This window comes from Equus caballus, chromosome 26 (assembly GCF_041296265.1).
Source record: "Equus caballus isolate H_3958 breed thoroughbred chromosome 26, TB-T2T, whole genome shotgun sequence".
Taxonomy (NCBI): domain Eukaryota; kingdom Metazoa; phylum Chordata; class Mammalia; order Perissodactyla; family Equidae; genus Equus; species Equus caballus.
In genome coordinates, this window is record NC_091709.1 from 818,167 (window position 1) to 890,255 (window position 72,089).

Below are 72,089 nucleotides of genomic sequence, written 5' to 3' on the forward strand. Positions count from 1 at the left end.
GAAACACCTGCCGGACACGCCAAAATCACCTGCCGGGTACGCCAGAACCACCTGGCGGACACTCCGAAACCACCTGTCGCGCATGCCGGAACCACCTCTCAGACGTGCCGGAAGCACGTGCCGGACACGCCGGAATCACCTACCGGACAGACCGGAACCACCTGCCAAGAAGGCCGGAGCCACCTGTTCGACTCGCTGGAACCACCTGCCGGACAGGCCAATATCAACTGCTGGCTATGCCAGAACCACCTGGGGGACGGTCCGGAATCGCCTGCCAGCCATGGCGGAACCACCTCTCAGACGTACCAGAACCACCTGCCGGAGAAGCTGGAAACACGTCCTGGACAGACTGGAACCACGTGACGGCCATGCCTGAACCACCTGCCCAGCACGGCGGAACCACCTGCCGGAAACGCCAAAATCACCTGCGGGCTACACCAGAACCACTTGGACGACTCTCCGAAATGACCTGCCGGGCATGTTGGAACCACCTCTCAGACGTGCCAGAAGCACGTGGCGGACAGTCCGGAATCACCTGTTGGGCATACGCAACCACCTCTGACACGTACCAGAACCACGTGCCGTGCACGCCGGAACCACCTACCGGACAGACCGGAATCAACTTTTGGGCATGCCGGAACAACCAGTCAGATGTGCCTGCAACACGTGCCGGAGACGCCGGAAGCACCTGCCGAGCACGTCGCAACCACCTGCTCAACTCGCCTGAACCACCTGCCGGACACGCCAAAATCACCTGCCCGCTACACCAGCACCACTTCGGGCACAAGCCGGAATCACGTGAGGGGCATGCCGGCACAGCCTCTCAGACTGAACCTCGTGCCGGACACCACAGAACCACCTGCCGGACAGACCGGAACCACCTGCCGGACACGCCGGAACCACCGGCTCGACCCGCCGGAACGACCGCTGGACATGCAAAATCACCTGCCGGCCACACAGGAAACACTTGGCGAACACTCCAGAATCACCTGCCGGGAATGCCGGTACCACCTCTCAGATATGTCAGAACCACGTGCCAATGACCCCGGAAGCACCTGCCGAGCACGCCGGAACCACCTGCTCGACTCGCCAGAACCATCTGCAGGACACGCAAAACTCACCTGCCGGCTACGCCACAACCAGTTGGGGAACACTTCGGAATCACCTGCCGGGCTTGCTGGAACCACCTGCCGGTCATGCCAAAATCACCTGCCAACTACGCCAGTACCACTTGGCGGACACTGTGGAAACACCTGTCGGGCCAGCCGGAACCACATCTCAGACGTGCCAGAACCATGTGCATGAGATGCTGGAACCACACCCCGAACAGACGGAAAACACCTGCCAGACCCGTCTGAACAACCTGCCGAGCACGCCGGAGCCACCTGCTCGACTCGCTGGAACCACCTACCTGACATGCCCAAATCACCAGCCGGGTATGCCAGAACCACTTGGCGGACACTCCGGAATCATCTGCCGGACATGCCGGAACCAGCTCTCAGACACACCAGAACCACGTGCCGGAGACGCCGGAAGCACCTGCCGAGCATGCCGGAGCCACCTGCTCGACTCGCCAGAAACACCTGCCGGACACGCCAAAATCACCTGCCGGGTACGCCAGAACCACCTGGCGGACACTCCGAAACCACCTGTCGCGCATGCCGGAACCACCTCTCAGACGTGCCGGAAGCACGTGCCGGACACGCCGGAATCACCTACCGGACAGACCGGAACCACCTGCCGAGCACGCCGGAGACACCTGTTCGACTCGCTGGAACCACCTGCCGGACAGGCCAATATCAACTGCTGGCTATGCCAGAACCACCTGGGGGACGGTCCGGAATCGCCTGCCAGCCATGGCGGAACCACCTCTCAGACTTACCAGAACCACCTCCCGGAGAAGCTGGAAACACGTCCTGGACACTCTGGAACCACCTGCCGGCCAAGCCTGAACCACCTGCCAAGCACAACGGAACAATCTGCCAGACACGCCAAAATCACCTGCGTGTTATGCCAGAACTACTTGGAGGACTCTCTGGGATGACCTGCCGGGCATGCCAGAACCACCTCTCAGAAGTGCCAGAACCATGTGGCGGACAGTCCGGAATCACCTGTTGGGCATACGCAACCACCTCTGACACGTACCAGAACCACGTGCCGTGCACGCCGGAACCACCTACCGGACAGACCGGAATCAACTTTTGGGCATGCCAGAACCACCTGTCAGATGTGCCAGAAACACGTGCCGGAGACGCCGGAAGCACCTGCCGAGCACGTCGCAAGCACCTGCTCAACTCGCCTGAACCACCTGCCGGACACGCCAAAATCACCTGCCCGCTACACCAGCACCACTTCGGGGACAAGCCGGAATCACGTGAGGGGCATGCCGGCACAGCCTCTCAGACTGAACCTCGTGCCGGACACCACAGAACCACCTGCCGGACAGACCGGAAACACCTGCCGGACACGCCGGAACCACCGGCTCGACCCGCCGGAACGACCGCTGGACATGCAAAATCACCTGCCGGCTACGCCGGAAACACTTGGCGAACACTCCGGAACCACCTGCCCGGCATGCCGGAACCACCTCTCAGATATGCCAGAACCACGTGCCAATGACCCCGGAAGCACCTGCCGAGCACGCTGGAACCACCTGCTCGACTCGCCAGAACCACCTGCCGGACACGCAAAAATCACCTGCCAACTACGCCAGTACCACTTGGCGGACACTGTGGAAACACCTGTCGGGCCGGCCGGAACCACATCTCAGACGTGCCAGAACCATGTGCATGAGATGCTGGAACCACACCCCGAACAGACGGAAAACACCTGCCAGACCCGTCTGAACAACCTGCCGAGCACGCCGGAGCCACCTGCTCGACTCGCCGGAACCACCTACCTGACATGACCAAATCACCAGCCGGGTATGCCAGAACCACATGGCGGACACTCCGGAATCATCTGCCGGACATGCCGGAACCAGCTCTCAGACACACCAGAACCACGTGCCGGAGACGCCGGAAGCACCTGCCGAGCATGCCGGAGCCACCTGCTCGACTCGCCAGAAACAACTGCCGGACACGCCAAAATCACCTGCCGGGTACGCCAGAACCAGCTGGCGGACACTCTGAAATCACCTGTCGCGCATCCCGGCACCACCTCTCAGACGTGCCGGACACGCCAGAATCACCTACCGGACAGACCGGAACCACCTGCCGAGCACGCCGGAGCCACCTGTTCGACTCGCTGGAACCACCTGCCGGACAGGCCAATATCAACTGCTGGCTATGCCAGAACCACCTGGGGGACGGTCCGGAATCGCCTGCCAGCCATGGCGGAACCACCTCTCAGACGTACCAGAACCACCTGCCGGAGAAGCTGGAAACACGTCCTGGACACTCTGGAACCACCTGCCGGCCAAGCCTGAACCACCTTCCAAGCACAATGGAACAACCTGCCAGACAGGCCAAAATCACCTGCGTGTTATGCCAGAACCACTTGGAGGACTCTCTGGGATGACCTGCCTGGCATGCCGGAACCACCTCTCAGACGTGCCAGAACCATGTGGCGGACAGTCCGGAATCACCTGTTGGGCATGCGCAACCACCTCTGAGACGTACCAGAACCACATGCCGTGCAGGCTGGAACCACCTACCGGACAGACCGGAATCACCTTTCGGGCATGCCGGAACCACCTGTCAGATGTGCCAGAAACACGTGCCGGAGACGCCGGAAGCACCTGCCAAGCACGTTGGAACCACCTGCTCAACTCGCCTGAACCACCTGCCGGACATGCCAAAATCACCTGCCGACTATGCCAGAACCACTTGCCGAACACTCCGGAATCACTTGCCGGGCACGCAGGAACCACCTCTCAGACATGCCAGAACCCCGTGCCAATGACCCCGGAAGCACCAGCCGAGCACGCCGGAACCACCTGCTCGACTCGCCAGAACCACCTGCCGATCACGCAAAAATCACCTGCCGGCTACGCCACAACCAGTTGGTGAACACTTTGGAATCACCTGCCAGGCTTGCTGGAACCACCTGCCAGTCATGCCAAAATCACCTGCCAACTACGCCAGAACCGCTTGGCGGACACTGCGGAAACACCTGTCGGGCCGGCTGGAACCACATCTCAGACGTGCCAGAAACGTGTTCATGAGATGCTGGAACCACACCCCGAACAGACGGATACCACCTGCCAGAACCGCCTGAACCACCTGCTGAGCACGCCGAAACCACCTGCTCGACTCACCGGTACCACCTCCCTGACACGCCAAAATCACCTGCTGGGTATGCCAGAACCACTTGGCGGACACTCCGGAATCATCTGCCGGACATGCCGGAACCAGCTCTCAGACACACCAGAACCAAGTGCCGGAGACGCCGGAAGCACCTGCCGAGCATGCCGGAGCCACCTGCTCGACTCGCCAGAAACACCTGCCGGACACGCCAAAATCACCTGCCGGGTACGCCAGAACCACCTGGCGGACACTCCGAAATCACCTGCCGCGCATGCCGGAACCACCTCTCAGACGTGCCGGAAGCACGTGCCAGACACGCCGGAAACACCTACCGGACAGACCGGAACCACCTGCCAAGAACGCCGGAGCCACCTGTTCGACTCGCTGGAACCACCTGCCGGACAGGCCAATATCAACTGCTGGCTATGCCAGAACCACCTGGGGGACAGTCCGGGATCACCTGCCAGCCATGGCGGAACCACCTCTCAGACGTACCAGAACCACCTGCCGGAGAAGCTGGAAACACGTCCTGGACAGACTGGAACCGCGTGACGGCCATGCCTGAACCACCTGCCCAGCACGGCGGAACCACCTGCCGGAAACGCCAAAATCACCTGCGGGCTACACCAGAACCACGTGGACGACTCTCCGAAATGACCTCCCGGGCATGTTGGAACCACCTCTCAGACGTGCCAGAAGCATGTGGCGGACAGTCCGGAATCACCTGTTGGGCATACGCAACCACCTCTGACACGTACCAGAACCACGTGCCGTGCACGCCGGAACCACCTACTGGACAGACCGGAATCAACTTTTGGGCATGCCGTAACCACCAGTCAGATGTGCCAGCAACACGTGCCGGAGACGCCGGAAGCACCTGCCGAGCACGTCGCAACCACCTGCTCAACTCGCCTGAACCACCTGCCGGACACGCCAAAATCACCTGCCCGCTACACCAGCACCACTTCGGGGACAAGCCGGAATCACGTGAGGGGCATGCCGGCACAGCCTCTCAGACTGAACCTCGTGCCGGACACCACAGAACCACCTGCCGGACAGACCGGAACCACCTGCCGGACACGCCGGAACCACCGGCTCGACCCGCCGGAACGACTGCTGGACATGCAAAATCTCCTGCCAGCCACACAGGAAACACTTGGCGAACACTCCAGAATCACCTGCCGGGCATGCCGGAACCACCTCTCAGATATGCCAGAACCACGTGCCAATGACCCCGGAAGCACCTGCCGAGCACGCCGGAACCACCTGCTCGACTCGCCACAACCACCTGCCGGACACGCAAAAATCACCTGCCGGCTACGCCACAACCAGTTGGGGAACACTTCGGAATCACCTGCCGGGCTTGCTGGAACCACCTGCCGGTCATGCCAAAATCACCTGCCAACTACGCCAGTACCACTTGGCGGACACTGTGGAAACACCTGTCGGGCCGGCCGGAACCACATCTCAGACGTGCCAGAACCATGTGCATGAGATGCTGGAACCACACCCTGAACAGACAGAAAACACCTGCCAGACCCGTCTGAACAACCTGCCGAGCACGCCGGAGCCACCTGCTCGACTCGCGGAACCGCCTACCTGACATGCCCAAATCACCAGCCGGGTATGCCAGAACCACTTGGCGGACACTCCGGAATCATCTGCCGGACATGCCGGAACCAGCTCTCAGACACACCAGAACCAAGTGCCGGAGACGCCAGAAGCACATGCCGAGCATGCCGGAGCCACCTGCTCGACTCGCCAGAAACACCTGCCGGACACGCCAAAATCACCTGCCGGGTACGCCAGAACCACCTGGCGGACACTCCAAAACCACCTGTCGCGGATGCCGGAACCACCTCTCAGACGTGCCGGAAGCACGTTCCGGACACGCCGGAATCACCTACCGGACAGACCGGAACCACCTGCCAAGAACGCCGCAGCCACCTGTTCGACTCGCTGGAACCACCTGCCGGACAGGCCAATATCAACTGCTGGCTATGCCAGAACCACCTGGGGGACAGTCCGGGATCACCTGCCAGCCATGGCGGAACCACCTCTCAGACGTACCAGAACCACCTGCCGGAGAAGCTGGAAACACGTCCGGGACAGTCTGGAACCACCTGCCGGACAAGCCTGAACCACCTGCCAAGCACAACGGAACAACCTGCCAGACACGCCAAAATCACCTGCGTGTTATGCCAGAACCACTTGGAGGACTCTCTGGGATGACCTGCCGGGCATGCCGGAACCACCTCTCAGACGTGCCAGAACCATGTGGCGGACAGTCCGGAATCACCTGTTGGGCATGCGCAAGCACCTCTGAGACGTACCAGAACCACATGCCGTGCAGGCTGGAACCACCTACCGGACAGACCGGAATCACCTTTCGGGCATGCCGGAACCACCTGTCAGATGTGCCAGAAACACGTGCCGGAGACGCCGGAAGCACCTGCCGAGCACGTCGCAACCACCTGCTCAACTCGCCTGAACCACCTGCCGGACACGCCAAAATCACCTGCCCGCTACACCAGCACCACTTCGGGGACAGGCCGGAATCACGTGAGGGGCATGCCGGCACAGCATCTCAGACTGAACCTCGTGCCGGACACCACAGAACCACCTGCCGGACAGACCGGAACCACCTGCCGGACACGCCGGAACCACCGGCTCGACCCGCCGGAACGACCGCTGGACATGCAAAATCACCTGCCGGCTACGCCGGAAACACTTGGCGAACACTCCGCAATCACCTGCCGGGCATGCCGGAACCACCTCTCAGATATGCCAGAACCACGTGCCAATGACCCCGGAAGCACCTGCCGAGCACGCCGGAACCACCTGCTCGACTCGCCAGAACCACCTGCCGGACACGCAAAAATCACCTGCCAGCTACGCCACAACCAGTTGGGGAACACTTCGGAATCACCTGCCGGGCTTGCTGGAACCACCTGCCGGTCATGCCAAAATCACCTGCCAACTACGCCAGTACCACTTGGCGGACACTGTGGAAACACCTGTCGGGCCGGCCGGAACCACATCTCAGACGTGCCAGAACCATGTGCATGAGATGCTGGAACCACACCCCGAACAGACGAAAAACACCTGCCAGACCCGTCTGAACAACCTGCCGAGCACGCCGGAGCCACCTGCTCGACTCGCCGGAACCACCTACCTGACATGCCCAAATCACCAGCCGGGTATGCCAGAACCACTTGGCGGACACTCCGGAATCATCTGCCGGACATGCCGGAACCAGCTCTCAGACACACCAGAACCACGTGCCGGAGACGCCGGAAGCACCTGCCGAGCATGCCGGAGCCACCTGCTCGACTCGCCAGAAACACCTGCCGGACACGCCAAAATCACCTGCCGGGTACGCCAGAACCAGCTGACGGACACTCTGAAATCACCTCTCGCGCATCCCGGCACCACCTCTCAGACGTGCCGGACACGCCAGAATCACCTACCGGACAGACCGGAACCACTTGCCGAGCACGCCGGAGCCACCTGTTCGACTCGCTGGAACCACCTGCCGGACCGCCCAATATCAAATGCTGGCTATGCCAGAACCACCTGGGGGACGGTCCGCAATCACCTGCCAGCCATGGCGGAACCACCTCTCAGACGTACCAGAACCACCTGCCGGAGAAGCAGGAAACACGTCCTGGACAGTCTGGAACCACCTGCCGGCCAAGCCTGAACCACCTGCCAAGCACAACGGAACAACCTGCCGGACAGGCCAAGATCACCTGCGGGCTACACCAGAACCACTTGGACGACTCTCCGAAATGACCTGCAGGGCATGTTGGAACCACCTCTCAGACGTGCCAGAAGCACGTGGCGGACAGTCCAGAATCACCTGTTGGGCATACGCAACCACCTCTGACACGTACCGGAACCACGTGCCGTGCACGCCAGAACCAGCTACCGGAGAGACAGGAATCAACTTTTGGGCATGCTGGAACCACCAGTCAGATGTGCCAGAAACACGTGCCGGAGACGCCGGAAGCACCTGCCGAGCACGTCGCAACCACCTGCTCAACTCGCCTGAACCACCTGCCGGACACGCCAAAATCACCTGCCCGCTACACCAGCACCACTTCGGGGACAAGCCGGAATCACGTGAGGGGCATGCCGGCACAGCCTCTCAGACTGAACCTCGTGCCGGACACCACAGAACCACCTGCCGGACAGACCGGAACCACCTGCCGGACACGCCGGAACCACCGGCTCGACCCGCCGGAACGACCGCTGGACATGCAAAATCACCTGCCGGCTACGCCGGAAACACTTGGCGAACACTCCGGAATCACCTGCCGGGCATGCCGGAACCACCTCTCAGATATGCCAGAACCACGTGCCAATGACCCCGGAAGCACCTGCCGAGCACGCCGGCACCACCTGCTCGACTCACCAGAACCACCTGCCGGACACACAAAAATCACCTGCCGGCTACGCCACAACCAGTTGGGGAACACTTCGGAATCACCGGCCGGGCTTGCTGGAACCACCTGCCGGTCATGCCAAAATCACCTGCCAACTATGCCAGTATCACTTGGCGGACACTGTGGAAACACCTGTCGGGCCTGCCGGAACCAAATCTCAGACGTGCCAGAACCATGTGCATGAGATGCTGGAACCACACCCCGAACAGACGGAAAACACCTGCCAGACCCGTCTGAACAACCTGCCGAGCACGCCGGAGCCACCTGCTCGACTCGCCGGAACCACCTACCTGACATGCCCAAATCACCAGCCGGGTATGCCAGAACCACTTGGCGGACACTCCGGAATCATCTGCCGGACATGCCGGAACAAGCTCTCAGACACACCAGAACCACGTGCCGGAGACGCCGGAAGCACCTGCCGAGCATGCCGGAGCCACCTGCTCGACTCGCCAGAAACACCTGCCGGACACGCCAAAATCACCTGCCGGGTACGCCAGAACCACCTGGCGGACACTCCGAAATCACCTGTCGCGCATGACGGAACCACCTCTCAGACGTGCCGGAAGCACGTGCCGGACACGCCGGAATCACCTACCGTACAGACCGGAACCACCTTCTGAGCACGCCGGAGCCACCTGTTCGACTCGCTGGAACCACCTGCCGGACAGGCCAATATCAACTGCTGGCTATGCCAGAACCACCTGGGGGACGGTCCGGAATCGCCTGACAGCCATGGCAGAACCACCTCTCAGACGTACCAGAACCACCTGCCGGAGAAGCTGGAAACACGTCCTGGACAGTCTGGAACCACCTGCCGGCCAAGCCTGAACCACCTGCCAAGCACAACGGAACAACCTGCCAGACACGCCAAAATCACCTGCGTGTTATGCCAGAACCACTTGGAGGACTCTCTGGGATGACCTGCCGGGCATGCCGGAACCACCTCTCAGACGTGCCAGAACCATGTGGCGGACAGTCCGGAATCACCTGTTGGGCATGCGCAACCACCTCTGAGACGTACCAGAACCACATGCCGTGCAGGCTGGAACCACCTACCGGACAGACCGGAATCACCTTTCGGGCATGCCGGGACCACCTGTCAGATGTGCCAGAAACACGTGCCGGAGACGCCGGAAGCACCTGCCAAGCACGTTGGAACCACCTGCTCAACTCGCCTGAACCACCTGCCGGACATGCCAAAATCACCTGCCGACTATGCCAGAACCACTTTGCGAACACTCCGGAATCACTTGCCGGGCACGCAGGAACCACCTCTCAGACATGCCAGAACCCCGTGCCAATGACCCCGGAAGCACCAGCCGAGCACGCCGGAACCACCTGCTCGACTCGCCAGAACCACCTGCCGATCACGCAAAAATCACCTGCCGGCTACGCCACAACCAGTTGGTGAACACTTTGGAATCACCTGCCAGGCTTGCTGGAACCACCTGCCAGTCATGCCAAAATCACCTGCCAACTACGCCAGAACCGCTTGGCGGACACTGCGGAAACACCTGTCGGGCCGGCTGGAACCACATCTCAGACGTGCCAGAAACGTGTTCATGAGATGCTGGAACCACACCCCGAACAGACGGATAGCACCTGCCAGAACCGCCTGAACCACCTGCTCAGCACGCCGGAACCACCTGCTCGACTCACAGGTACCACCTCCCTGACACGCCAAAATCACCTGCTGGGTATGCCAGAACCACTTGGCGGACACTCCGGCATCATCTGCCGGACATGCCGGAACCAGGTCTCAGACACACCAGAACCAAGTGCCGGAGACGCCGGAAGCACCTGCCGAGCATGCCGGAGCCACCTGCTCGACTCGCCAGAAACACCTGCCGGACACGCCAAAATCACCTGCCGGGTATGCCAGAACCACCTGGCGGACACTACGGAATCACCTGCCGCGCATGCCGGAACCACCTCTCAGACGTGCCGGAAGCACGTGCCAGACACGCCGGAAACACCTACCGGACAGACCGGAACCACCTGCCAAGAACGCCGGAGCCACCTGTTCGACTCGCTGGAACCACCTGCCGGACAGGCCAATATCAACTGCTGGCTATGCCAGAACCACCTGGGGGACGGTTGGGTTCACCTGCCAGCCATGGTGGAACCACCTCTCAGACGTACCAGAACCACCTGCCGGAGAAGCTGGAAACACGTCCTGGACAGACTGGAACCACGTGACGGCCATGCCTGAACCACCAGCCGAGCACGGAGGAACCACCTGCCGGAAACGCCAAAATCACCTGCGGGCTACACCAGAACCACTTGGACGACTCTCCGAAATGACCTGCAGGGCATGTTGGAACCACCTCTCAGACGTGCCAGAAGCACGTGGCGGACAGTCCGGAATCACCTGTTGGGCATACGCAACCACCTCTGAGACGTACCAGAACCACGTGCCGTGCACGCCGGAACCACCTACCGGACAGACCGGAATCAACTTTTGGGCATGCCGGAACCACCAGTCAGATGTGCCAGGAACACGTGCCGGAGACGCCGGAAGCACCTGCCGAGCACGTCGCAACCACCTGCTCACCTCGCCTGAACCACCTGCCGGACACGCCAAAATCACCTGCCCGCTACACCAGCACCACTTCGGGGACAAGCCGGAATCACGTGAGGGGCATGCCGGCACAGCCTCTCAGACTGAACCTCGTGCCGGACACCACAGAACAACCTGCCGGACAGACCGGAACCACCTGTCTGACACGCCGGAACCACCGGCTCGACCCGCCGGAACGACCGCTGGACATGCAAAATCACCTGCCGGCTACGCCGGAAACACTTGGCGAACACTCCGGAATCACCTGCCGGGCATGCCGGAACCACCTCTCAGATATGCCAGAACCACGTGCCAATGAACCCGGAAGCACCTGCCGAGCACGCCGGAACCTCCTGCTCGACTCGCCAGAACCACCTGCCGGTAATGCCAAAATCACCTGCGAACTACGCCAGTACCACATAGTGGACACTGTGGAAACACCTGTCGGGCCGGCCGGAACCACATCTCAGACGTGCCAGAACCATGTGCATGAGATGCTGGAACCACACCCCGAACAGACGGAAAACACCTGCCAGACCCGTCTGAAAAACCTGCCGAGCACGCCGGAGCCACCTGCTCGACTCGCCGGAACCACCTACCTGACATGCCCAAATCACCAGCCGGGTATGCCAGAACCACTTGGCGGACACTCCGGAATCATCTGCCGGACAGGCCGGAACCAGCTCTCAGACACACCAGAACCAAGTGCCGGAGACGCCGGAAGCACCTGCCGAGCATGCCGGAGCCACCTGCTCGACTCGCCAGAAACACCTGCCGGACACGCCAAAATCACCTGCCGGGTATGCCAGAACCACCTGGCGGACACTCCGAAACCACCTGTCGCGCATGCCGGAACCACCTCTCAGACGTGCCGGAAGCACGTGCCGGACACGCCGGAATCACCTACCGGACTGACCGGAACCACCTGCCGAGCACGCCGGAGCCACCTGTTCGACTCGCTGGAACCACCTGCCGGACAGGCCAATATCAACTGCTGGCTATGCCAGAACCACCTGGGGGACGGTCCGGAATCGCCTGCCAGCCATGGCGGAACCACCTCTCAGACGTACCAGAACCACCTGCCGGAGAAGCTGGAAACACGTCCTGGACAGTCTGGAACCACCTGCCGGCCAAGCCTGTACCACCTGCGAAGCACAACGGAACAACCTGCCAGAGACGCCAAAATCACCTGCGTGTTATGCCAGAACCACTTGGAGGACTCTCTGGGATGACCTGCCGGGCATGCCGGAACCACCTCTCAGACGTGCCAGAACCATGTGGCGGACAGTCCGGAATCACCTGTTGGGCATGCGCAACCACCTCTGAGACGTACCAGAACCACATGCCGTGCAGGCTGGAACCACCTACCGGACAGACCGGAATCACCTTTCGGGCATGCCGGAACCACCTGTCAGATGTGCCAGAAACACGTGCCGGAGACGCCGGAAGCACCTGCCAAGCACGTTGGAACCACCTGCTCAACTCGCCTGAACCACCTGCCGGACATGCCAAAATCACCTGCCGACTATGCCAGAACCACTTGGCGAACACTCCGGAATCACTTGCCGGGCATGCAGGAACCACCTCTCAGACATGCCAGAACCTCGTGCCAATGACCCCGGAAGCACCAGCCGAGCACGCCGGAACCACCTGCTCGACTCGCCAGAACCACCTGCCGATCACGCAAAAATCACCTGCCGGCTACGCCACAACCAGTTAGTGAACACTTTGGAATCACCTGCCAGGCTTGCTGGAACCACCTGCCAGTCATGCCAAAATCACCTGCCAACTACGCCAGAACCGCTTGGCGGACACTGCGGAAACACCTGTCGGGCCGGCTGGAACCACATCTCAGACGTGCCAGAAACGTGTTCATGAGATGCTGGAACCACACCCCGAACAGACGGATAGCACCTGCCAGAACCGCCTGAACCACCTGCTCAGCACGCCGGAACCACCTGCTCGACTCACCGGTACCACCTCCCTGACACGCCAAAATCACCTGCTGGGTATGCCAGAACCACTTGGCGGACACTCCGGAATCATCTGCCGGACATGCCGGAAACAGCTCTCAGACACACCAGAACCAAGTGCCGGCGACGCCGGAAGCACCTGCCGAGCATGCCGGAGCCACCTGCTCGACTCGCCAGAAACACCTGCCGGACACGCCAAAATCACCTGCAGGGTACGCCAGAACCACCTGGCGGACACTACGGAATCACCTGCCGCGCATGCCGGAACCACCTCTCAGACGTGCCGGAAGCACGTGCCCGACTCGCCGGAAACACCTACCGGAAAGACCGGAACCACCTGCCAAGAATGCCGGAGCCACCTGTTCGACTCGCTGGAACCACCTGCCGGACAGGCCAATATCAACTGCTGGCTATGCCAGAACCACCTGGGGGACGGTCCGGGATCACCTGCCAGCCATGGCGGAACCACCTCTCAGACGTACCAGAACCACCTGCCGGAGAAGCTGGAAACACGTCCTGGACAGACTGGAACCACGTGACGGCCATGCCTGAACCACCTGCCGAGCACGGCGGAACCACCTGCCGGACACGCCAAAATCACCTACGGGCTACGCCTGAACCACTTGGACGACTCTCCGAAATGACCTGCCGGGCATGTTGGAACCACCTCTCAGACGTGCCAGAAGCATGTGGCGGACAGTCCGGAATCACCTGTTGGGCATACGCAACCACCTCTGACACGTACCGGAACCACGTGCCGTGCAAGCCGGAACCACATACCGGACAGACCGGAATCAACTTTTGGGCATGCCGGAACCACCAGTCAGATGTGCCAGAAACACGTGCCGGAGACGCCGGAAGCACCTGCCGAGCACGTCGCAACCTCCTGCTCAACTCGCCTGAACCACCTGCCGGACACGCCAAAATCACCTGCCCGCTACACCAGCACCACTTCGGGGACAAGCCGGAATCACGTGAGGGGCATGCCGGCACAGCCTCTCAGACTGAACCTCGTGCTGGACACCACAGAACCACAAGCCGGACAGACCGGAACCACCTGTCTGACACGCCGGAACAACCGGCTCGACCCGCCGGAACGACCGCTGGACATGCAAAATCACCTGCCGGCTACGCCGGAAACACTTGGCGAACACTCCGGAATCACCTGCCGGGCATGCCGGAACCACCTCTCAGATATGCCAGAACCACGTGCCAATGACCCCGGAAGCACCTGCCGAGCACGCCGGAACCACCTGCTCGACTCGCCAGAACCACCTGCCGGACACGCAAAAATCACCTGCCGGCTACGCCACAACTAGTTGCGGAACACTTCGGAATCACCTGCCGGGCTTGCTGGAACCACCTGCCGGTCATGCCAAAATCACCTGCCAACTATGCCAGTACCTCTTAGTGGACACTGTGGAAACACCTGTCGGGCCGGCCGGAACCACATCTCAGACGTGCCAGAACCATGTGCATGAGATGCTGGAACCACACCCCGAACAGACGGAAAACACCTGCCAGACCCGTCTGAACAACCTGCCGAGCACGCCGGAGCCACCTGCTCGACTCGCCGGAACCACCTACCTGACATGCCCAAATCACCAGCCGGGTATGCCAGAACCACTTGGCGGACACTCCGGAATCATCTGCCGGACAGGCCGGAACCAGCTCTCAGACACACCAGAACCACGTGCCGGAGACGCCGGAAGCACCTGCCGAGCATGCCGGAGCCAACTGCTCGACTCGCCAGAAACACCTGCCGGACACGCCAAAATCACCTGCCGGGTACGCCAGAACCTCCTGGCGGACACTCCGAAACCACCTGTCGCGCATGCCGGAACCACCTCTCAGACGTGCCGGAAGCACGTGCCGGACACGCCGGAATCACCTACCGGACAGACCGGAACCACCTGCCGAGCACGCCGGAGACACCTGTTCGACTCGCTGGAACCACCTGCCGGACAGGCCAATATCAACTGCTGGCTATGCCAGAACCACCTGGGGGACGGTCCGGAATCGCCTGCCAGCCATGGCGGAACCACCTCTCAGACGTACCAGAACCACCTGCCGGAGAAGCTGGAAACACGTCCTGGACAGACTGGAACCACGTGACGGCCATGCCTGAACCACCAGCCGAGCACGGAGGAACCACCTGCCGGACACGCCAAAATCACCTGCGGGCTACACCAGAACCACTTGGACGACTCTCCGAAATGACCTGCAGGGCATGTTGGAACCACCTCTCAGACGTGCCAGAAGCACGTGGCGGACAGACCGGAATCACCTGTTGGGCATACGCAACCACCTCTGAGACGTACCAGAACCACGTGCCGTGCACGCCGGAACCACCTACCGGACAGACCGGAATCCACTTTTGGGCATGCCGGAACCACCAGTCAGATGTGCCAGGAACACGTGCCGGAGACGCCGGAAGCACCTGCCGAGCACGTCGCAACCACCTGCTCAACTCGCCTGAACCACCTGCCGCACACGCCAAAATCACCTGCCCGCTACACCAGCACCACTTCGGGGACAAGCCGGAATCACGTGAGGGGCATGCCGGCACAGCCTCTCAGACTGAACCTCGTGCCGAACACCACAGAACCACCTGCCGGACAGACCGGAACCACCTGCCGGACACGCCGGAACCACCGGCTCGACCCGCCGGAACGACCGCTGGACATGCAAAATCACCTGCCGGCTACGCCGGAAACACTTGGCGAACACTCCGGAATCACCTGCCGGGCATGCCGGAAACACCTCTCAGACATGCCAGAACCCCGTGCCAATGACCCCGGAAGCACCAGCCGAGCACGCCGGAACCACCTGCTCGACTCGCCAGAACCACCTGCCGATCACGCAAAAATCACCTGCCGGCTACGCCACAACCAGTTGGTGAACACTTTGGAATCACCTGCCAGGCTTGCTGGAACCACCTGCCAGTCACGCCAAAATCACCTGCCAACTACGCCAGAACCGCTTGGCGGACACTGCGGAAACACCTGTCGGGCCGGCTGGAACCACATCTCAGACGTGCCAGAAACGTGTTCATGAGATGCTGGAACCACACCCCGAACAGACGGATACCACCTGCCAGAACCGCCTGAACCACCTGCTGAGCACGCCGGAACCACCTGCTCGACTCACCGGTACCACCTCCCTGACACGCCAAAATCACCTGCTGGGTATGCCAGAACCACTTTTCGGACACTCCGGAATCATCTGCCGGACATGCCGGAACCAGCTCTCAGACACACCAGAACCAAGTGCCGGAGACGCCGGAAGCACCTGCCGAGCATGCCGGAGCCACCTGCTCGACTCGCCAGAAACACCTGCCGGACACGCCAAAATCACCTGCCGGGTATGCCAGAACCACCTGGCGGGCACTACGGAATCACCTGCCGCGCATGCCGGAACCACCTCTCAGACGTGCCGGAAGCACGTGCCAGACACGCCGGAAACACCTACCGGACAGACCAGAACCACCTGCCAAGAACGCCGGAGCCACCTGTTCGACTCGCTGGAACCACCTGCCGGACAGGCCAATATCAACTGCTGGCTATGCCAGAACCACCTGGGGGACGGACCGGGATCACCTGCCAGCCATGGCGGAACCACCTCTCAGACGTACCAGAACCACCTGCCGGAGAAGCTGGAAACACGTCCTGGACAGACTGGAACCACGTGACGGCCTTGCCTGAACCACCTGCCGAGCACGGCGGAACCACCTGCCGGACACGCCAAAATCACCTGCGTGCTACGCCAGAACCACTTGGACGACTCTCCGAAATGACCTGCCGGGCATGTTGGAACCACCTCTCACACGTGCCAGAAGCACGTGGCGGACAGTCCGGAATCACCTGTTGGGCATACACAACCACCTCTGACACGTACCAGAACCACGTGCCGTGCACGCTGGAACCACCTACCGGACAGACCGGAATCCACTTTTGTGCATGCCGGAACCACCAGTCAGATGTGCCAGAAACACGTGCCGGAGACGCCGGAAGCACCTGCCGAGCACGTCGCAACCACCTGCTCAACTCGCCTGAACCACCTGCCGGACACGCCAAAATCACCTGCCCGCTACACCAGCACCACTTCGGGGACAAGCCGGAATCACGTGAGGGGCATGCCGGCACAGCCTCTCAGACTGAACCTCGTGCTGGACACCACAGAACCACCTGCCGGACAGACCGGAACCACCTGCCGGACACGCCGGAACCACCGGCTCGACCCGCCGGAACGACCGCTGGACATGCAAAATCACCTGCCGGCTACGCCGGAAACACTTGGCGAACACTCCAGAATCACCTGCCGGGCATGCCGGAACCACCTCTCAGATATGCCAGAACCACGTGCCAATGACCCCGGAAGCACCTGCCGAGCACGCCGGAACCACCTGCTCGACTCGCCAGAACCACCTGAAGTACACGCAAAAATCACCTGCCGGCTACGCCACAACCAGTTGGGGAACACTTCGGAATCACCTGCCGGGCTTGCTGGAACCACCTGCCGGTCATGCCAAAATCACCTGCCAACTACGCCAGTACCACTTGGCGGACACTGTGGAAACACCTGTCGGGCCGGCCGGAACCACATCTCAGACGTGCCAGAACCATGTGCATGAGATGCTTGAACCACACCCCGAACAGACGGATACCACCTGCCAGACCCGTCTGAACAACCTGCCGAGCACGCCGGAGCCACCTGCTCGACTCGCCGGAACCACCTGCCGATCACGCAAAAATCACCTGCCGGCTACGCCAAAACCAGTTGGTGAACACTTTGGAATCACCTTCCAGGCTTGCTGGAACCACCTGCCAGTCATGCCAAAATGACCTGCCTACTACGCCAGAACCGCTTGGCGGACACTGCGGAAACACCTGTCGGGCCGGCTGGAACCACATCTCAGACGTGCCAGAACCATGTGCATGAGATGCTGGAACCCCACCCCGAACAGTTGGAAAAGACCTGCCAGACCCGTCTGAACAACCTGCCGAGCACGCCTGAGCCACCTACCTGACATGCCCAAATCACCAGCCGGGTATGCCAGAACCACTTGGCGGACACTCCGGAATCATCTGCCGGACATGCCGGAACCAGCTCTTAGACACACCAGAACCACGTGCCGGAGACGCCGGAAGCACCTGCCGAGCATGCCGGAGCCACCTGCTCGACTCGCCAGAAACACCTGCCGGACACGCCAAAATCACCTGCCGGGTACGCCAGAACCACCTGGCGGACACTCCGAAATCACCTGTCGCGCATGCCGGAACCACCTCTCAGACGTGCCGGAAGCACGTGCCGGACACGCCGGAATCACCTACCGGACAGACCGGAACCACCTGCCGAGCACGCCGGAGCCACCTGTTCGACTCGCTGGAACCACCTGCCGGACAGGCCAATATCAACTGCTGGCTATGCCAGAACCACATGGGGGACGGTCCGGAATCGCCTGCCAGCCATGGCGGAACCACCTCTCAGACGTACCAGAACCACCTGCCGGAGAAGCTGGAAACACGTCCTGGACAGTCTGGAACCACCTGCCGGCCAAGCCTGAACCACCTGCCAAGCACAACGGAACAACATGCCAGACACGCCAAAATCACCTGCGTGTTATGCCAGAACCACTTGGAGGACTCTCTGGGATGACCTGCCGGGCATGCCGGAACCACCTCCCACACGTGCCAGAACCGTGTGGTGGACAGTCCGGAATCACCTGTTGGGCATGCGCAAGCACCTCTGAGACGTACCAGAACCACGTGCCGTGCAGGCTGGAACCACCTACCGGACAGACCGGAATCACCTTTCGGGCATGCCGGAACCACCTGTCAGATGTGCCAGAAACACGTGCCGGAGACGCCGGAAGCACCTGCCAAGCACGTTGGAACCACCTGCTCAACTCGCCTGAACCACCTGCCGGACATGCCAAAATCACCTGCCGACTATGCCAGAACCACTTGGCGAACACTCCTGAATCACTTGCAGGGCATGCAGGAACCACCTCTCAGACATGCCAGAACCCCGTGCCAATGACCCCGGAAGCACCAGCCGAGCACGCCGGAACCACCTGCTCGACTCGCCAGAACCACCTGCCGATCACGCAAAAGTCACCTGCCGGCTACGCCACAACCAGTTGGTGAACACTTTGGAATCACCTGCCAGGCTTGCTGGAACCACCTGCCAGTCATGCCAAAATCACCTGCCAACTACGCCAGAACCGCTTGGCGGACACTGCGGAAACACCTGTCGGGCCGGCTGGAACCATATCCAAGACCTGCCAGAAACGTGTTCATGAGATGCCGGAACCACACCCCGAACAGACGGATACCACCTGCCAGAACCGCCTGAAGCACCTGCTGAGCACGCCGGAACCACCTGCTCGACTCACTGGTACCACCTCCCTGACACGCCAAAATCACCTGCTGGGTATGCCAGAACCACTTGGCGGACACTCCGGAATCATCTGCCGGACATGCCGGAACCAGCTCTCAGACACACCAGAACCACGTGCCGGAGACGCCGGAAGCACCTGCCGAGCATGCCGGAGCCACCTGCTCGACTCGCCAGAAACTCCTGCCGGAAACGCCAAAATCACCTGCCGGGTATGCCAGAACCACCTGGCGGACACTACGGAATCACCTGCCGCGCATGCCGGAACCACCTCTCAGACGTGCCGGAAGCACGTGCCAGACACGCCGGAATCACCTACTGGACAGACCGGAACCACCTGCCAAGAACGCCGGAGCCACCTGTTCGACTCGCTGGAACCACCTGCCGGACAGGCCAATATCAACTGCTGGCTATGCCAGAACCACCTGGGGGACAGTCCAGGATCACCTGCCAGCCATGGCCGAACCACCTCTCAGACGTACCAGAACGACCTGCCGGAGAAGCTGGAAACACGTCCTGGACAGACTGGAACCACGTGACGGCCATGCCTGAACCACCTCCCGAGCACAGCGGAACCACCTGCCGGACACGCCAAAATCACCTGCGGGCTACGCCAGAACCACTTGGACGACTCTCCGAAATGACCTGCCGGGCATGTTGGAACCACCTCTCAGACGTGCCAGAAGCATGTGGCGGACAGTCCGGTATCACCTGTTGGGCATACGCAACCACCTCTGACACGTACCAGAACCACGTGCCGTGCACGCCGGAACCACTTACCGGAGAGACCGGTATCAACTTCTGGGCATGCCGGATCCACCAGTCAGATGTGCCAGAAACACGTGCCGGAGACGCCGGAAGCACCTGCCGAGCACGTCGCAACCACCTGCTCAACTCGCCTGAACCACCTGCCGGACACGCCAAAATCACCTGCCCGCTACACCAGCACCACTTCGGGGACAAGCCGGAATCACGTGAGGGGCATGCCGGCACAGCCTCTCAGACTGAACCTCGTGCCGGACACCACAGAACCACCTGCCGGACAGACCGGAACCACCTGCCGGACACGCCGGAAACACCGGCTCGACCCGCCGGAACGACCGCTGGACATGCAAAATCACCTGCCGGCTACGCCGGAAACACTTGGCGAACACTCCGGAATCACCTGCCGGGCATGCCGGAACCACCTCTCAGATATGCCAGAACCACGTGCCAATGACCCCGGAAGCACTTGCCGAGCACGCCGGAACCACCTGCTCGACTCGCCAGAACCACCTGCCGGACACGCAAAAATCACCTGCCGGCTACGCCACAACCAGTTGGGGAACACTTCGGAATCACCTGCCGGGCTTGCTGGAACCACCTGCCGGTCATGCCAAAATCACCTGCCAACTACGCCAGTACCACTTGGCGGACACTGTGGAAACACCTGTCGGGCCGGCCGGAACCACATCTCAGACGTGCCAGAACCATGTGCATGAGATGCTGGAACCACACCCCGAACAGACGGAAAACACCTGCCAGACCCGTCTGAACAACCTGCCGAGCACTCCGGAGCCACCTGCTCGACTCGCCGGAACCACCTCCCTGACACGCCAAAATCACCTGCTGGGTATGCCAGAACCACTTGGCGGACACTCCGGAATCATCTGCCGGACATGCCGGAACCAGCTCTCAGACACACCAGAACCACGTGCCGGAGACGCCGGAAGCACCTGCTGAGCATGCCGGAGCCACCTGCTCGACTCGCCAGAGACACCTGCCGGACACGCCAAAATCACCTGCCGGGTACGCCAGAACCACCTGGCGGACACTCCAAAACCTCCTGTCGCGCATGCCGGAACCACCTCTCAGACGTGCCGGAAGCACGTGCCGGACACGACGGAATCACCTACCGGACAGACCGGAACCACCTGCCGAGCACACCGGAGCCACCTGTTCGACTCGCTGGAACCACCTGCCGGACAGGCCAATATCAACTGCTGGCTATGCCAGAACCACCTGGGGGACGGTCCGGAATCACCTGCAAGCCATGGCGGAACCACCTCTCAGACGTACCAGAACCACCTGCCGGAGAAGCTGGAAACACGTCCTGGACAATCTGGAACCACCTGCCGGCCAAGCCTGAACCACCTGCCAAGCACAGTGGAACAACCTGCCAGACACGCCAAAATCACCTGCGTGTTATGCCAGAACCACTTGGAGGACTCTCTGGGATGACCTGCCGGGCATGCCGGAACCACCTCTCAGACGTGCCAGAACCATGTGGCGGACAGTCCGGAATCACCTGTTGGGCATGCGCAACCACCTCTGAGACGTACCAGAACCACATGCCGTGCACGCCGGAACCACCTACCGGACAGACCGGAATCAACTTTTGGGCATGCCGGAACCACCTGTCAGATGTGCCAGAAACACGTGCCGGAGACGCCGGAAGCACCTGCCGAGCACGTCGCAACCACCTGCTCAACTCGCCTGAACCACCTGCCGGACACGCCAAAATCACCTGCCCGCTACACCAGCACCACTTCGGGGACAAGCCGGAATCACGTGAGGGGCATGCCGGCACAGCCTCTCAGACTGAACCTCGTGCCGGACACCACAGAACCACCTGCCGGACAGACCGGAACCACCTGCCGGACACGCCGGAACCACCGGCTCGACCCGCCGGAACGACCGCTGGACATGCAAAATCACCTGCCGGCTACGCCGGAAACACTTGGCGAACACTCCGGAACCACCTGCCCGGCATGCCGGAACCACCTCTCAGATATGCCAGAACCACGTGCCAATGACCCCGGAAGCACCTGCCGAGCACGCCGGAACCACCTGCTCGACTCGCCAGAACCACCTGCCGGACAAGCAAAAATCACCTGCCGGCTACGCCACAACCAGTTGGGGAACACTTCGGAATCACCTGCCGGGCTTGCTGGAACCACCTGCCGGTCATGCCAAAATCACCTGCCAACTACGCCAGTACCACTTGGCGGACACTGTGGAAACACCTGTCGGGCCGGCCGGAACCACATCTCAGACGTGCCAGAACCATGTGCATGAGATGCTGGAACCACACCCCGAATAGACGGAAAACACCTGCCAGACCCGTCTGAACAACCTGCCGAGCACGCCGGAGCCACCTGCTCGACTCGCCGGAACCACCTACCTGACATGACCAAATCACCAGCCGGGTATGCCAGAACCACATGGCGGACACTCCGGAATCATCTGCCGGACATGCCGGAACCAGCTCTCAGACACACCAGAACCACGTGCCGGAGACGCCGGAAGCACCTGCCAAGCATGCCGGAGCCACCTGCTCGACTCGCCAGAAACAACTGCCGGACACGCCAAAATCACCTGCCGGGTACGCCAGAACCAGCTGGCGGACACTCTGAAATCACCTGTCGCGCATCCCGGCACCACCTCTCAGACGTGCCGGACACGCCAGAATCACCTACCGGACAGACCGGAACCACCTGCCGAGCACGCCGGAGCCACCTGTTCGACTCGCTGGAACCACCTGCTGGACAGGCCAATATCAACTGCTGGCTATGCCAGAACCACCTGGGGGACGGTCCGGAATCGCCTGCCAGCCATGGCGGAACCACCTCTCAGACGTACCAGAACCACCTGCCGGAGAAGCTGGAAACACGTACTGGACACTCTGGAACCACCTGCCGGCCAAGCCTGAACCACCTGCCAAGCACAATGGAACAACCTGCCAGACAGGCCAAAATCACCTGCGTGTTATGGCAGAACCACTTGGAGGACTCTCTGGGATGACCTGCCTGGCAGGCCGGAACCACCTCTCAGACGTGCCAGAACCATGTGGCGGACAGTCCGGAATCACCTGTTGGGCATGCGCAACCACCTCTGAGACGTACCAGAACCACATGCCGTGCAGGCTGGAACCACCTACCGGACAGACCGGAATCACCTTTCGGGCATGCCGGAACCACCTGTCAGATGTGCCAGAAACACGTGCCGGAGACGCCGGAAGCACCTGCCAAGCACGTTGGAACCACCTGCTCAACTCGCCTGAACCACCTGCCGGACATGCCAAAATCACCTGCCGACTATGCCAGAACCACTTGGCGAACACTCCGGAATCACTTGCCGGGCACGCAGGAACCACCTCTCAGACATGCCAGAACCCCGTGCCAATGACCCCGGAAGCACCAGCCGAGCACGCCGGAACCACCTGCTCGACTCGCCAGAACCACCTGCCGATCACGCAAAAATCACCTGCCGGCTACGCCACAACCAGTTGGTGAACACTTTGGAATCACCTGCCAGGCTTGCTGGAACCACCTGCCAGTCATGCCAAAATCACCTGCCAACTACGCCAGAACCGCTTGGCGGACACTGCGGAAACACCTGTCGGGCCGGCTGGAACCACATCTCAGACGTGCCAGAAACGTGTTCATGAGATGCTGGAACCACACCCCGAACAGACGGATACCACCTGCCAGAACCGCCTGAACCACCTGCTGAGCACGCCGGAACCACCTGCTCGACTCACCGGTACCACCTCCCTGACACGCCAAAATCACCTGCTGGGTATGCCAGAACCACTTGGCGGACACTCCGGAATCATCTGCCGGACATGCCGGAACCAGCTCTCAGACACACCAGAACCAAGTGCCGGAGACGCCGGAAGCACCTGCCGAGCATGCCGGAGCCACCTGCTCGACTCGCCAGAAACACCTGCCGGACATGCCAAAATCACCTGCCGGGTACGCCAGAACCACCTGGCGGACACTCCGAAATCACCTGCCGCGCATGCCGGAACCACCTCTCAGACGTGCCGGAAGCACGTGCCAGACACGCCGGAAACACCTACCGGACAGACCGGAACCACCTGCCAAGAACGCCGGAGCCACCTGTTCGACTCGCTGGAACCACCTGCCGGACAGGCCAATATCAACTGCTGGCTATGCCAGAACCACCTGGGGGACAGTCCGGGATCACCTGCCAGCCATGGCGGAACCACCTCTCAGACGTACCAGAACCACCTGCCGGAGAAGCTGGAAACACGTCCTGGACAGACTGGAACCGCGTGACGGCCATGCCTGAACCACATGCCCCGCACGGCGGAACCACCTGCCGGAAACGCCAAAGTCACCTGCGGGCTACACCAGAACCACGTGGACGACTCTCCGAAATGACCTCCCGGGCATGTTGGAACCACCTCTCAGACGTGCCAGAAGCATGTGGCGGACAGTCCGGAATCACCTGTTGGGCATACGCAACCACCTCTGACACGTACCAGAACCACGTGCCGTGCACGCCGGAACCACCTACCGGACAGACCGGAATCAACTTTTGGGCATGCCGGAACCACCAGTCAGATGTGCCAGCAACACGTGCCGGAGACGCCGGAAGCACCTGCCGAGCACGTCGCAACCACCTGCTCAACTCGCCTGAACCACCTGCCGCACACGCCAAAATCACCTGCCCGCTACACCAGCACCACTTCGGGGACAAGCCGGAATCACGTGAGGGCCATGCCGGCACAGCCTCTCAGACTGAACCTCGTGCCGGACACCACAGAACCACCTGCCGGACAGACCGGAACCACCTGCCGGACACGCCGGAAACACCGGCTCGACCCGCCGGAACGACCGCTGGACATGCAAAATCACCTGCCGGCCACACAGGAAACACTTGGCGAACACTCCAGAATCACCTGCCGGGCATGCCGGAACCACCTCTCAGATATGCCAGAACCACGTGCCAATGACCCCGGAAGCACCTGCCGAGCACGCCGGAACCACCTGCTCGACTCGCCAGAACCACCTGCCGGACACGCAAAAATCACCTGCCGGCTACGCCACAACCAGTTGGGGAACACTTCGGAATCACCTGCCGGGCTTGCTGGAACCACCTGCCGGTCATGCCAAAATCACCTGCCAACTACGCCAGTACCACTTGGCGGACACTGTGGAAACACCTGTCGGGCCGGCCGGAACCAAATCTCAGACGTGCCAGAACCATGTGCATGAGATGCTGGAACCACACCCCGAACAGACAGAAAACACCTGCCAGACCCGTCTGAACAACCTGCCGAGCACGCCGGAGCCACCTGCTCGACTCGCCGGAACCACCTACCTGACATGCCCAAATCACCAGCCGGGTATGCCAGAACCACTTGGCGGACACTCCGGAATCATCTGCCGGACATGCCGGACCAAGCTCTCAGACACACCAGAACCACGTGCCGGAGACGCCGGAAGCACCTGCCGAGCATGCCGGAGCCACCTGCTCGACTCGCCAGAAACACTTGCCGGACACGCCAAAATCACCTGCCGGGTACGCCAGAACCACCTGGCGGACACTCCGAAATCACCTGTCGCGCATGCCGGAACCACCTCTCAGACGTGCCGGAAGCACGTGCCGGACACGCCGGAATCACCTACCGGACAGACCGGAACCACCTGCTGAGCACGCCGGAGCCACCTGTTCGACTCGCTGGAACCACCTGCCGGACAGGCCAATATCAACTGCTGGCTATGCCAGAACCACCTGGGGGACGGTCCGGAATCGCCTGCCAGCCATGGCGGAACCACCTCTCAGACTTACCAGAACCACCTGCCGGAGAAGCTGGAAACACGTCCTGGACACTCTGGAACCACCTGCCGGCCAAGCCTGAACCACCTGCCAAGCACAACGGAACAACCTGCCAGACACGCCAAAATCACCTGCGTGTTATGCCAGAACCACTTGGAGGACTCTCTGGGATGACCTGTCGGGCATGCCGGAACCACCTCTCAGACGTGCCAGAACCATGTGGCGGACAGTCCGGAATCACCTGTTGGGCATGCGCAACCACCTCTGAGACGTACCAGAACCACATGCCGTGCAGGCTGGAACCACCTACCGGACAGACCGGAATCACTTTTCGGGCATGCCGGAACCACCTGTCAGATGTGCCAGAAACACGTGCCGGATTCGCCGGAAGCACCTGCCAAGCACGTTGGAACCACCTGCTCAACTCGCCTGAACCACCTGCCGGACATGCCAAAATCACCTGCCGACTATGCCAGAACCACTTGGCGAACACTCCGGAATCACTTGCTGGGCATGCAGGAACCACCTCTCAGACATGCCAGAACCCCGTGCCAATGACCCCGGAAGCACCAGCCGAGCACGCCGGAACCACCTGCTCGACTCGCCAGAACCACCTGCCGATCACGCAAAAATCACCTGCCGGCTACGCCACAACCAGTTGGTGAACACTTTGGAATCACCTGCCAGGCTTGCTGGAACCACCTGCCAGTCATGCCAAAATCACCTGCCAACTACGCCAGAACCGCTTGGCGGACACTGCGGAAACACCTGTCGGGCCGGCTGGAACCACATCTCAGACGTGCCAGAAACGTGTTCATGAGATGCTGGAACCACACCCCGAACAGACGGATACCACCTGCCAGAACCACCTGAACCACCTGCTGAGCACGCCGGAACCACCTGCTCGACTCACCGGTACCACCTCCCTGACACGCCAAAATCACCTGCTGGGTATGCCAGAACCACTTGGCGGACACTCCGGAATCATCTGCCGGACATGCCGGAACCAGCTCTCAGACACACCAGAACCACGTGCCGGAGACGCCGGAAGCACCTGCCGAGCATGCCGGAGCCACCTGCTCGACTCGCCAGAAACACCTGCCGGAAACGCCAAAATCACCTGCCGGGTATGCCAGAACCACCTGGCGGACACTACGGAATCACCTGCCGCGCATGCCGGAACCACCTCTCAGACGTGCCGGAAGCACGTGCCAGACACGCCGGAATCACCTACCGGACAGACCGGAACCACCTGCCAAGAACGCCGGAGCCACCTGTTCGACTCGCTGGAACCACCTGCCGGACAGGCCAATATCAACTGCTGGCTATGCCAGAACCACCTGGGGGACAGTCCGGGATCACCTGCCAGCCATGGCCGAACCACCTCTCAGACGTACCAGAACCACCTGCCGGAGAAGCTGGAAACACGTCCTGGACAGACTGGAACCACGTGACGGCCATGCCTGAACCACCTCCCGAGCACGGCGGAACCACCTGCCGAAAACGCCAAAATCACCTGCGGGCTACGCCAGAACCACTTGGACGACTCTCCGAAATGACCTGCCGGGCATGTTGGAACCACCTCTCAGACGTGCCAGAAGCACGTGGCGGACAGTCCGGAATCACCTGTTGGGCATACGCAACCACCTCTGACACGTACCAGAACCACGTGCCGTGCACGCCGGAACCACCTACCGGACAGACCGGATTCAACTTCTGGGCATTCCGGATCCACCAGTCAGATGTGCCAGAAACACGTGCCGGAGACGCCGGAAGCACCTGCCGAGCACGTCGCAACCACCTGCTCAACTCGCCTGAACCACCTGCCGGACACGCCAAAATCACCTGCCCGCTACACCAGCACCACTTCGGGGACAAGCCGGAATCACGTGAGGGGCATGCCGGCACAGCCTCTCAGACTGAACCTCGTGCCGGACACCACAGAACCACCTGCCGGACAGACCGGAACCACCTGCCGGACACGCCGGAAACACCGGCTCGACCAGCCGGAACGACCGCTGTACATGCAAAATCACCTGCCGGCTACGCTGGAAACACTTGGCGAACACTCCGGAATCACCTGCCTGGCATGCCGGAACCACCTCTCAGATATGCCAGAACCACGTGCCAATGACCCCGGAAGCACCTGCCGAGCACGCCGGCACCACCTGCTCGACTCACCAGAACCAACTGCCGGACACACAAAAATCACCTGCCGGCTACGCCACAACCAGTTGGTGAACACTTTGGAATCACCTGCCAGGCTTGCTGGAACCACCTGCCAGTCATGCCAAAATCACCTGCCAACTACGCCAGAACCGCTTGGCGGACACTGCGGAAACACCTGTCGGGCCGGCTGGAACCACATCTCAGACGTGCCAGAAACGTGTTCATGAGATGCTGGAACCACACCCCGAACAGACGGATACCACCTGCCAGAACCGCCTGAACCACCTGCTGAGCACGCCGGAACCACCTGCTCGACTCACCGGTACCACCTCCCTGACACGCCAAAATCACCTGCTGGGTATGCCAGAACCACTTGGCGGACACTCCGGAATCATCTGCCGGACATGCCGGAACCAGCTCTCAGACACACCAGAACCAAGTGCCGGAGACGCCGGAAGCACCTGCCGAGCATGCCGGAGCCACCTGCTCGACTCGCCAGAAACACCTGCCGGACATGCCAAAATCACCTGCCGGGTACGCCAGAACCACCTGGCGGACACTCCGAAATCACCTGCCGCGCATGCCGGAACCACCTCTCAGACGTGCCGGAAGCACGTGCCAGACACGCCGGAAACACCTACCGGACAGACCGGAACCACCTGCCAAGAACGCCGGAGCCACCTGTTCGACTCGCTGGAACCACCTGCCGGACAGGCCAATATCAACTGCTGGCTATGCCAGAACCACCTGGGGGACAGTCCGGGATCACCTGCCAGCCATGGCGGAACCACCTCTCAGACGTACCAGAACCACCTGCCGGAGAAGCTGGAAACACGTCCTGGACAGACTGGAACCGCGTGACGGCCATGCCTGAACCACATGCCCCGCACGGCGGAACCACCTGCCGGAAACGCCAAAATCACCTGCGGGCTACACCAGAACCACGTGGACGACTCTCCGAAATGACCTCCCGGGCATGTTGGAACCACCTCTCAGACGTGCCAGAAGCATGTGGCGGACAGTCCGGAATCACCTGTTGGGCATACGCAACCACCTCTGACACGTACCAGAACCACGTGCCGTGCACGCCGGAACCACCTACCGGACAGACCGGAATCAACTTTTGGGCATGCCGGAACCACCAGTCAGATGTGCCAGCAAAACGTGCCGGAGACGCCGGAAGCACCTGCCGAGCACGTCGCAACCACCTGCTCAACTCGCCTGAACCACCTGCCGGACACGCCAAAATCACCTGCCCGCTACACCAGCACCACTTCGGGGACAAGCCGGAATCACGTGAGGGCCATGCCGGCACAGCCTCTCAGACTGAACCTCGTGCCGGACACCACAGAACCACCTGCCGGACAGACCGGAACCACCTGCCAGACACGCCGGAACCACCGGCTCGACCCGCCGGAACGACCGCTGGGCATGCAAAATCACCTGCCGGCCACACAGGAAACACTTGGCGAACACTCCAGAATCACCTGCCGGGCATGCCGGAACCACCTCTCAGATATGCCAGAACCACGTGCCAATGACCCCGGAAGCACCTGCCGAGCACGCCGGAACCACCTGCTCGACTCGCCAGAACCACCTGCCGGACACGCAAAAATCACCTGCCGGCTACGCCACAACCAGTTGGGGAACACTTCGGAATCACCTGCCGGGCTTGCTGGAACCACCTGCCGGTCATGCCAAAATCACCTGCCAACTATGCCAGTACCACTTGGCGGACACTGTGGAAACACCTGTCGGGCCAGCCGGAACCACATCTCAGACGTGCCAGAACCATGTGCATGAGATGCTGGAACCACACCCCGAACAGACGGAAAACACCTGCCAGACCCGTCTGAACAACCTGCCGAGCACGCCGGAGCCGCCTGCTCGACTCGCCGGAACCACCTACCTGACATGCCCAAATCACCAGCCGGGTATGCCAGAACCACTTGGCGGACACTCCGGAATCATCTGCCGGACATGCCGGAACCAGCTCTCAGACACACCAGAACCACGTGCCGGAGACGCCGGAAGCACCTGCCGAGCATGCCGGAGCCACCTGCTCGACTCGCCAGAAACACTTGCCGGACACGCCAAAATCACCTGCCGGGTACGCCAGAACCACCTGGCGGACACTCCGAAATCACCTGTCGCGCATGCCGGAACCACCTCTCAGACGTGCCGGAAGCACGTGCCGGACACGCCGGAATCACCTACCGGACAGACCGGAACCACCTGCTGAGCACGCCGGAGCCACCTGTTCGACTCGCTGGAACCACCTGCCGGACAGGCCAATATCAACTGCTGGCTATGCCAGAACCACCTGGGGGACGGTCCGGAATCGCCTGCCAGCCATGGCGGAACCACCTCTCAGACTTACCAGAACCACCTGCCGGAGAAGCTGGAAACACGTCCTGGACACTCTGGAACCACCTGCCGGCCAAGCCTGAACCACCTGCCAAGCACAACGGAACAACCTGCCAGACACGCCAAAATCACCTGCGTGTTATGCCAGAACCACTTGGAGGACTCTCTGGGATGACCTGTCGGGCATGCCGGAACCACCTCTCAGACGTGCCAGAACCATGTGGCGGACAGTCCGGAATCACCTGTTGGGCATGCGCAACCACCTCTGAGACGTACCAGAACCACATGCCGTGCAGGCTGGAACCACCTACCGGACAGACCGGAATCACTTTTCGGGCATGCCGGAACCACCTGTCAGATGTGCCAGAAACACGTGCCGGATTCGCCGGAAGCACCTGCCAAGCACGTTGGAACCACCTGCTCAACTCGCCTGAACCACCTGCCGGACATGCCAAAATCACCTGCCGACTATGCCAGAACCACTTGGCGAACACTCCGGAATCACTTGCTGGGCATGCAGGAACCACCTCTCAGACATGCCAGAACCCCGTGCCAATGACCCCGGAAGCACCAGCCGAGCACGCCGGAACCACCTGCTCGACTCGCCAGAACCACCTGCCGATCACGCAAAAATCACCTGCCGGCTACGCCACAACCAGTTGGTGAACACTTTGGAATCACCTGCCAGGCTTGCTGGAACCACCTGCCAGTCATGCCAAAATCACCTGCCAACTACGCCAGAACCGCTTGGCGGACACTGCGGAAACACCTGTCGGGCCGGCTGGAACCACATCTCAGACGTGCCAGAAACGTGTTCATGAGATGCTGGAACCACACCCCGAACAGACGGATACCACCTGCCAGAACCACCTGAACCACCTGCTGAGCACGCCGGAACCACCTGCTCGACTCACCGGTACCACCTCCCTGACACGCCAAAATCACCTGCTGGGTATGCCAGAACCACTTGGCGGACACTCCGGAATCATCTGCCGGACATGCCGGAACCAGCTCTCAGACACACCAGAACCACGTGCCGGAGACGCCGGAAGCACCTGCCGAGCATGCCGGAGCCACCTGCTCGACTCGCCAGAAACACCTGCCGGAAACGCCAAAATCACCTGCCGGGTATGCCAGAACCACCTGGCGGACACTACGGAATCACCTGCCGCGCGTGCCGGAACCACCTCTCAGACGTGCCGGAAGCACGTGCCAGACACGCCGGAATCACCTACCGGACAGACCGGAACCACCTGCCAAGAACGCCGGAGCCACCTGTTCGACTCGCTGGAACCACCTGCCGGACAGGCCAATATCAACTGCTGGCTATGCCAGAACCACCTGGGGGACAGTCCGGGATCACCTGCCAGCCATGGCCGAACCACCTCTCAGACGTACCAGAACCACCTGCCGGAGAAGCTGGAAACACGTCCTGGACAGACTGGAACCACGTGACGGCCATGCCTGAACCACCTCCCGAGCACGGCGGAACCACCTGCCGAAAACGCCAAAATCACCTGCGGGCTACGCCAGAACCACTTGGACGACTCTCCGAAATGACCTGCCGGGCATGTTGGAACCACCTCTCAGACGTGCCAGAAGCACGTGGCGGACAGTCCGGAATCACCTGTTGGGCATACGCAACCACCTCTGACACGTACCAGAACCACGTGCCGTGCACGCCGGAACCACTTACCGGACAGACCGGATTCAACTTCTGGGCATTCCGGATCCACCAGTCAGATGTGCCAGAAACACGTGCCGGAGACGCCGGAAGCACCTGCCGAGCACGTCGCAACCACCTGCTCAACTCGCCTGAACCACCTGCCGGACACGCCAAAATCACCTGCCCGCTACACCAGCACCACTTCGGGGACAAGCCGGAATCACGTGAGGGGCATGCCGGCACAGCCTCTCAGACTGAACCTCGTGCCGGACACCACAGAACCACCTGCCGGACAGACCGGAACCACCTGCCGGACACGCCGGAAACACCGGCTCGACCAGCCGGAACGACCGCTGTACATGCAAAATCACCTGCCGGCTACGCCGGAAACACTTGGCGAACACTCCGGAATCACCTGCCTGGCATGCCGGAACCACCTCTCAGATATGCCAGAACCACGTGCCAATGACCCCGGAAGCACCTGCCGAGCACGCCGGCACCACCTGCTCGACTCACCAGAACCACCTGCCGGACACACAAAAATCACCTGCCGGCTACGCCACAACCAGTTGGGGAACACTTCGGAATCACCTGCCGGGCTTGCTGGAACCACCTGCCGGTCATGCCAAAATCACCTGCCAACTATGCCAGTACCACTTGGCGGACACTGTGGAAACACCTGTCGGGCCAGCCGGAACCACATCTCAGACGTGCCAGAACCATGTGCATGAGATGCTGGAACCACACCCCGAACAGACGGAAAACACCTGCCAGACCCGTCTGAACAACCTGCCGAGCACGCCGGAGCCGCCTGCTCGACTCGCCGGAACCACCTACCTGACATGCCCAAATCACCAGCCGGGTATGCCAGAACCACTTGGCGGACACTCCGGAATCATCTGCCGGACATGCCGGACCAAGCTCTCAGACACACCAGAACCACGTGCCGGAGACGCCGGAAGCACCTGCCGAGCATGCCGGAGCCACCTGCTCGACTCGCCAGAAACACTTGCCGGACACGCCAAAATCACCTGCCGGGTACGCCAGAACCACCTGGCGGACACTCCGAAATCACCTGTCGCGCATGCCGGAACCACCTCTCAGACGTGCCGGAAGCACGTGCCGGACACGCCGGAATCACCTACCGGACAGACCGGAACCACCTGCTGAGAACGCCGGAGCCACCTGTTCGACTCGCTGGAACCACCTGCCGGACAGGCCAATATCAACTGCTGGCTATGCCAGAACCACCTGGGGGACGGTCCGGAATCGCCTGCCAGCCATGGCGGAACCACCTCTCAGACTTACCAGAACCACCTGCCGGAGAAGCTGGAAACACGTCCTGGACACTCTGGAACCACCTGCCGGCCAAGCCTGAACCACCTGCCAAGCACAACGGAACAACCTGCCAGACACGCCAAAATCACCTGCGTGTTATGCCAGAACCACTTGGAGGACTCTCTGGGATGACCTGTCGGGCATGCCGGAACCACCTCTCAGACGTGCCAGAACCATGTGGCGGACAGTCCGGAATCACCTGTTGGGCATGCGCAACCACCTCTGAGACGTACCAGAACCACATGCCGTGCAGGCTGGAACCACCTACCGGACAGACCGGAATCACTTTTCGGGCATGCCGGAACCACCTGTCAGATGTGCCAGAAACACGTGCCGGATTCGCCGGAAGCACCTGCCAAGCACGTTGGAACCACCTGCTCAACTCGCCTGAACCACCTGCCGGACATGCCAAAATCACCTGCCGACTATGCCAGAACCACTTGGCGAACACTCCGGAATCACTTGCTGGGCATGCAGGAACCACCTCTCAGACATGCCAGAACCCCGTGCCAATGACCCCGGAAGCACCAGCCGAGCACGCCGGAACCACCTGCTCGACTCGCCAGAACCACCTGCCGATCATGCAAAAATCACCTGCCGGCTACGCCACAACCAGTTGGTGAACACTTTGGAATCACCTGCCAGGCTTGCTGGAACCACCTGCCAGTCATGCCAAAATCACCTGCCAACTACGCCAGAACCGCTTGGCGGACACTGCGGAAACACCTGTCGGGCCGGCTGGAACCACATCTCAGACGTGCCAGAAACGTGTTCATGAGATGCTGGAACCACACCCCGAACAGACGGATACCACCTGCCAGAACCACCTGAACCACCTGCTGAGCACGCCGGAACCACCTGCTCGACTCACCGGTACCACCTCCCTGACACGCCAAAATCACCTGCTGGGTATGCCAGAACCACTTGGCGGACACTCCGGAATCATCTGCCGGACATGCCGGAACCAGCTCTCAGACACACCAGAACCACGTGCCGGAGACGCCGGAAGCACCTGCCGAGCATGCCGGAGCCACCTGCTCGACTCGCCAGAAACACCTGCCGGAAACGCAAAAATCACCTGCCGGGTATGCCAGAACCACCTGGCGGACACTACGGAATCACCTGCCGCGCATGCCGGAACCACCTCTCAGACGTGCCGGAAGCACGTGCCAGACACGCCGGAATCACCTACCGGACAGACCGGAACCACCTGCCAAGAACGCCGGAGCCACCTGTTCGACTCGCTGGAACCACCTGCCGGACAGGCCAATATCAACTGCTGGCTATGCCAGAACCACCTGGGGGACAGTCCGGGATCACCTGCCAGCCATGGCCGAACCACCTCTCAGACGTACCAGAACCACCTGCCGGAGAAGCTGGAAACACGTCCTGGACAGACTGGAACCACGTGACGGCCATGCCTGAACCACCTCCCGAGCACGGCGGAACCACCTGCCGAAAACGCCAAAATCACCTGCGGGCTACGCCAGAACCACTTGGACGACTCTCCGAAATGACCTGCCGGGCATGTTGGAACCACCTCTCAGACGTGCCAGAAGCACGTGGCGGACAGTCCGGAATCACCTGTTGGGCATACGCAACCACCTCTGACACGTACCAGAACCACGTGCCGTGCACGCCGGAACCACTTACCGGACAGACCGGATTCAACTTCTGGGCATTCCGGATCCACCAGTCAGATGTGCCAGAAACACGTGCCGGAGACGCCGGAAGCACCTGCCGAGCACGTCGCAACCACCTGCTCAACTCGCCTGAACCACCTGCCGGACACGCCAAAATCACCTGCCGGGTATGCCAGAACCACCTGGCGGACACTACGGAATCACCTGCCGCGCATGCCGGAACCACCTCTCAGACGTGCCGGAAGCACGTGCCAGACACGCCGGAAACACCTACCGGACAGACCGGAACCACCTGCCAAGAACTTCGGAGCCACCTGTTCGACTCGCTGGAACCACCTGCCGGACAGGCCAATATCAACTGCTGGCTATGCCAGAACCACCTGGGGGACAGTCCGGGATCACCTGCCAGCCATGGCCGAACCACCTCTCAGACGTACCAGAACCACCTGCCGGAGAAGCTGGAAACACGTCCTGGACAGACTGGAACCACGTGACGGCCATGCCTGAACCACCTGCCGAGCACGGCGGAACCACCTGCCGGACACGCCAAAATCACCTGCGGGCTCCGCCAGAACCACTTGGACGACTCTCCGAAATGACCTGCCGGGCATGTTGGAACCACCTCTCAGACGTGCCAGAAGCACGTGGCGGACAGTCCGGAATCACCTGTTGGGCATACGCAACCACCTCTGACACGTACCAGAACCACGTGCCGTGCACGCCGGAACCACCTACCGGACAGACCGGAATCAACTTTTGGGCATGCCGGAACCACCAGTCAGATGTGCCAGAAACACGTGCCGGAGACGCCGGAAGCACCTGCCGAGCACGTCGCAACCACCTGCTCAACTCGCCTGAACCACCTGCCGGACACGCCAAAATCACATGCCCGCTACACCAGCACCAATTCGGGGACAAGCCGGAATCACGTGAGGGGCATGCCGGCACAGCCTCTCAGACTGAACCTCGTGCCGGACACCACAGAACCACCTGCCGGACAGACCGGAACCACCTGCCGGACACGCCGGAACCACCGGCTCGACCCGCCGGAACGACCGCTGGACATGCAAAATCACCTGCCGGCTACGCCGGAAACACTTGGCGAACACTCCGGAATCACCTGCCGGGCATGCCGGAACCACCTCTCAGATATGCCAGAACCACGTGCCAATGACCCCGGAAGCACCTGCCGAGCACGCCGGAACCACCTGCTCGACTCGCCAGAACCACCTGCCGGACACGCAAAAATCACCTGCCGGCTACGCCACAACCAGTTGGGGAACACTTCGGAATCACCTGCCGGGCTTGCTGGAACCACCTGCCGGTCATGCCAAAATCACCTGCCAACTACGCCAGTACCACTTGGCGGACACTGTGGAAACACCTGTCGGGCCGGCCGGAACCACATCTCAGACGTGCCAGAACCATGTGCATGAGATGCTGGAACCACACCCCGAACAGACGAAAAACACCTGCCAGACCCGTCTGAACAACCTGCCGAGCACGCCGGAGCCACCTGCTCGACTCGCCGGAACCACCTACCTGACATGCCCAAATCACCAGCCGGGTATGCCAGAACCACATGGCGGACACTCCGGAATCATCTGCCGGACATGCCGGAACCAGCTATCAGACACACCAGAACCACGTGCCGGAGACGCCGGAAGCACCTGCCGAGCATGCCGGAGCCACCTGCTCGACTCGCCAGAAACACCTGCCGGACACGCCAAAATCACCTGCCGGGTACGCCAGAACCAGCTGACGGACACTCTGAAATCACCTGTCGCGCATCCCGGCACCACCTCTCAGACGTGCCGGACACGCCAGAATCACCTACCGGACAGACCGGAACCACTTGCCGAGCACGCCGGAGCCACCTGTTCGACTCGCTGGAACCACCTGCCGGACCGCCCAATATCAAATGCTGGCTATGCCAGAACCACCTGGGGGACGGTCCGCAATCACCTGCCAGCCATGGCGGAACCACCTCTCAGACGTACCAGAACCACCTGCCGGAGAAGCTGGAAACACGACCTGGACAGTCTGGAACCACCTGCCGGCCAAGCCTGAACCACCTGCCAAGCACAACGGAACAACCTGCCGGACAGGCCAAGATCACCTGCGGGCTACACCAGAACCACTTGGACGACTCTCCGAAATGACCTGCAGGGCATGTTGGAACCACCTCTCAGACGTGCCAGAAGCACGTGGCGGACTGTCCAGAATCACCTGTTGGGCATACGCAACCACCTCTGACACGTACCAGAACCACGTGCCGTGCACGCCAGAACCAGCTACCGCAGAGACAGGAATCAACTTTTGGGCATGCTGGAACCACCAGTCAGATGTGCCAGAAACACGTGCCGGAGACGCCGGAAGCACCTGCCGAGCACGTCGCAACCACCTGCTCAACTCGCCTGAACCACCTGCCGGACACGCCAAAATCACCTGCCCGCTACACCAGCACCACTTCGGGGACAAGCCGGAATCACGTGAGGGGCATGCCGGCACAGCCTCTCAGACTGAACCTCGTGCCGGACACCACAGAACCACCTGCCGGACAGACCGGAACCACCTGCCGGACACGCCGGAACCACCGGCTCGACCCGCCGGAACGACCGCTGGACATGCAAAATCACCTGCCGGCTACGCCGGAAACACTTGGCGAACACTCCGGAATCACCTGCCGGGCATGCCGGAACCACCTCTCAGATATGCCAGAACCACGTGCCAATGACCCCGGAAGCACCTGCCGAGCACGCCGGCACCACCTGCTCGACTCACCAGAACCACCTGCCGGACACGCAAAAATCACCTGCCGGCTACGCCACAACCAGTTGGTGAACACTTTGGAATCACCTGCCAGGCTTGCTGGAACCACCTGCCAGTCATGCCAAAATCACCTGCCAACTACGCCAGAACCGCTTGGCGGACACTGCGGAAACACCTGTCGGGCCGGCTGGAACCACATCTCAGACGTGCCAGAAACGTGTTCATGAGATGCTGGAACCACACCCCGAACAGACGGATACCACCTGCCAGAACCGCCTGAACCACCTGCTGAGCACGCCGGAACCACCTGCTCGACTCACCGGTACCACCTCCCTGACACGCCAAAATCACCTGCTGGGTATGCCAGAACCACTTGGCGGACACTCCGGAATCATCTGCCGGACATGCCGGAACCAGCTCTCAGACACACCAGAACCAAGTGCCGGCGACGCCGGAAGCACCTGCCGAGCATGCCGGAGCCAGCTGCTCGACTCGCCAGAAACACCTGCCGGACACGCCAAAATCACCTGCAGGGTACGCCAGAACCACCTGGCGAACACTACGGAATCACCTGCCGCGCATGCCGGAACCACCTCTCAGACGTGCCGGAAGCACGTGCCAGACTCGCCGGAAACACCTACCGGACAGACCGGAACCACCTGCCAAGAACGCCGGAGCCACCTGTTCGACTCGCTGGAACCACCTGCCGGACAGGCCAATATCAACTGCTGGCTATGCCAGAACCACCTGGGGGACGGTCCGGGATCACCTGCCAGCCATGGCGGAACCACCTCTCAGACGTACCAGAACCACCTGCCGGAGAAGCTGGAAACACGTCCTGGACAGACTGGAACCACGTGACGGCCATGCCTGAACCACCAGCCGAGCACGGCGGAACCACCTGCCGGACACGCCAAAATCACCTGCGGACTACGCCAGAACCACTTGGACGACTCTCCGAAATGACCTGCAGGGCATGTTGGAACCACCTCTCAGACGTGCCAGAAGCACGTGGCGGACAGTCCGGAATCACCTGTTGGGCATACGCAACCACCTCTGACACGTACCGGAACCACGTGCCGTGCACGCCGGAACCACCTACCGGACAGACCGGAATCAACTTTTGGGCATGCCGGAACCACCAGTCAGATGTGCCAGAAACACGTGCCGGAGACGCCGGAAGCACCTGCCGAGCACGTCGCAACCTCCTGCTCAACTCGCCTGAACCACCTGCCGGACACGCCAAAATCACCTGCCAGCTAGACCAGCACCACTTCGCGGACAAGCCGGAATCACGTGAGGGGCATGCCGGCACAGCCTCTCAGACTGAACCTCGTGCTGGACACCACAGAACCACAAGCCGGACAGACCGGAACCACCTGTCTGACACGCCGGAACAACCGGCTCGACCCGCCGGAACGACCGCTGGACATGCAAAATCACCTGCCGGCTACGCCGGAAACACTTGGCGAACACTCCGCAATCTCCTGCCGGGCATGCCGGAACCACCTCTCAGATATGCCAGAACCACGTGCCAATGACCCCGGAAGCACCTGCCGAGCACGCCGGAACCACCTGCTCGACTCGCCAGAACCACCTGCCGGACACGCAAAAATCACCTGCCGGCTACGCCACAACTAGTTGGGGAACACTTCGGAATCACCTGCCGGGCTTGCTGGAACCACCTGCCGGTCATGCCAAAATCACCTGCCAACTACGCCAGTACCACTTGGCGGACACTGTGGAAACACCTGTCGGGCCGGCCGGAACCACATCTCAGACGTGCCAGAACCATGTGCATGAGATGCTGGAACCACACCCCGAACAGACGGAAAACACCTGCCAGACCCGTCTGAACAACCTGACGAGCACGCCGGAGCCACCTGCTCGACTCGCCGGAACCACCTACCTGACATGCCCAAATCACCAGCCGGGTATGCCAGAACCACTTGGCGGACACTCCGGAATCATCTGCCGGACATGCCGGAACCAGCTCTCAGACACACCAGAACCACGTGCCGGAGACGCCGGAAGCACCTGCCGAGCATGCCGGAGCCACCTGCTCGACTCGCCAGAAACACCTGCCGCACACGCCAAAATCACCTGCCGGGTACGCCAGAACCACCTGGCGGACACTCCGAAATCACCTGTCGCGCATGCCGGAACCACCTCTCAGACGTGCCGGAAGCATGTGCCGGACACGCCGGAATCACCTACCGGACAGACCGGAACCACCTGCCGAGCACGCCGGAGCCACCTGTTCGACTCGCTGGAACCACCTGCCGGACAGGCCAATATCAACTGCTGGCTATGCCAGAACCACATGGGGGACGGTCCGGAATCGCCTGCCAGCCATGGCGGAACCACCTCTCAGACGTACCAGAACCACCTGCCGGAGAAGCTGGAAACACGTCCTGGACAGTCTGGAACCACCTGCCGGCCAAGCCTGAACCACCTGCCAAGCACAACGGAACAACCTGCCAGACACGCCAAAATCACCTGCGTGTTATGCCAGAACCACTTGGAGGACTCTCTGGGATGACCTGCCGGGCATGCCGGAACCACCTCCCAGACGTGCCAGAACCGTGTGGTGGACAGTCCGGAATCACCGGTTGGGTATGCGCAAGCACCTCTGAGACGTACCAGAACCACGTGCCGTGCAGGCTGGAACCACCTACCGGACAGACCGGAATCACCTTTCGGGCATGCCGGAACCACCTGTCAGATGCGCCAGAAACACGTGCCGGAGACGCCGGAAGCACCTGCCAAGCACGTTGGAACCACCTGCTCAACTCGCCTGAACCACCTGCCGGACATGCCAAAATCACCTGCCGACTATGCCAGAACCACTTGGCGAACACTCCGGAATCACTTGCCGGGCATGCAGGAACCACCTCTCAGACATGCCAGAACCCCGTGCCAATGACCCCGGAAGCACCAGCCGAGCACGCCGGAACCACCTGCTCGACTCGCCAGAACCACCTGCCGATCACGCAAAAATCACCTGCCGGCTACGCCACAACCAGTTGGGGAACACTTCGGAATCACCTGCCGGGCTTGCTGGAACCACATGCCAGTCATGCCAAAATCACCTGCCAACTACGCCAGAACCGCTTGGCGGACACTGCGGAAACACCTGTCGGGCCGGCTGGAACCACATCTCAGACGTGCCAGAAACGTGTTCATGAGATGCTGGAACCACACCCCGAACAGACGGATACCACCTGCCAGAACCGCCTGAACCACCTGCTGAGCACGCCGGAACCACCTGCTCGACTCACTGGTACCACCTCCCTGACACGCCAAAATCACCTGCTGGGTATGCCAGAACCAATTGGCGGACACTCCGGAATCATCTGCCGGACATGCCGGAACCAGCTCTCAGACACACCAGAACCAAGTGCCGGAGACGCCGGAAGCACCTGCGGAGCATGCCGGAGCCACCAGCTCGACTCGCCAGAAACACCTGCCGGACACGCCAAAATCACCTGCCGGGTACGTCAGAACCATCTGGCGGACACTCCAAAACCACCTGTTGCGCATGCCAGAACCACCTCTCAGACGCGCCGGAAGCACGTGCCGGACACGCCGGAATCACCTACCGGACAGACCGGAACCACTTGCCGAGCACGCCGGAGCCACCTGTTCGACTCGCTGGAACCACCTGCCGGACCGCCCAATATCAAATGCTGGCTATGCCAGAACCACCTGGGGGACGGTCCGCAATCACCTGCCAGCCATGGCGGAACCACCTCTCAGACGTACCAGAACCACCTGCCGGAGAAGCTGGAAACACGACCTGGACAGTCTGGAACCACCTGCCGGCCAAGCCTGAACCACCTGCCAAGCACAACGGAACAACCTGCCGGACAGGCCAAGATCACCTGCGGGCTACACCAGAACCACTTGGACGACTCTCCGAAATGACCTGCAGGGCATGTTGGAACCACCTCTCAGACGTGCCAGAAGCACGTGGCGGACTGTCCAGAATCACCTGTTGGGCATACGCAACCACCTCTGACACGTACCAGAACCACGTGCCGTGCACGCCAGAACCAGCTACCGCAGAGACAGGAATCAACTTTTGGGCATGCTGGAACCACCAGTCAGATGTGCCAGAAACACGTGCCGGAGACGCCGGAAGCACCTGCCGAGCACGTCGCAACCACCTGCTCAACTCGCCTGAACCACCTGCCGGACACGCCAAAATCACCTGCCCGCTACACCAGCACCACTTCGGGGACAAGCCGGAATCACGTGAGGGGCATGCCGGCACAGCCTCTCAGACTGAACCTCGTGCCGGACACCACAGAACCACCTGCCGGACAGACCGGAACCACCTGCCGGACACGCCGGAACCACCGGCTCGACCCGCCGGAACGACCGCTGGACATGCAAAATCACCTGCCGGCTACGCCGGAAACACTTGGCGAACACTCCGGAATCACCTGCCGGGCATGCCGGAACCACCTCTCAGATATGCCAGAACCACGTGCCAATGACCCCGGAAGCACCTGCCGAGCACGCCGGCACCACCTGCTCGACTCACCAGAACCACCTGCCGGACACGCAAAAATCACCTGCCGGCTACGCCACAACCAGTTGGTGAACACTTTGGAATCACCTGCCAGGCTTGCTGGAACCACCTGCCAGTCATGCCAAAATCACCTGCCAACTACGCCAGAACCGCTTGGCGGACACTGCGGAAACACCTGTCGGGCCGGCTGGAACCACATCTCAGACGTGCCAGAAACGTGTTCATGAGATGCTGGAACCACACCCCGAACAGACGGATACCACCTGCCAGAACCGCCTGAACCACCTGCTGAGCACGCCGGAACCACCTGCTCGACTCACCGGTACCACCTCCCTGACACGCCAAAATCACCTGCTGGGTATGCCAGAACCACTTGGCGGACACTCCGGAATCATCTGCCGGACATGCCGGAACCAGCTCTCAGACACACCAGAACCAAGTGCCGGCGACGCCGGAAGCACCTGCCGAGCATGCCGGAGCCAGCTGCTCGACTCGCCAGAAACACCTGCCGGACACGCCAAAATCACCTGCAGGGTACGCCAGAACCACCTGGCGAACACTACGGAATCACCTGCCGCGCATGCCGGAACCACCTCTCAGACGTGCCGGAAGCACGTGCCAGACTCGCCGGAAACACCTACCGGACAGACCGGAACCACCTGCCAAGAACGCCGGAGCCACCTGTTCGACTCGCTGGAACCACCTGCCGGACAGGCCAATATCAACTGCTGGCTATGCCAGAACCACCTGGGGGACGGTCCGGGATCACCTGCCAGCCATGGCGGAACCACCTCTCAGACGTACCAGAACCACCTGCCGGAGAAGCTGGAAACACGTCCTGGACAGACTGGAACCACGTGACGGCCATGCCTGAACCACCAGCCGAGCACGGCGGAACCACCTGCCGGACACGCCAAAATCACCTGCGGACTACGCCAGAACCACTTGGACGACTCTCCGAAATGACCTGCAGGGCATGTTGGAACCACCTCTCAGACGTGCCAGAAGCACGTGGCGGACAGTCCGGAATCACCTGTTGGGCATACGCAACCACCTCTGACACGTACCGGAACCACGTGCCGTGCACGCCGGAACCACCTACCGGACAGACCGGAATCAACTTTTGGGCATGCCGGAACCACCAGTCAGATGTGCCAGAAACACGTGCCGGAGACGCCGGAAGCACCTGCCGAGCACGTCGCAACCTCCTGCTCAACTCGCCTGAACCACCTGCCGGACACGCCAAAATCACCTGCCAGCTAGACCAGCACCACTTCGCGGACAAGCCGGAATCACGTGAGGGGCATGCCGGCACAGCCTCTCAGACTGAACCTCGTGCTGGACACCACAGAACCACAAGCCGGACAGACCGGAACCACCTGTCTGACACGCCGGAACAACCGGCTCGACCCGCCGGAACGACCGCTGGACATGCAAAATCACCTGCCGGCTACGCCGGAAACACTTGGCGAACACTCCGCAATCTCCTGCCGGGCATGCCGGAACCACCTCTCAGATATGCCAGAACCACGTGCCAATGACCCCGGAAGCACCTGCCGAGCACGCCGGAACCACCTGCTCGACTCGCCAGAACCACCTGCCGGACACGCAAAAATCACCTGCCGGCTACGCCACAACTAGTTGGGGAACACTTCGGAATCACCTGCCGGGCTTGCTGGAACCACCTGCCGGTCATGCCAAAATCACCTGCCAACTACGCCAGTACCACTTGGCGGACACTGTGGAAACACCTGTCGGGCCGGCCGGAACCACATCTCAGACGTGCCAGAACCATGTGCATGAGATGCTGGAACCACACCCCGAACAGACGGAAAACACCTGCCAGACCCGTCTGAACAACCTGACGAGCACGCCGGAGCCACCTGCTCGACTCGCCGGAACCACCTACCTGACATGCCCAAATCACCAGCCGGGTATGCCAGAACCACTTGGCGGACACTCCGGAATCATCTGCCGGACATGCCGGAACCAGCTCTCAGACACACCAGAACCACGTGCCGGAGACGCCGGAAGCACCTGCCGAGCATGCCGGAGCCACCTGCTCGACTCGCCAGAAACACCTGCCGCACACGCCAAAATCACCTGCCGGGTACGCCAGAACCACCTGGCGGACACTCCGAAATCACCTGTCGCGCATGCCGGAACCACCTCTCAGACGTGCCGGAAGCATGTGCCGGACACGCCGGAATCACCTACCGGACAGACCGGAACCACCTGCCGAGCACGCCGGAGCCACCTGTTCGACTCGCTGGAACCACCTGCCGGACAGGCCAATATCAACTGCTGGCTATGCCAGAACCACATGGGGGACGGTCCGGAATCGCCTGCCAGCCATGGCGGAACCACCTCTCAGACGTACCAGAACCACCTGCCGGAGAAGCTGGAAACACGTCCTGGACAGTCTGGAACCACCTGCCGGCCAAGCCTGAACCACCTGCCAAGCACAACGGAACAACCTGCCAGACACGCCAAAATCACCTGCGTGTTATGCCAGAACCACTTGGAGGACTCTCTGGGATGACCTGCCGGGCATGCCGGAACCACCTCCCAGACGTGCCAGAACCGTGTGGTGGACAGTCCGGAATCACCGGTTGGGTATGCGCAAGCACCTCTGAGACGTACCAGAACCACGTGCCGTGCAGGCTGGAACCACCTACCGGACAGACCGGAATCACCTTTCGGGCATGCCGGAACCACCTGTCAGATGCGCCAGAAACACGTGCCGGAGACGCCGGAAGCACCTGCCAAGCACGTTGGAACCACCTGCTCAACTCGCCTGAACCACCTGCCGGACATGCCAAAATCACCTGCCGACTATGCCAGAACCACTTGGCGAACACTCCGGAATCACTTGCCGGGCATGCAGGAACCACCTCTCAGACATGCCAGAACCCCGTGCCAATGACCCCGGAAGCACCAGCCGAGCACGCCGGAACCACCTGCTCGACTCGCCAGAACCACCTGCCGATCACGCAAAAATCACCTGCCGGCTACGCCACAACCAGTTGGGGAACACTTCGGAATCACCTGCCGGGCTTGCTGGAACCACATGCCAGTCATGCCAAAATCACCTGCCAACTACGCCAGAACCGCTTGGCGGACACTGCGGAAACACCTGTCGGGCCGGCTGGAACCACATCTCAGACGTGCCAGAAACGTGTTCATGAGATGCTGGAACCACACCCCGAACAGACGGATACCACCTGCCAGAACCGCCTGAACCACCTGCTGAGCACGCCGGAACCACCTGCTCGACTCACTGGTACCACCTCCCTGACACGCCAAAATCACCTGCTGGGTATGCCAGAACCAATTGGCGGACACTCCGGAATCATCTGCCGGACATGCCGGAACCAGCTCTCAGACACACCAGAACCAAGTGCCGGAGACGCCGGAAGCACCTGCGGAGCATGCCGGAGCCACCAGCTCGACTCGCCAGAAACACCTGCCGGACACGCCAAAATCACCTGCCGGGTACGTCAGAACCATCTGGCGGACACTCCAAAACCACCTGTTGCGCATGCCAGAACCACCTCTCAGACGCGCCGGAAGCACGTGCCGGACACGCCGGAATCACCTACCGGACAGACCGGAACCACCTGCCGAGCACGCCGGAGCCACCTGTTCGACTCGCTGGAACCACCTGCCGGACAGGCCAATATCAACTGCTGGCTATGCCAGAACCACCTGGGGGACGGTCCGGAATCGCCTGCCAGCCATGGCGGAACCACCTCTCAGACGTACCAGAACCACCTGCCGGAGAAGCTGGAAACACGTCCTGGACAGTCTGGAACCACCTGCCGGCCAAGCCTGAACCACCTGCCACTCACAACGGAACAACCTGCCAGACACGCCAAAATCACCTGCGTGTTATGCCAGAACCACTTGGAGGACTCTCTGGGATGACCTGCCGGGCATGCCGGAACCACCTCTCAGACGTGCCAGAACCATGTGGCGGACAGTCCGGAATCACCTGTTGGGCATGCGCAACCACCTCTGAGACGTACCAGAACCACATGCCGTGCAGGCTGGAACCACCTACCGGACAGACCGGAATCACCTTTCGGGCATGCCGGAACCACCTGTCAGATGTGCCAGAAACACGTGCCGGAGACGCCGGAAGCACCTGCCAAGCACGTTGGAACCACCTGCTCAACTCGCCTGAACCACCTGCCGGACATGCCAAAATCACCTGCCGACTATGCCAGAACCACTTGGCGAACACTCCGGAATCACTTGCCGGGCATGCAGGAACCACCTCTCAGACATGCCAGAACCCCGTGCCAATGACCCCGGAAGCACCAGCCGAGCACGCCGGAACCACCTGCTCGACTCGCCAGAACCACCTGCCGATCACGCAAAAATCACCTGCCGGCTACGCCACAACCAGTTGGTGAACACTTTGGAATCACCTGCCAGGCTTGCTGGAACCACCTGCCAGTCATGCCAAAATCACCTGCCAACTACGCCAGAACCGCTTGGCGGACACTGCGGAAACACCTGTCGGGCCGGCTGGAACCACATCTCAGACGTGCCAGAAACGTGTTCATGAGATGCTGGAACCACACCCCAAACAGACGGATACCACCTGCCAGAACCGCCTGAACCACCTGCTGAGCACGCCGGAACCACCTGCTCGAGTCACCGGTACCACCTCCCTGACACGCCAAAATCACCTGCTGGGTATGCCAGAACCACTTGGCGGACACTCCGGAATCATCTGCCGGACATGCCGGAACCAGCTCTCAGACACACCAGAACCAAGTGCCGGCGACGCCGGAAGCACCTGCCGAGCATGCCGGAGCCAGCTGCTCGACTCGCCAGAAACACCTGCCGGACACGCCAAAATCACCTGCAGGGTACGCCAGAACCACCTGGCGAACACTACGGAATCACCTGCCGCGCATGCCGGAACCACCTCTCAGATATGCCAGAAGCACGTGCCAATGACCCCGGAAGCACCTGCCGAGCATGCCGGAGCCACCTGCTCGACTCGCCAGAAGCACCTGTCGGACACGCCAAAATCACCTGACGGGTACGCCAGAACCACCTGGCGGACACTCCGGAATCACCTGTTGCGCATGACGGAACCACCTCTCAGACGTGCCGGAAGCACGTGCCAGACACGCCGGAAACACCTACCGGACAGACCGGAACCACCTGCCAAGAACGCCGGAGCCACCTGTTCGACTCGCTGGAACCACCTCACGGACAGGCCAATATCAACTGCTGGCTATGGCAGAACCACCTGGTGGACAGTCCGGGATCACCTTCCAGCCATGGCGGAACCACCTCTCAGACGTACCAGAACCACCTGCCGGAGAAGCTGGAAACACGTCCTGGACAGACTGGAACCACGTGACGGCCATGCCTGAACCACCTGCCGAGCACGGCGGAACCACATGCCGGACACGCCAAAATCACCTGCGGGCTACGCCAGAACCACTTGGACGACTCTCCGAAATGACCTGCCGGGCATGTTGAAACCACCTCTCAGACGTGCCAGAAGCACGTGGCGGACAGTCCGGAATCACCTGTTGGGCATACGCAACCACCTCTGACACGTACCAGAACCACGTGCCGTGCACGCCGGAACCACCTACCGGACAGACCGGAATCAACTTCTGGGCATGCCGGATCCACCAGTCAGATGTGCCAGAAACACGTGCCGGAGACGCCGGAAGCACCTGCCGAGCACGTCGCAACCACCTGCTCAACTCGCCTGAACCACCTGCCTGACACGCCAAAATCACCTGCCCGCTACACCAGCACCACTTCTGGGACAAGCCGGAATCACGTGAGGGGCATGCCGGCACAGCGTCTCAGACTGAACCTCGTGCCGGACACCACAGAACCACCTGCCGGACAGACCGGAACCACCTGCCGGACACGCCAGAACCACCGGCTCGACCCGCCGGAACGACCGCTGGACATGCAAAATCACCTGCCGGCTACGCCGGAAACACTTGGAGAACACTCCGGAATCACCTGCCGGGAATGCCGGAACCACCTCTCAGATATGCCAGAACCACGTGCCAATGACCCCGGAAGCACCTGCCGAGCATGCCGGAACCACCTGCTCGACTCGCCAGAACCACCTGCCGGACACGCAAAAATCACCTGCCGGCTACGCCACAACCAGTTGGGGAACACTTCGGAATCACCTGCCGGGCTTGCTGGAACCACCTGCCAGTCATGCCAAAATCACCTGCCAACTACGCCAGTACCACTTGGCGGACACTGTGGAAACACCTGTCGGGCCGGCCGGAACCACATCTCAGACGTGCCAGAACCATGTGCATGAGATGCTGGAACCACACCCCGAACAGACGGAAAACACCTGCCAGACCCGTCTGAACAACCTGCCGAGCACGCCGGAGCCACCTGCTCGACTCGCCGGAACCACCTGCCGATCACGCAAAAAGCACCTGCCGGCTACGCCACAACCAGTTGGTGACCACTTTGGAATCACCTTCCAGGCTTGCTGGAACCACCTGCCAGTCATGCCAAAATGACCTGCCTACTACGCCAGAACCGCTTGGCGGACACTGCGGAAACACCTGTCGGGCCGGCTGGAACCACATCTCAGACGTGCCAGAACCATGTGCATGAGATGCTGGAACCCCACCCCGAACAGATGGAAAACTCCTGCCAGACCCGTCTGAACAACATGCCGAGCACGCCGGAGCCACCTACCTGACATGCCCAAATCACTAGCCGGGTATGCCAGAACCACTTGGCGGACACTCCTTAATCATCTGCCGGACATGCCGGAACCAGCTCTCAGACACACCAGAACCACGTGCCGGAGACGCCGTAAGCACCTGCCGAGCATGCCGGAGCCACCTGCTCGACTCGCCAGAAACACCTGCCGGACACGCCAAAATCACCTGCCGGGTACGCCAGATCCACCTGGCGGACACTCCGAAATCACCTGTCGCGCATGCCGGAACCACCTCTCAGACGTGCCGGAAGCACGTGCCGGACACGCCGGAATCACCTACCGGACAGACCGGAACCACCTGCCGAGCACGCCGGAGCCACCTGTTCGACTCGCTGGAACCACCTGCCGGACAGGCCAATATCAACTGCTGGCTATGCCAGAACCACATGGGGGACGGTCCGGAATCGCCTGCCAGCCATGGCGGAACCACCTCTCAGACGTACCAGAACCACCTGCCGGAGAAGCTGGAAACACGTCCTGGACAGTCTGGAACCACCTGCCGGCCAAGCCTGAACCACCTGCCAAGCACAACGGAACAACCTGCCAGACACGCCAAAATCACCTGCGTGTTATGCCAGAACCACTTGGAGGACTCTCTGGGATGACCTGCCGGGCATGCCGGAACCACCTCCCAGACGTGCCAGAACCGTGTGGTGGACAGTCCGGAATCACCTGTTGGGCATGCGCAAGCACCTCTGAGACGTACCAGAACCACGTGCCGTGCAGGCTGGAACCACCTACCGGACAGACCGGAATCACCTTTCGGGCATGCCGGAACCACCTGTCAGATGTGCCAGAAACACGTGCCGGAGACGCCGGAAGCACCTGCCAAGCACGTTGGAACCACCTGCTCAACTCGCCTGAACCACCTGCCGGACATGCCAAAATCACCTGCCGACTATGCCAGAACCACTTGGCGAACACTCCGGAATCACTTGCCGGGCATGCAGGAACCACCTCTCAGACATGCCAGAACCCCGTGCCAATGACCCCGGAAGCACCAGCCGAGCACGCCGGAACCACCTGCTCGACTCGCCAGAACCACCTGCCGATCACGCAAAAATCACCTGCCGGCTATGCCACAACCAGTTGGTGAACACTTTGGAATCACCTGCCAGGCTTGCTGGAACCACCTGCCAGTCATGCCAAAATCACCTGCCAACTACGCCAGAACCGCTTGGCGGACACTGCGGAAACACCTGTCGGGCCGGCTGGAACCACATCCAAGACCTGCCAGAAACGCGATCATGAGATGCTGGAACCACACCACGAACAGACGGATACCACCTGCCAGAACCGCCTGAACCAACTGCTGAGCACGCCAGAACCACCTGCTCGACTCACCGGTACCACCTCCCTGACACGCCCAAATCACCAGCCGGGTATGCCAGAACCACTTGGCGGACACTCCGGAATCATCTGCCGGTCATGCCGGAACCAGCTCTCAGACACACCAGAACCACGTGCCGGAGACGCCGGAAGCACCTGCCGAGCATGCCGGAGCCACCAGCTCGACTCGCCAGAAACACCTGCCGGACACGCCAAAATCACCTGCCGGGTATGCCAGAACCACTTGGCGGACACTACGGAATCACCTGCCGCGCATGCCGGAACCACCTCTCAGACGTGCCGGAAGCACGTGCCAGACACGCCGGAAACACCTACCGGACAGACCGGAACCACCTGCCAAGAACTTCGGAGCCACCTGTTCGACTCGCGGGAACCACCTGCCGGACAGGCCAATATCAAATGCTGGCTATGCCAGAACCACCTGGGGGACAGTCCGGGATCACCTGCCAGCCATGGCGGAACCACCTCTCAGACGTACCAGAACCACCTGCCGGAGAAGCTGGAAACACGTCCTGGACAGACTGGAACCACGTGACGGCCATGCCTGAACCACCTGCCCAGCACGGCGGAACCACCTGCCGGAAACGCCAAAATCACCTGCGGGCTACACCAGAACCACTTGGACGACTCTCCGAAATGACCTGCCGTGCACGCCGGAACCACCTACCGGACAGACCGGAATCAACTTTTGGGCATGCCGGAACCACCAGTCAGATGTGCCAGAAACACGTGCCGGAGACGCCGGAAGCACCTGCCGAGCACGTCGCAACCACCTGCTCAACTCGCCTGAACCACCTGCTGGACACGCCAAAATCACCTGCCCGCTACACCAGCACCACTTCGGGGACAAGCCGGAATCACGTGAGGGGCATGCTGGCACAGCCTCTCAGACTGAACCTCGTGCCGGACACAACAGAACCACCTGCCGGACAGACCGGAACCACCTGCCGGACACGCCGGAACCACCGGCTCGACCCGCCGGAACGACCGCTGGACATGCAAAATCACCTGCCGGCTATGCCGGAAACACTTGGCGAACACTCCTGAATCACCTGCCGGGCATGCCGGAACCACCTCTCAGATATGCCAGAACCACGTGCCAATGACCCCGGAAGCACCTGCCGAGCACGCCGGAACCACCTGCTCGACTCGCCAGAACCACCTGCCGGACACGCAAAAATCACCTGCCGGCTACGCCACAACCAGTTGGGGAACACTTCGGAATCACCTGCCGGGCTTGCTGGAACCACCTGCCGGTCATGCCAAAATCACCTGCCAACTACGCCAGTACCACTTGGCGGACACTGTGGAAACTCCTTTCGGGCCGGCCGGAACCACATCTCAGACGTGCCAGAACCATGTTCATGAGATGCTGGAACCACACACCGAACAGACGGAAAACACCTGCCAGACCCGTCTGAACAACCTGCCGAGCACGCCGGCGCCACCTGCTCGACTCGCCGGAACCACCTACCTGACATGCCCAAATCACCAGCCGGGTATGCCAGAACCACTTGGCGGACACTCCGGAATCATCTGCCGGACATGCCGGAACCAGCTCTCAGACACACCAGAACCACGTGCCGGAGACGCCGGAAGCACCTGCCGAGCATGCCGGAGCCACCTGCTCGACTCGCCAGAAACACCTGCGGGACACGCCAAAATCACCTGCCGGGTACGCCAGAACCACCTGGCGGACACTCCGAAACCACCTGTCGCGCATGCCGGAACCACCTCTCAGACGTGCCGGAAGCACGTGCCAGACACGCCGGAAACACCTACCGGACAGACCGGAACCACCTGCCAAGAACGCCGGAGCCACCTGTTCGACTCGCTGGAACCACCTTCCGGACAGGCCAATATCAACTGCTGGCTATGCCAGAACCACCTGGGGGACAGTCCGGGATCACCTGCCAGCCATGGCGGAACCACCTCTCATACGTACCAGAACCACCTGCCGGAGAAGCTGGAAACACGTCCTGGACAGACTGGAACCACGTGACGGCCATGCCTGAACCACCTGCCGAGCACGGCGGAACCACCTGCCGGACACGCCAAAATCACCTGCGGGCTACGCCAGAACCACTTGGACGACTCTCCGAAATGACCTGCCGGGCATGTTGGAACCACCTCTCAGACGTGCCAGAAGCACGTGGCGGACAGTCCGGAATCACCTGTTGGGCATACGCAACCACCTCTGACACGTACTGGAACCACGTGCCGTGCACGCCGGAACCACCTACCGGACAGACCGGAATCAACTTTTGGGCATGCCGGAACCACCAGTCAGATGTGCCAGAAACACGTGCCGGAGACGCCGGAAGCACCTGCCGAGCATGTCGCAACCACCTGCTCAACTCGCCTGAACCACCTGCCGGACACGCCAAAATCACCTGCCCGCTACACCAGCACCACTTCGGGGACAAGCCGGAATCACGTGAGGGGCATGCCGGCACAGCATCTCACACTGAACGTCGTGCCGGACACCACAGAAACACCTGCCGGACAGACCGGAACCACCTCCCGGACACGCCGGAAACACCGGCTCGACCCGCCGGAACGACCGCTGGACATGCAAAATCACCTGCCGGCTACGCCGCAAACAGTTGGCGATCACTCCGGAACCACCTGCCGGGCATGCCGGAACCACCTCTCAGATATGCCAGAACCACGTGCCAATGACCCCGGAAGCACCTGCCGAGCACGCCGGAACCACCTGCTCGACTCGCCAGAACCACCTGCCGGACACGCAAAAATCACCTGCCGGCTACGCCACAACCAGTTGGGGAACACTTCGGAATCACCTGCCGGGCTTGCTGGAACCACCTGCCGGTCATGCCAAAATCACCTGCCAACTACGCCAGTACCACTTGGCGGACACTGTGGAAACACCTGTCGGGCCGGCCGGAACCACATCTCAGACGTGCCAGAACCATGTGCATGAGATGCTGGAACCACACCCCGAAAAGACGGAAAACACCTGCCAGACCCGTCTGAACAACCTGCCGAGCACACCGGAGCCACCTGCTCGACTCGCCGGAACCACCTACCTGACATGCCCAAATCACCAGCCGGGTATGCCAGAACCACTTGGCGGACACTCCGGAATCATCTGCCGGACATGCCGGAAGCAGCTCTCAGACACACCAGAACCACGTGCCGGAGACGCAGGAAGCACCTGCCGAGCATGCCGGAGCCACCTGCTCGACTCGCCAGAAACACCTGCCGGACACGCCAAAATCACCTGCCGGGTACGCCAGGACCACCTGGCGGACACTCCGAAACCACCTGTCGCGCATGCCGGAACCACCTCTCAGACGTGCCGGAAGCACGTGCCGGACACGCCGGAATCACCTACCGGACAGACCGGAACCACCTGCCGAGCACGCCGGAGCCACCTGTTCGACTCGCTGGAACCACCTGCCGGACAGGCCAATATCAACTGCTGGCTATGCCAGAACCACCTGGGGGACGGTCCGGAATCGCCTGCCAACCATGGCGGAACCACCTCTCACACGTACCAGAACCACCTGCCGGAGAAGCTGGAAACACGTCCTGGACAGTCTGGAACCACCTGCCTGCCAAGCCTGAACCACATGCCAAGCACAACGGAACAACCTGACAGACACGCCAAAATCACCTGCGTGTTATGCCAGAACCACTTGGAGGACTCTCTGGGATGACCTGCCGGGCATGCCGGAACCACCTCTCAGACGTGCCAGAACCATGTGGCGGACAGTCCGGAATCACCTGTTGGGCATGCGCAAGCACCTCTGAGACGTACCAGAACCACATGCCGTGCAGGCTGGAACCACCTACCGGACAGACCGGAATCACCTTTCGGGCATGCCGGAACCACCTGTCAGGTGTGCCAGAAACCCGTGCCGGAGACGCCGGAAGCACCTGCCAAGCACGTTGGAACCACCTGCTCAACTCACCTGAACCACCTGCCGGACATGCCAAAATCACCTGCCGACTATGCCAGAACCACTTGGCGAACACTCCGGAATCACTTGCCGGGCATGCAGGAACCACCTCTCAGACATGCCATAACCCCGTGCCAATGACCCCGGAAGCACCAGCCGAGCACGCCGGAACCACCTGCTCGACTCGCCAGAACCACCTGCCGATCACGCAAAAATCACCTGCCGGCTACGCCACAACCAGTTGGTGAACACTTTGGAATCACCTGCCAGGCTTGCTGGAACCACCTGCCAGTCATGCCAAAATCACCTGCCAACTACGCCAGAACCGCTTGGCGGACACTGCGGAAACACCTGTCGGGCTGGCTGGAACCACATCTCAGACGTGCCAGAAACGTGTTCATGAGATGCTGTAACCACACCCCAAACAGACGGATATCACCTGCCAGAACCGCCTGAACCACCTGCTGAGCACACCGGAACCACCTGCTCGACTCACCGGTACCACCTCCCTGACACGCCAAAATCACCTGCTGGGTATGCCAGAACCACTTGGCGGACACTCCGGAATCATCTGCCGCACATGACGGAACCAGCTCTCAGACACACCAGAACTAAGTGCCGGAGACGCCGGAAGCACCTGCCGAGCATGCCGGAGCCACCTGCTCGACTCGCCAGAAACACCTGCCGGACATGCCAAAATCACCTGCCGGGTACGCCAGAACCACCTGGCGGACACTCCGAATTCACCTGTCGCGCATGCCGGATCCACCTCTCAGACGTGCCGGAAGCACGTGCCAGACACGCCGGAAACACCTACTGGACAGACCGGAACCACCTGCCAAGAACGCCGGAGCCACCTGTTCGACTCGCTGGAACCACCTGCCGGACAGGCCAATATCAACTGCTGGCTATGCCAGAACCACCTGGGCGACAGTCCGGGATCACCTGCCAGCCATGGTGGAACCACCTCTCAGACGTACCAGAACCACCTGCCGGAGAAGCTGGAAACACGTCCTGGACAGACTGGAACCACGTGACGGCCATGCCTGAACCACCTGCCGAGCACGGCGGAACCACCTGCCGGACACGCCAAAATCACCTGCGGGCTACGCCAGAACCACTTGGACGACTCTCTGAAATGACCTGCCGGGCATGTTGGAACCACCTCTCAGACGTGCCAGAAGCACGTGGCGGACAGTCCGGAATCACCTGTTGGGCATACGCAACCACCTCTGACACGTACCAGAACCACGTGCGGTGCACGCCGGAACCACCTACCGGACAGACCGGAATCAACTTTTGGGCATGCCGGAACCACCAGTCAGATGTGCCAGAAACACGTGCCGGAGACGCCGGAAGCACCTGCCGAGCACGTCGCAACCACCTGCTCAACTCGCCTGAACCACCTGCCGGACACGCCAAAATCACCTGCCCGCTACACAGGCACCACTTCGGGGACAAGCCGGAATCACGTGAGGGGCATGCCGGCACAGCGTCTCAGACTGAACCTCGTGCCGGACACCACAGAACCACCTGCCGGACAGACCGGAACCACCTGCCGGACACGCCGGAAACACCGGCTCGACCCGCCGGAACGACCGCTGGACATGCAAAATCACCTGCCGGCTACGCCGGAAACACTTGGCGAACACTCCGGAACCACCTGCCGGGCATGCCGGAACCACCTCTCAGATATGCCAGAACCACGTGCCAATGAACCCGGAAGCACCTGCCGAGCACGCCGGAACCACCTGCTCGACTCGCCAGAACCACCTGCCGGACACGCAAAACTCACCTGCCGGCTACGCCACAACCAGTTGGGGAACACTTCGGAATCACCTGCCGGGCTTGCTGGAACCACCTGCCGGTCATGCCAAAATCACCTGCCAACTACGCCAGTACCACTTGGCGGACACTGTGGAAACACCTGTCGGGCCGGCCGGAACCACATCTCAGACGTGCCAGAACCATGTGCATGTGATGCTGGAACCACACCCCGAACAGACGGAAAACACCTGCCAGACCCGTCTGAACAACCTGCCGAGCACGCCGGAGCCACCTGCTCGACTCGCCGGAACCGCCTACCTGACATGCCCAAATCACCAGCCGGGTATGCCAGAACCACTTGGCGGACACTCCGGAATCATCTGCCGGACATGCCGGAACCAGCTCTCAGACACACCAGAACCACGTGCCGGAGACGCCGGAAGCACCTGCCGAGCATGCCGGAGCCACCTGCTCGACTCGCCAGAAACACCTGCCGGACACGCCAAAATCACCTGCCGGGTACGCCAGAACCACCTGGCGGACACTCCGAAACCACCTGTCGCGCATGCCGGAACCACCTCTCAGACGTGCCGGAAGCACGTGCCGGACACGCCGGAATCACCTACCGGACAGACCGGAACCACCTGCCGAGCACGCCGGAGCCACCTGTTCGACTCGCTGGAACCACCTGCCGGACAGGCCAATATCAACTGCTGGCTATGCCAGAACCACCTGGGGGACGGTCCGGAATCGCCTGCCAGCCATGGCGGAACCACCTCTCAGACGTACCAGAACCACCTGCCGGAGAAGCTGGAAACACGTCCTGGACAGTCTGGAACCACCTGCCGGCCAAGCCTGAACCACCTGCCAAGCACAACGGAACAACCTGCCAGACAGGCCAAAATCACCTGCGTGTTATGCCAGAACCACTTGGAGGACTCTCTGGGATGACCTGCCGGGCATGCCGGAACCACCTCTCAGACGTGCCAGAACCATGTGGCGGACAGTCCGGAATCACCTGTTGGGCATGCGCAACCACCTCTGAGATGTACCAGCACCACATGCCGTGCAGGCTGGAACCACCTACCGGACAGACCGGAATCACCTTTCGGGCATGCCGGAACCACCTGTCAGATGTGCCAGAAACACGTGCCGGAGACGCCGGAAGCACCTGCCAAGCACGTTGGAACCACCTGCTCAACTCGCCTGAACCACCTGCCGGACATGCCAAAATCACCTGCCGACTATGCCAGAACCACTTGGCGAACACTCCGGAATCACTTGCCGGGCATGCAGGAACCACCTCTCAGACATGCCAGAACCCCGTGCCAATGACCCCGGAAGCACCAGCCGAGCACGCCAGAACCACCTGCTCGACTCGCCAGAACCACCTGCCGATCACGCAAAAATCACCTGCCGGCTACGCCACAACCAGTTGGTGAACACTTTGGAATCACCTGCCAGGCTTGCTGGAACCACCTGCCAGTCATGCCAAAATCACCTGCCAACTACGCCAGAACCGCTTGGCGGACACTGCGGAAACACCTGTCGGGCCGGCCGGAACCACATCTCAGACGTGCCAGAACCGTGTGCATGAGATGCTGGAACCACACCCCGAACAGACGGAAAACACCTGCCAGACCCGTCTGAACAACCTGCCGAGCACGCCGGAGCCACCTGCACGACTCGCCGGAACCACCTACCTGACATGCCCAAATCACCAGCCGGGTATGCCAGAACCACTTGGCGGACACTCCGGAATCATCTGCCGGACATGCCGGAACCAGCTCTCAGACACACCAGAACCACGTGCCGGAGACGCCGGAAGCACCTGCCGAGCATGCCGGAGCCACCTGCTCGACTCGCCAGAAACACCTGCCGGACACGCCAAAATCACCTGCCGGGTACGCCGGAACCACCTGCCGGACACTCCGGAATCACCTGTCGCGCATGACGGAACCACCTCTCAGACGTGCCGGAAGCACGTGCCAGACACGCCGGAAACACCTACCGGACAGACCGGAACCACCTGCCGGACACGCCGGAACCACCGGCGCGACCCGCCGGAACGACCGCTGGACATGCAAAATCACCTGCCGGCCACGCCGGAAACACTTGGCGAACAATCCGGAATCACCTGCCGGGAATGCCGGTACCACCTGGCGGACACTCCAAAACCACCTGTGGCGCATGCCGGAACCACCTCTCAGACGTGCCGGAAGCACGTGCCGGACACGCCGGAATCACCTACCGGACAGACCGGAACCACCTGCCGAGCACGCCGGAGCCACCTGTTCGACTCGCTGGAACCACCTGCCGGACAGGCCCATATTAACTGCTGGCTATGCCAGAACCACCTGGGGGACGGTCCGGAATCGCCTGCCAGCCATGGCGGAACCACCTCTCAGACGTACCAGAACCACCTGCCGGAGAAGCTGGAAACACGTCCTGGACACTCTGGAACCACCTGCCGGCCAAGCCTGAACCACCTGCCAAGCACAACGGAACACTCTGCCAGACACGCCAAAATCACCTGCGTGTTATTCCAGAACCACTTGGAGGACTCTCTGGGATGACCTGCCGGGCATGCCGGGACCACCTCTCAGACGTGCCAGAACCATGTGGCGGACAGTCCGGAATCACCTGTTGGGCATGCGCAACCACCTCTGAGACGTACCAGAACCACATGCCGTGCAGGCTGGAACCACCTACCGGACAGACCGGAATCACCTTTCGGGCTTGCCGGAACCACCTGTCAGATGTGCCAGAAACACGTGCCGGAGACGCCGGAAGCACCTGCCGAGCATGTCGCAACCACCTGCTCAACTCGCCTGAACCACCTGCCGGACACGCCAAAATCACCTGCCCGCTACACCAGCACAACTTCGGGGACAAGCCGGAATCACGTGAGGGGCATGCCGGCACAGCCTCTCAGACTGAACCTCGTGCCGGACACGACAGAACCACCTGCCGGACAGACCGGAACCACCTGCCGGACACGCCGGAACCACCGGCTCGACCCGCCGGTTGGACCGCTGGACATGCAAAATCACCTGCCGGCTACGCCGGAAACACTTGGCGAACACTCCGGAAACACCTGTCGGGCCGGCTGGAACCACATCTCAGACGTGCCAGAAACGTGTTCATGAGATGCTGGAACCACACCCCAAACAGACGGATACCACCTGCCAGAACCGCCTGAACCACCTGCTGAGCACACCGGAACCACCTGCTCGACTCACCGGTACCACCTCCCTGACATGCCAAAATCACCTGCTGTGTATGCCAGAACCACTTGGCGGACACTCCGGAATCATCTGCCGGACATGCCGGAACCAGCTCTCAGACACACCAGAAACAAGTGCCGGAGACGTCGGAAGCACCTGCCGAGCATGCCGGAGCCACCTGCTCGACTCGCCAGAAACACCTGCCGGACACGCCAAAATCACCTGCCGGGTATGCCAGAACCACCTGGTGGACACTACAGAATCACCTGCCGCGCATGCCGGAACCACCTCTCAGACGTGCCGGAAGCACGTGCCAGACACGCCGGAAACACCTACCGGACAGACCGGAACCACCTGCCAAGAAGGCCGGAGCCACCTGTTCGACTCGCTGGAACCACCTGCCGGACAGGCCAATATCAACTGCTGGCTATGCCAGAACCACCTGGGGGACAGTCCGGGATCACCTGCCAGCCATGGCCGAACCACCTCTCAGACGTACCAGAACCACCTGCCGGAGAAGCTGGAAACACGTCCTGGACAGACTGGAACCACGTGACGGCCATGCCTGAACCACCTGCCGAGCACGGCGGAACCACCTGCCGGACACGCCAAAATCACCTGCGGGCTACGCCAGAACCACTTGGACGACTCTCCGAAATGACCTGCCGGGCATGTTGGAACCACCTCTCAGACGTGCCAGAAGCACGTGGCGGACAGTCCGGAATCACCTGTTGGGCATACGCAACCACCTCTGACACGTACCAGAACCACGTGCCGTGCACGCCGGAACCACCTACCGGACAGACCGGAATCAACTTCTGGGCATGCCGGATCCACCAGTCAGATGTGCCAGAAACACGTGCCGGAGACGCCGGAAGCACCTGCCGAGCACGTCGCAACCACCTGCTCAACTCGCCTGAACCACCTGCCGGACACGCCAAAATCACCTGCCCGCTACACCAGCACCACTTCGGGGACAAGCCGGAATCACGTGAGGGGCATGCCGGCACAGCCTCTCAGACTGAACCTCGTGCCGGACACCACAGAACCACCTGCCGGACAGACCGGAACCACCTGCCGGACACGCCGGAACCACCGGCTCGACCCGCCGGAACGACCGCTGGACATGCAAAATCACCTGCCGGCTACGCCGGAAACACTTGGCGAACACTCCGGAACCACCTGCCGGGCATGCCGGAACCACCTCTCAGATATGCCAGAACGACGTGCCAATGACCCCGGAAGCACCTGCCGAGCACGCCGGAACCACCTGCTCGACTCGCCAGAACCACCTGCTGGACACGCAAAAATCACCTGCCGGCTACGCCACAACCAGTTGGGGAACACTTCGGAATCACCTGCCGGGCTTGCTGGAACCACCTGCCGGTCATGCCAAAATCACCTGCCAACTACGCCAGTACCACTTGGCGGACACTGTGGAAACACCTGTCGGGCCGGCTGGAACCACATCTCAGACGTGCCAGAACCATGTGCATGAGATGCTGGAACCACACCCCGAACAGACGGAAAACACCTGCCAGACCCGTCTGAACAACCTGCCGAGCACGCCGGAGCCACCTGCTCGACTCGCCGGAACCACCTACCTGACATGCCCAAATCACCAGCCGGGTATGCCAGAACCACTTGGCGGACACTCCGGAATCATCTGCCGGACATGCCGGAACCAGCTCTCAGACACACCAGAACCACGTGCCGGAGACGCCGGAAGCACCTGCCGAGCATGCCGGAGCCACCTGCTCGACTCGCCAGAAACACCTGCCGGACACGCCAAAATCACCTGCCGGGTACGCCAGAACCACCTGGCGGACACTCCGAAACCACCTGTCGCGCATGCCGGAACCACCTCTCAGACGTGCCGGAAGCACGTGCCGGACACGCCGGAATCACCTACCGGACAGACCGGAACCACCTGCCGAGCACGCCGGAGCCACCTGTTCGACTCGCTGGAACCACCTGCCGGACAGGCCAATATCAACTGCTGTCTATGCCAGGACCACCTGGGGGACGGTCCGGAATCGCCTGCCAGCCATGGCGGAACCACCTCTCACACGTACCAGAACCACCTGCCGGAGAACCTGGAAACACGTCCTGGACAGTGTGGAACCACCTGCCTGCCAAGCCTGAACCACCTGCCAAGCACAACGGAACAACCTGCCAGACACGCCAAAATCACCTGCGTGTTATGCCAGAACCACTTGGAGGACTCTCTGGGATGACCTGCCGGGCATGCCGGAACCACTTCTCAGACGTGCCAGAACCATGTGGCGGACAGTCCGGAATCACCTGTTGGGCATGCGCAACCACCTCTGAGACGTACCAGAACCACATGCCGTGCAGGCTGGAACCACCTACCGGACAGACTGGAATCACCTTTCGGGCATGCCGGAACCACCTGTCAGGTGTGCCAGAAACACGTGCCGGAGACGCCGGAAGCACCTGCCAAGCACGTTGGAACCACCTGCTCAACTCGCCTGAACCACCTGCCGGACATGCCAAAATCACCTGCCGACTATGCCAGAACCACTTGGCGAACACTCCGGAATCACTTGCCGGGCATGCAGGAACCACCTCTCAGACATGCCAGAACCCCGTGCCAATGACCCCGGAAGCACCAGCCGAGCACGCCGGAACCACCTGCTCGACTCGCCAGAACCACCTGCCGATCACGCAAAAATCACCTGCCGGCTACGCCACAACCAGTTGGTGAACACTTTGGAATCACCTGCCAGGCTTGCTGGAACCACCTGCCAGTCATGCCAAAATCACCTGCCAACTACGCCAGAACCGCTTGGCGGACACTGCGGAAACACCTGTCGGGCCGGCTGGAACCACATCTCAGACGTGCCAGAAACGTGTTCATGAGATGCTGGAACCACACCCCGAACAGACGGATACCACCTGCCAGAACCGCCTGAACCACCTGCTGAGCACACCGGAACCACCTGCTCGACTCACCGGTACCACCTCCCTGACACGCCAAAATCACCTGCTGGGTATGCCAGAACCACTTGGCGGACACTCCGGAATCATCTGCCGGACATGCCGGAACCAGCTCTCAGACACACCAGAACCAAGTGCCGGAGACGACGGAAGCACCAGCCGAGCATGCCGGAGCCACCTGCTCGACTCGCCAGAAACACCTGCCGGACACGCCAATATCACCTGCCGGGTACGCCAGAACCACCTGGCGGACACTCCGAAATCACCTGCCGCGCATGCCGGAACCACCTCTCAGACGTGCCGGAAGCACGTGCCAGACACGCCGGAAACACATACCGGACAGACCGGAACCACCTGCCAAGAACGCCGGAGCCACCTGTTCGACTCGCTGGAACCACCTGCCGGACAGGCCAATATCAACTGCTGGCTATGCCAGAACCACCTGGGGGACAGTCCGGGATCACCTGCCAGCCATGGCGGAACCACCTCTCAGATGTACCAGAACAACCTGCCGGAGAAGCTGGAAACACGTCCTGGACAGACTGGAACCACGTGACGGCCATGCCTGAACCACCTGCCCAGCACGGCGGAACCACCTGCCGGAAACGCCAAAATCACCTGCGGGCTACACCAGAACCACTTGGACGACTCTCCGAAATGACCTGCCGGGCATGTTGGAACCACCTCTCAGACGTGCCAGAAGCACGTGGCGGACAGTCCGGAATCACCTGTTGGGCATACGCAACCACCTCTGACACGTACCAGAACCACGTGCCGTGCACGCCGGAACCACCTACCGGACAGACCGGAATCAACTTTTGGGCATGCCGGAACCAGCAGTCAGATGTGCCAGAAACACGTGCCGGAGACGCCGGAAGCACCTGCCGAGCACGTCGCAACCACCTGCTCAACTCGCCTGAACCACCTGCCGGACACGCCAAAATCACCTGCCCGCTACACCAGCACCACTTCGGGGACAAGCCGGAATCACGTGAGGGGCATGCCGGCACAGCCTCTCAGACTGAACCTCGTGCCGGACACCACAGAACCACCTGCCGGACAGACCGGAAACACCTGCCGGACACGCCGGAAACACCGGCTCGACCCGCCGGAACGACCGCTGGACATGCAAAATCACCTGCCGGCTACGCCGGAAACACTTGGCGAACACTCCGGAACCACCTGCCGGGCATGCCGGAACCACCTCTCAGATATGCCAGAACCACGTGCCAATGACCTCGGAAGCACCTGCCGAGCACGCCGGAACCACCTGCTCGACTCGCCAGAACCACCTGCCGGACACGCAAAAATCACCTGCCAGCTACGCCACAACCAGTTGGGGAACACTTCGGAATCACCTGCCGGGCTTGCTGGAACCACCTGCCGGTCATGCCAAAATCACCTGCCAACTACGCCAGTACCACTTGGCGGACACTGTGGAAACACCTGTCGGGCCGGCCGGAACCACATCTCAGACGTGCCAGAACCATGTGCATGAGATGCTGGAACCACACCCCGAACAGACGGAAAACAACTGCCAGGCCCGTCTGAACAACCTGCCGAGAACGCCGGAGCCACCTGCTCAACTCGCCGGAACCACCTACCTGACATGCCCAAATCACCAGCCGGGTATGCCAGAACCACTTGGCGGACACTCCGGAATCATCTGCCGGACATGCCGGAACCAGCTCTCAGACACACCAGAACCACGTGCCGGAGACGCCGGAAGCACCTGCCGAGCATGCCGGAGCCACCTGCTCGACTCGCCAGAAACACCTGCCGGACACGCCAAAATCACCTGCCGGGTACGCCAGAACCATCTGGCGGACACTCCAAAACCACCTGTTGCGCATGCCGGAACCACCTCTCAGACGCGCCGGAAGCACGTGCCGGACACGCCGGAATCACCTACCGGACAGACCGGAACCACCTGCCGAGCACGCCGGAGCCACTTGTTCGACTCGCTGGAACCACCTGCCGGACAGGCCAATATCAACTGCTGGCTATGCCAGAACCACCTGGGGGACGGTCCGGAATCACCTGCAAGCCATGGCGGAACCACCTCTCAGACGTACCAGAACCACCTGCGGAGAAGCTGGAAACACGTCCTGGACAGTCTGGAACCACCTGCCGGCCAAGCCTGAACCACCTGCCAAGCACAACGGAACAACCTGCCAGACACGCCAAAATCACCTGCGTGTTATGCCAGAACCACTTGGAGGACTCTCTGGGATGACCTGCCGGGCATGCCGGAACCACCTCTCAGACGTGCCAGAACCCTGTGGCGGACAGTCCGGAATCACCTGTTGGGCATGCGCAACCACCTCTGAGACGTACCAGAACCACATGCCGTGCAGGCTGGAACCACCTACCGGACAGACCGGAATCACCTTTCGGGCATGCCGGAACCACCTGTCAGATGTGCCAGAAACACGTGCCGGAGACGCCGGAAGCACCTGCCAAGCACGTTGGAACCACCTGCTCAACTCGCCTGAACCACCTGCCGGACATGCCAAAATCACCTGCCGACTATGCCAGAACCACTTGGCGAACACTCCGGAATCACTTGCCGGGCATGCAGGAACCACCTCTCAGACATGCCAGAACCCCGTGCCAATGACCCCGGAAGCACCAGCCGAGCACGCCGGAACCACCTGCTCGACTCGCCAGAACCACCTGCCGATCACGCAAAAATCACCTGCCGGCTACGCCACAACCAGTTGGTGAACACTTTGGAATCACCTGCCAGGCTTGCTGGAACCACCTGCCAGTCATGCCAAAATCACCTGCCAACTACGCCAGAACCGCTTGGCGGACACTGCGGAAACACCTGTCGGGCCGGCTGGAACCACATCTCAGACGTGCCAGAAACGTGTTCATGAGATGCTGGAACCACACCCCAAACAGACGGATACCACCTGCCAGAACCGCCTGAACCACCTGCTGAGCACGCCGGAACCACCTGCTCGACTCACCGGTACCACCTCCCTGACACGCCAAAATCACCTGCTGGGTATGCCAGAACCACTTGGCGGACACTCCGGAATCATCTGCCGGACATGCCGGAACCAGCTCTCAGACACACCAGAACCAAGTGCCGGAGACGCCGGAAGCACCTGCCGAGCATGCCGGAGCCACCTGCTCGACTCGCCAGAAACACCTGCCGGACACGCCAAAATCACCTGCCGGCTATGCCGGAAACACTTGGCGAACACTCCGGAATCACCTGCCGGGCATGCCGGAACCACCTCTCAGATATGCCAGAACCACGTGCCAATGACCCCGGAAGCACCTGCCGAGCACGCCGGAACCACCTGCTCGACTCGCCAGAACCACCTGCCGGACACGCCAAAATCACCTGCCGGGTACGCCAGAACCACCTGGCGGACACTCCGAAATCTCCTGCCGCGCATGCCGGAACCACCTCTCAGACGTGCCGGAAGCAGGTGCCAGACACGCCGGAAACACCTACCGGACAGACCGGAACCACCTGCCAAGAACGCCGGAGCCACCTGTTCGACTCGCTGGAACCACCTGCCGGACAGGCCAATATCAACTGCTGGCTATGCCAGAACCACCTGGGGGACAGTCCGGGATCACCTGCCAGCCATGGCCGAACCACCTCTCAGACGTACCAGAACCACCTGCCGGAGAAGCTGGAAACACGTCCTGGACAGACTGGAACCACGTGACGGCCATGCCTGAACCACCTGCCGAGCACGGCGGAACCACCTGCCGGACACGCCAAAATCACCTGCGGGCTACGCCAGAACCACTTGGACGACTCTCCGAAATGACCTGCCGGGCATGTTGGAACCACCTCTCAGACGTGCCAGAAGCACGTGGCGGACAGTCCGGAATCACCTGTTGGGCATACGCAACCACCTCTGACACGTACCAGAACCTCGTGCCGTGCACGCCGGAACCACCTACCGGACAGACCGGAATCAACTTCTGGGCATGCCGGATCCACCAGTCAGATGTGCCAGAAACACGTGCCGGAGACGCCGGAAGCACCTGCCGAGCACGTCGCAACCACCTGCTCAACTCGCCTGAACCACCTGCCGGACACGCCAAAATCACCTGCCCGCTACACCAGCACCACTTCGGGGACAAGCCGGAATCAAGTGAGGGGCATGATGGCACAGCGTCTCAGACTGAACCTCGTGCCGGACACCACAGAACCACCTGCCGGACAGACTGGAACCACCTGCCGGACACGCCGGAACCACCGGCTCGACCCGCCGGAACGACCGCTGGACATGCAAAATCACCTGCCGGCTACGCCGGAAACACTTGGCGAACACTCCGGAACCACCTGCCGGGCATGCCGGAACCACCTCTCAGATATGCCAGAACCACGTGCCAATGACCCCGGAAGCACCTGCCGAGCACGCCGGAACCACCTGCTCGACTCGCCAGAACCACCTGCCGGACACGCAAAAATCACCTGCCGGCTACGCCACAACCAGTTGGGGAACACTTCGGAATCACCTGCCGGGCTTGCTGGAACCACCTGCCGGTCATGCCAAAATCACCTGCCAACTATGCCAGTACCACTTGGCGGACACTGTGGAAACATCTGTCGGGCCGGCCGGAACCACATCTCAGACGTGCCAGAACCATGTGCATGAGATGCTGGAACCACACCCCGAACAGACGGAAAACACCTGCCAGACCCGTCTGAACAACCTGCCGAGCACGCCGGAGACACCTGCTCGACTCGCCGGAACCACCTACCTGACATGCCCAAATCACCAGCCGGTTATGCCAGAACCACTTGGCGGACACTCTGGAATCATCTGCCGGACATGCCGGAACCAGCTCTCAGACACACCAGAACCACGTGCCGGAGACGCCGGAAGCACCTGCCGAGCATGCCGGAGCCGCCTGCTCGACTCGCCAGAAGCACCTGCCGGACACGCCAAAATCACCTGCCGGGTACGCCAGAACCACCTGGCGGACACTCCGAAACCACCTGTCGCGCATGCCGGAACCACCTCTCAGACGTGCCGGAAGCACGTGCCGGACACGCCGGAATCACCTACCGGACAGACCGGAACCACCTGCCGAGCACGCCGGAGCCACCTGTTCGACTCGCTGGAACCACCTGCCGGACAGGCCAATATCAACTGCTGGCTATGCCAGAACCACCTGGGGGACGGTCCGGAATCACCTGCAAGCCATGGCGGAACCACCTCTCAGACGTACCAGAACCACCTGCCGGAGAAGCTGGAAACACGTCCTGGACAGTCTGGAACCACCTGCCGGCCAAGCCTGAACCACCTGCCAAGCACAACGGAACAACCTGCCAGACACGCCAAAATCACCTGCGTGTTATGCCAGAACCACTTGGAGGACTCTCTGGGATGACCTGCCGGGCATGCCGGGACCACCTCTCAGACGTGCCAGAACCATGTGGCGGACAGTCCGGAATCACCTGTTGGGCATGCGCAACCACCTCTGAGACGTACCAGAACCACATGCCGTGCAGGCTGGAACCACCTACCGGACAGACCGGAATCACCTTTCGGGCATGCCGGAACCACCTGTCAGATGTGCCAGAAACACGTGCTGGAGACGCCGGAAGCACCTGCCAAGCACGTTGGAACCACCTGCTCAACTCGCCTGAACCACCTGCCGGACATGCCAAAATCACCTGCCGACTATGCCAGAACCACTTGGCGAACACTCCGGAATCACTTGCCGGGCATGCAGGAACCACCTCTCAGACATGCCAGAACCCCGTGCCAATGACCCCGGAAGCACCAGCCGAGCACGCCGGAACCACCTGCTCGACTCGCCAGAACCACCTGCCGATCACGCAAAAATCACCTGCCGGCTACGCCACAACCAGATGGTGAACACTTTGGAATCACCTGCCAGGCTTGCTGGAACCACCTGCCAGTCATGCCAAAATCACCTGCCAACTACGCCAGAACCGCTTGGCGGACACTGCGGAAACACCTGTCGGGCCGGCTGGAACCACATCTCAGACGTGCCAGAAACGTGTTCATGAGATGCTGGAACCACACCCCGAACAGACGGATACCAACTGCCAGAACCGCCTGAACCACCTGCTGAGCACGCCGGAACCACCTGCTCGACTCACCGGTACCACCTCCCTGACACGCCAAAATCACCTGCTGGGTATGCCAGAACCACTTGGCGGACACTCCGGAATCATCTGCCGGACATGCCGGAACCAGCTCTCAGACACACCAGAACCAAGTGCCGGAGACGCCGGAAGCACCTGCCGAGCATGCCGGAGCCACCTGCTCGACTCGCCAGAAACACCTGCCGGACACGCCAAAATCACCTGCCGGCTATGCCGGAAACACTTGGCGAACACTCCTGAATCACCTGCCGGGCATGCCGGAACCACCTCTCAGATATGCCAGAACCACGTGCCAATGACCCCGGAAGCACCTGCCGAGCACGCCGGAACCACCTGCTCGACTCGCCAGAACCACCTGCCGGACACGCAAAAATCACCTGCCGGCTACGCCACAACCAGTTGGGGAACACTTCGGAATCACCTGCCGGGCTTGCTGGAACCACCTGCCGGTCATGCCAAAATCACCTGCCAACTACGCCAGTACCACTTGGCGGACACTGTGGAAACACCTGTCGGGCCGGCCGGAACCACATCTCAGACGTGCCAGAACCATGTTCATGAGATGCTGGAACCACACCCCGAACAGACGGAAAACACCTGCCAGACCCGTCTGAACAACCTGTCGAGCACGCCGGAGCCACCTGCTCGACTCGCCAGAAACACCTGCCGGACACGCCAAAATCACCTGCCGGGCACGCCAGAATCACCTGGCGGACACTCCGAAATCACCTGTCGCGCATGCCGGAACCACCTCTCAGACGTGCCGGAAGCACGTGTCAGACACGCCGGAATCACCTACCGGACAGACCGGAACCACCTGCCGAGCACGCCAGAGACACCTGTTCGAATCGCTGGAACCACCTGCCGGACAGGGCAATATTAACTGCTGGCTATGCCAGAACCACCTGGGGAACGGTCCGGAATCACCTGCAAGCCATGGCGGATCCACCTCTCAGACGTACCAGAACCACCTGCCGGAGAAGCTGGAAACACGTCCTGGACAGTCTGGAACCACCTGCCGGCCAAGCCTGAACCACCTGCCAAGCACAACGGAACAACCTGCCAGACACGCCAAAATCACCTGCGTGTTATGCCAGAACCACTTGGAGGACTCTCTGGGATGACCTGCCGGGCATGCCGGAACCACCTGTCAGACGTGCCAGAACCATGTGGCAGACAGTCCGGAATCACCTGTTGGGCATGCGCAACCACCTCTGAGACGTACCAGAACCACATGCCGTGCAGGCTGGAACCACCTACCGGACAGACCGTAATCACCTTTCGGGCATGCCGGAACCACCTGTCAGATGTGCCAGAAACACGTGCCGGAGACGCCGGAAGCACCTGCCAAGCACGTTGGAACCACCTGCTCAACTCGCCTGAACCACCTGCCGGACATGCCAAAATCACCTGCCGACTATGCCAGAACCACTTGGCGAACACTCCGGAATCACTTGCCGGGCATGCAGGAACCACCTCTCAGACATGCCAGAACCCCGTGCCAATGACCCCGGAAGCACCAGCCAAGCACGCCGGAAACACCTGCTCGACTCGCCAGAGCCACCTGCCGATCACGCAAAAATCACCTGCCGGCTACGCCACAACCAGTTGGTGAACACTTTGGAATCACCTGCCAGGCTTGCTGGAACCACCTGCCAGTCATGCCAAAATCACCTGCCAACTACGCCAGAACCGCTTGGCGGACACTGCGGAAACACCTGTCGGGCCGGCTGGAACCACATCTCAGACGTGCCAGAAACGTGTTCATGAGATGCTGGAACCACACCCCGAACAGACGGATACCACCTGCCAGAACCGCCTGAACCACCTGCTGAGCACGCCGGAACCACCTGCTCGACTCACCGGTACCACCTCCCTGACACGCCAAAATCACCTGCTGGGTATGCCAGAACCACTTGGCGGACACTCCGGAATCATCTGCCGGACATGCCGGAACCAGCTCTCAGACACACCAGAACCAAGTGCCGGCGACGCCGGAAGCACCTGCCGAGCATGCCGGAGCCAGCTGCTCGACTCGCCAGAAACACCTGCCGGACACGCCAAAATCACCTGCCCGCTACACCAGCACCACTTCGGGGACAAGCCGGAATCACGTGAGGGGCATGCCGGCACAGCCTCTCAGACTGAACCTCGTGCCGGACACCACAGAACCACCTGCCGGACAGACCGGAACCACCTGCCGGACACGCCGGAACCACCAGCTCGACCCGCCGGAACGACCGCTGGACATGCAAAATCACCTGCCGGCCACGCCGGAAACACTTGGCGAACACTCCGGAATCACCTGCCGGGCATGCCGGAACCACCTCTCAGATATGCCAGAACCACGTGCCAATGACCCCGGAAGCACCTGCCGAGCACGCCGGAACCACCTGCTCGACTCGCCAGAACCACCTGCCGGACACGCAAAAATCACCTGCCGGCTACGCCACAACCAGAGGGGGAGCTCTTCGGAATCACCTGCCGGGCTTGCTGGAACCACCTGCCGGTCATGCCAAAATCACCTGCCAACTACGCCAGTACCACTTGGCGGACACTGTGGAAACACCTGTCGGGCCGGCCGGAACCACATCTCAGATGTGCCAGAACCATGTGCATGAGATGCTGGAACCACACCCCGAACAGACGGAAAACACCTGCCAGACCCGTCTGAACAACCTGCCGAGCACGCCGGAGCCACCAGCTCGACTCGCCGGAACCACCTACCTGACATGCCCAAATCACCAGCCGGGTATGCCAGAACCACTTGGCGGACACTCCGGAATCATCTGCCGGACATGCCGGAACCAGCTCTCAGACACACCAGAACCACGTGCCGGAGACGCCGGAAGCACCTGCCGAGCATGCCGGAGCCACCTGCTCGACTCGCCAGAAACACCTGCCGGACACGCCAAAATCACCTGCCGGGTACGCCAGAACCACCTGGCGGACACTCCGAAACCACCTGTCGCGCATGCCGGAACCACCTCTCAGACGTGCCGGAAGCACGTGCCGGACACGCCGGAATCACCTACCGGACAGACCGGAACCACCTGCCGAGCACGCCGGAGCCACCTGTTCGACTCGCTGGAACCACCTGCCGGACAGGCCAATATCAACTGCTGGCTATGCCAGAACCACCTGGGGGACGGTCCGGAATCACCTGCAAGCCATGGCGGAACCACCTCTCAGACGTACCAGAACCACCTGCCGGAGAAGCTGGAAACACGTCCTGGACAGTCTGGAACCACCTGCCGGCCAAGCCTGAACCACCTGCCAAGCACAACGGAACAACCTGCCAGA